Source organism: Aethalodelphis obliquidens, unplaced genomic scaffold (genome assembly GCF_003676395.1).
Source record: "Aethalodelphis obliquidens isolate GAN/ISIS:26980383/991018 unplaced genomic scaffold, ASM367639v1 scaffold16, whole genome shotgun sequence".
Classification (NCBI taxonomy): domain Eukaryota; kingdom Metazoa; phylum Chordata; class Mammalia; order Artiodactyla; family Delphinidae; genus Aethalodelphis; species Aethalodelphis obliquidens.
The window spans coordinates 29457147-29527271 of record NW_020837960.1 but is presented as its reverse complement, the minus strand read 5'-3'; the positions used below and the strand labels follow the sequence as shown (position 1 = coordinate 29527271).

At 46.9% G+C, this 70125-nt stretch overlaps 2 protein-coding genes and 1 long non-coding RNA gene across 8 annotated transcripts; 2 read left to right on the top strand and 1 right to left on the bottom strand.

Annotated features, from left to right (window-relative positions):
* Positions 1 to 27991: 27991 nt before the first annotated feature.
* Positions 27992 to 43645, top strand: GTF3A (general transcription factor IIIA). The gene is made up of 10 exons (XM_027116126.1): positions 27992 to 28087; positions 32255 to 32527; positions 34722 to 34822; positions 37714 to 37810; positions 38179 to 38267; positions 39248 to 39321; positions 40814 to 40894; positions 41445 to 41674; positions 42705 to 42764; positions 43378 to 43645. The coding sequence occupies exons 1-10, from the start codon at positions 27992 to 27994 to the stop codon at positions 43507 to 43509; spliced, it is 1233 nt and encodes a 410-aa protein (XP_026971927.1). The 3' UTR covers positions 43510 to 43645.
* MTIF3 (mitochondrial translational initiation factor 3) lies at positions 43597 to 54131 on the bottom strand. 5 transcript variants are annotated; one of them, XM_027116622.1, is made up of 6 exons: positions 53980 to 54131; positions 52544 to 53402; positions 47267 to 47468; positions 46704 to 47164; positions 45247 to 45404; positions 43597 to 43848 (listed from the first exon to the last, which is right to left on the bottom strand). In XM_027116622.1, exons 4-6 carry the CDS (start codon positions 47161 to 47163, stop codon positions 43630 to 43632), a joined length of 837 nt encoding a protein of 278 aa, XP_026972423.1. In that variant the 5' UTR covers position 47164; positions 47267 to 47468; positions 52544 to 53402; positions 53980 to 54131; the 3' UTR covers positions 43597 to 43629. The 5 variants fall into 5 exon arrangements, with proteins under 5 accessions (XP_026972423.1, XP_026972422.1, XP_026972424.1 ...); XM_027116621.1 differs by lacking the exon at positions 47267 to 47468; XM_027116623.1 differs by lacking the exon at positions 52544 to 53402 and having other exon boundaries at positions 53980 to 54080.
* Positions 54132 to 54187: 56 nt separating this feature from the next.
* On the top strand, positions 54188 to 62926 carry LOC113625745 (uncharacterized). 2 transcript variants are annotated; one of them, XR_003434834.1, is made up of 3 exons: positions 54188 to 54470; positions 54912 to 55075; positions 62294 to 62926. It is a non-coding gene; the product is annotated as an uncharacterized LOC113625745 (long non-coding RNA). The 2 variants fall into 2 exon arrangements; XR_003434833.1 differs by lacking the exon at positions 62294 to 62926 and having other exon boundaries at positions 54912 to 56148.
* The last annotated feature ends 7199 nt before the right edge of the window (positions 62927 to 70125 follow it).

Genomic DNA, 70125 nt, shown 5'->3' with positions numbered 1-70125 from the left:
AATCTCCAAGCCTCTGTTTTCTCATCTGTAAAATGAGGATAATAATATCCCCCCCTCCGCCCAGGGACTTGGTATTAGGATTACGTGAGATGGCATAGGTGGAGCTCCTGGCGTCACTTCTCCTTCCCTCCCTCCCTTCCCTCTTCCCAGTGAAGCAAAATTTAGTATTGCCCCCCCCAAATTCTGAAAAATTATAATAACAGAAGTACCAAAAAAAAACAGACGAGTTCTCCTTGTTCGAAACATCTCGAATCCCTTCACCAGTGACACGCACTTTCACTGTCCATATATCCTGAACGACATTGGTTTAGGACTTTCAGTTCATTCGTGTAGTACCCACCGTGGACTAGGACTGGACTAGGCAATGGAGATACAGAAATGAATGGCATGGCCCTTAGCCACAAGACAAATAACACAGGAGCAGATAATTTCAAAGGCACAAAGGACCGGGGGGAAATACAGCAGAGCCCTGCTTTGCCTTGCTTGGGGGTGGGGTTGGGAAGAATGTGGTTCCTGGTTAGGTAAATCTGGAGCAAGTGATAATTTCTCTAGAAAATAAATCTCTAAAATTTCAAGATATGTCAACCAAAGATCAACAAAAGTAATTGAGAAATAATTAGTGGTAGATTCAATGATTATTTCAATAAGAATTATTTGAATAAGAAGTTCTCCTGACAAACATTCATGGGGTGTCTGTTTGCAAAACTGCACAGATATGAAGATACAATACATGAAAATGAGCAACAAGAAGCTGGAGTTCTAACAAGTAAAAAACTGACTCTAATCAAAGCAGCTGATGCTATGCTGGGAGCACATCAAAAGCACGATGAGAAGGCGTGGCTTTTCATTTCCAAAGCACCAGTTTTTGAGCCACTAAATTATTTTAGAGACCATCCTCCTCCACAGGTCAGTGTTCCTTTCCTGACCACTTTCCTGGCCACCTTCATGGTCCCAGCTCTGGGGCCTCTGAGTCAGCGCCGTCACCCCCTCATTCAGTGTGCCTTAAGCATCACAGGACACACACATCAACAGGGATCAAATATGGAAAGTGACTTAAGTGCTGAATGATGTGAGAAGCACAGAAATTCCAGGGGATTCGGAGAAGGAGAGCTCAGGGGAATCACAGGGGCACAGAGAGTGAGGTGGCGGTCTGGGGTGTAGTGTGTGGGAGGGACAGGAGAGAGGCAGGCAGGCTGCAGTGGGGAAAGGACTGTTTGCGGAGGATGAATGGCTACTGGCAAACGGGGAAGCTGGGCCTGGAGTCTGGATTCGATGAGGGGGGCAGTGGGGAGCCACGGCTGCTGTAGGAGTAGCAGAGGGTCAGCAGCACGACTCTGGAACAAATAGCCAAATGCGAACCTTGGTTTGGCCGCTTCCTGGCTGTGTGATCTTGGGGTGCTACGTGGCCTTGCTGTATCTTAGTTTCTCCATCCATAACATGGTCCCTAAGGGGCAGCTCTGGTGAGACCAGTGAGTGCTCAGCACTCTGTAACCAGTATGCAGTTATGGAAGTGCTGGTGGGAGAACAACACAGGGACCAGAGGCAGGAAGTGCCAGGAGTCTAAGATTTTTAAAGTTCAGTCTAAATTATATGCCATGCCATTTGCTTGCTTCATACAACTTTTAAGTCATGCGTAGCTGGTAACTGTATGTCTGCTCGGCTGCTGTAACAAAGTACCACGGACTGGGTGGCCTAAACCACAGACATATATCTTCTCACAGTTCTGGAGCTTGGAATGCTGAGATTAAAGTATCAGCAATTCTGTTCTCAGAAGGCCTCTCTCCTTGTCGTGTAGACGGCCGTCTTCCTGCTGCATCTCACATAGTCTTTTCTCTGTTCCTGTCTGTGTCCTAATCTACTCTTCTTACAAGGGCACCAATCACATGGGATTAGGGCCCAGGCCCTAATGTTAATTTTTTGTTGTTGCTGTTGTTTTCACTCTCTCTGGGGTTTCTTTTTTCTTTTTCTTTTTAAACATCTTTATTGGAGTATAATTGCTTTACATTGTTGTGTTAGCATAATGTTAACTTAATCACCTCTTTTTTTTTTTTTTTTTGCGGTGGTTGTTCCGCCTCTTGTTGTGGCCTCTCCAGTTGCGGAGCACAGCCTCCGGACGCGCAGGCTCAGCGGCCATGGCTTACGGGCCCAGCCACTCTGCGGCATGTGGGATCTTCCCGGACCGGGGCACGAACCCGTGTCCTCTGCATCGGCAGGTGGACTCTCAACCACTGCGCCACCTGGGAAGCCCCTTAATCACCTCTTTAGAGAACTTGTCTCCAAAGACAGTCTCATTCTGAGATACTGGGGTTAGGACTTCAACGTATGAATTTGGGGGGGACACAACTCAGCCCCATAATTCAGAAACCATAAGCTCTTCTAGGTGCATCCACTGGTGTGTGGAGATCTAGGGGCTGGGGGAGTGCACTGCGGGGGACTTGCCAGCCCTGTCCCTCTGCCTGGCCCGGACGCTCCCCTCTGCTGGACAGTTGCCGCCCGGTGGGCTGCTCCAACTCCAGTTCAAGTCCTGAAGCTCCCCAGGGCAGCTTTTCTGAATCTGCTTTTCTGAAAAGTTGTAACATGCACATCCCAGCTGCAATCACACCAGCAGCCTCAAAAAAAAAGAAAGAAAAAAGAAAAGGGAGAGAAGGAAAAAGAAAAGAGGGAAGTGATTGGGGTTCCTTGGTCTGTTACAGCGCAAGGTAAGTTTGCAGAGATGCTGGAGCCTTTATCAAACCATCCTGAGTAGGAGAAAAGTTGTTTCTTTTCGTTTTGGGTTCTTGAACCATTCTAGGAGACAGATACGAAAACGTGGGAACAGAGCAAAGACTATAGCCCCTCAGGTTTGTGAAACAGACGCTTGAGCAGCTGGCCCAGGTGCGGGAGGAGCTGTGGGAAGGGGCACAGGACATGCCCTCGCAGGGGGAAGCAGTGCGAACACAGGGGAAGGTTCAGGGCCAGAGAAAGACTCGGATGCTGGCAGGGGAGGGTGGATGGAGAAGATGGGGGAGGAGAGAGGGAGTGGGGATGGGAGGGGAGTGGGAGGGAGGGAGTGGAGGAGGTGGCAGGCCCAGCTGGGAGCAGAGGGAGAAAGTTCAGTTTCTAGCAGATAAAAGCGAAACTGAATTTCTGGCATCTTCTATTCTTAAGGCAACTTTGACCTACTTTGCCTCATCTGTAATCTACTCCAGGTATCTAAGTAATGCATCTCAGTGCTGAGCTGAGATTGTTATCCAGGTATTTGAGATCTGTTATCTTGTGATTGGAAGATACTAGATGGGTTTCCTGTTCTCTTACCCACCTCTCCCTCCACGCTGAATAGTGCTTGGTCATCCTGTTCGGGTCAGGCTCCGTGCAGGGTCCCACGTGCCATGCCGGGCTCGGAAGGTGGCATCCCACAGGGAAGCATGGACCACCCTGCTGTTCTGTCTAACTCCCAGGGTTTTATAAAGAGGTCTTCCTCATTCGTTTGTACGGCTGCATCGCTTAAAAGTACCACGTTTTATTCAACCAATCCTCTCCTGGTGGTCATTTGGGTTCTTTTTAGAGTTTTGTTACTGCAAGTAGTGCATATATTTTTTCCTGTTTTTGCCAGTGTACATTTGGGCGATCCCTTCATAGAAGAATTGCTGGGTGAAAGAGTAAAGGCATAGGTAACTTTTCTAGACATCGCCCAGGTCCCCTCCCACTAGAAGTGTATGAGAGGCATTTCCTCACAGCCTGGCTAACATTGTATATTGTCAAACTACTGCATTTTTGCCAACCTGCCAGCAGAAAAACTGTACATCAGCGTTATTTTACTTTGGGTTTCGCTCAATACGAACGACGTGGAGGACTTTGTCGTGACTGAGGGCCCCTTACAGTTCTTGTCTTGTGAACCATGTTCCAGTTTCTCATCCATTTTTCCATAGGTTTCTTGACCTTTAAAACCCTCTGTGATGTGATGCAAATGTTTTTCCTAATTTGTCTTTTGTCTCTTTACTTTGTAACGGCTGTATGCCATGTATAAAATATTTCCTTGTTGTTCTTTTATTTTAGCAAATTTATTAACTCCTTCTTAATCCTGATTTTGAAAACATAGTTAGGGAACTTTCCCCCATTTCTGGTTTTTGGATTTGAGCTGTCTTCTTTATTGTATACTAAATTCTCATGTGCAATTGGGTCAACTTCTGGACTTTCTTTTCTGGTCCATCTGTCTGCCTGTCCTTGGGCCAAAATTAAACTGTTTTAATTATAGAAGCTTTGTAATACCCTCTCGTGTGTGGTAAGGCTTGCCTTTCTTCTCTCCATCATTTCTCTTTTCCAGGATTTTCCTAGTTCTTCCTAGTGCACAAACCATATTTTAAAAATTTTAAGGCGAATTTACACAATTACAATACATAGATGTTGTTTAGATCCTCATTCAAACAAAAAATTATTGTAAAAATGGCTTGTATCAAAACCAAGGCAATACCCATACTATGTATTTGATGAAATTAAGGAATTATTGTAAATTTGTGTGTGTGTGTAATGGTATTGAGGGTTTTTTTTTTTGAGTCCTTATCCTTTAGAGAAATATAGTGAAGTATCACACATTAAATCATAATTTATATTTTCTTCAAAGTAATCCTGGTGGTGGCTGGAGGAGATAAAGATGAAACAAGATGACCATAAATTGATAATTACTGAAACTGGGTAATAGGTGCTTGAGGTTCATTTTACTACTCTATTTACTTTTATATATGTTTGAAATTTCCCATAATAAAAAGTTCAAAAAATGGAAAGGGATTTCAAGTTCTAAAGGTTTTTGAAATGTGGAGCAATATGAAACTTTTTTGAAAATAAATTTTAGAAAAGAGTGGGTACTTTGCATTAAGGAAATTTGCAGTCAGAAGCCGGTAGTGCAGAGGACAGAAATGGGGAGAAAATGTTTGCTGTGGTTACAGGACTGACTTGGCCCAGGGCCAGGTGCATGAGCTAATCATTTTCTCCATTAAACATTTACCTGTAACTGAACTATATCCTTTTCTGGAATTAAAGGTCCAATATAGATAGGTGTGCCCTTATTTACACACCAAATGAGGTGTGTCATTTTTGTTCAGGGTTTAAGACTAGCACTCAGTCCTGCGGCTTGATCCCCTCTCTTGATTGAGTATCTTAAGACTGCTCTCCAGAAGTTAGCACTTTTGCAGTCCTTTTTAAAACTTAAGAGACTGTGAGAAAAAATACAGATAGAACTGGGTTGTTGAGGTGTGAGGGAGGAGGAAAACAAATATATACCCTTTATTTTAAAAAAATTCAGTACTGGCTACATATATTTCTGTTAAATTACTTGGGGGACTTCCCTGGTCCTGCGCTTCCCTGGCACAGTGGTTAAGAATCCGCCTGCCAGTGCAGAGGACACGGGTTCGAGCCCTGGTCCGGGAAGATCCCACATGCCGCAGAGCAACTAAGCCCGAACGCCACAGCTACTGAGCTTGAGCTCTAGAGCCCGAGAGCCACAACTCCTGAAGCCCGTGTGCCACAACTCCTGAGCCTGCTCTCTAGAGCCCACGAGCCACAACTACTGAAGCCCGTGCGCCTAGAGCCCGTGCTCCGCAACAAGAGAAGCCACCGCAATGAGAAGCCCACGCACCGCAACAAAGAGTAGCCCCCGCTCACCGCAACTCGAGAAAGCCCACGTGCAGCAACGAAGACCCAACCCAGCCATAAATAAACAAATAAATAAATAAATTTATAAAATAGAAAAATAACTGCTTGGAAAAACAGTTCTTCTCTGACTGAAGATAAAGAGAAATGACCCAGATATCAAGCTCCTGAAATACACTTCAGAGAAATGCATGTGCCCCTGGACACAAGTACAAAAGAATGTGCCAACAAGACTGTTCCCAACAGTCAAATACTGGAAACAATACAAGCGTTTAGCAGCAGCTGGACAGATAAATACGTAGTTGAGTACTGATGCATTGGATAATCATACAGCAACGAAGAGGAATTATCCATGGCTACATTCAGTAGCATGGATGAATATTACAAAGACGTACAACAAACAGACAAACAAGAATACATACACATTGTTTATAAACTGTGTTGCTAAAGGACGCATACATAAATGTTACAATAGAGAAAACAACAACAGGAAGAGTGACAAATACAAGTCTGTTAAACTCAACAGTCGGTGGATCATCACAGAATGCAGGATAGTGGTTATCTTGGTGGGAAGGAGAAATAAATGAGAAGGGACACATAGGAACATCTGGGGTTCAGGAAATGTCCTATTTATCAGCCTGATTGGTGAACACACAGGTACAGAGTGTAAACTTATTTATTAAACTGGACATTTACTTATATGCTTTGCTGGATAGGTTTTATATTTCTCAATTAAAAAGTTTAAAATAACGTTAATTAAAGGGCTTTTAAACATTTATGGGAGGGATTTCCCTGGCGGTCCAGTGGTAGAGAATCCACCTTCCAATGCAGGGGACGTGGGTTTGATCCCTGATCAGGGAACTAATATCCCAAATGCCACAGGGCAAGTAAGCTCACGCGCCGCAACTACTGAGTTCGTGCTCCCCAACAGGGAGCCCGCGTGCGTCAAACTACAGAGCCCACGTGCCACAGCTAGAGAGAGGAAACCCGCACGCCACAACTAGAGAGAAGGCCTCCCTCATGCCTCAACGATGATCCCGCCTGCGCAACTAAGACCTGATGCAGCCAAAAATAAATAAAACATTTAAATTAAATATTAAAAAGATAAACATTAATGGGAAACATAATTTCCTTTGTATTGTCTATAAAAATATATATCACTTGTAAAACAGCCATTGTGTGCACAATTGTCTGTAATGTCACTAAATTTCTGAATCATGTAACTCATACTTATGTAAAGGATGTTGGAGAAACTAGAGATATGTAAGGGAATAAAACATCCAAATATGTCGTTAGCAGTGACTTTTCACTGAATTAACAGTTTGGAAATACACATCCATGAGTCCACGTTAAATAATGATTTATAAAGGGAAAACATAAAATGGAGAAAATAGTAGCTCACAGGGGGAGATTGAGATGGTTTAAAAAATAGCAAACCTGAAGTATATTGATGTTTTTTCTACTTAGAATAAAAGTCCTCTATTACACTTTGGTATGTGTTTGTAGGGCAAGGAAGAGGGGACTCTTTTGAGTAATGAGGGGAAGTGACTTTAATATTGCAAGTGCAGCCTCTGGAGGCCCTTACGGATTTGCCATGCGGTAGGCAGCCAGCAGAGCCCTTTCAGGAATCAGATTTTCACAGCTATCAGCCAGTCAGAAACTCAGTTTAGGATGCCTTTCTAGATTTTAACATTGGTTAATATAGTACATGCATATTCCCTGCATTGTGGATTGTTACAAAAGAGCTATGTTGTACTTCACGTGGTACTGAGTTTGAGAAGCGAGACCCAGTTGCAGAAATACAACAAACAATTCCATGTTATCAGCATAAGTAACAATCACTCTGAGCAAAGAGAAACGAGGAGGGAGCACCCGATCTTTATTGCACGTCTGGTACTGTGCCAGTCGCTTTTACACGTAATCTCACGCAATCTTACTGGCAGTGCTTCCTGCAAAGCAGGTACAAACTCCAAAGGATGGACTGTTCTTCCCCATTTCACAGATGAGGAAACTGGGATTCAGAGTGGTAAACCAACCTGCACAACATAAGCGGCAGCGCCTGGGGAAAGTGTGAATTTCAATAAAAAACTTAAATTGTGATAACAGACAAGATATCAAGAAAATGTAGATGCTTTATCAATACATTTATTGTATATGAAGACTAAGCACTCAGCTTAAGTAAGTAAATATTCAAAATGTGACCCATTGCAATCTTTCTGACTTCAAGACATATTATATAGTTATAGTAATCAAGAGAGTGTGGGACTTCCCTGGTGGCACAGTGGTTAAGAATCCACCTGCCAATGCAGGGGACACGGGTTCGAGCCCCGGTCCGGGAAGATCCCACATGCTGCGGAGCAACTAAGCCCGTGCGCCACGACTACTGAGCCCGTGCTCTAGAGCTCGAGAGCCACAACTACTGAGCCCGTGTGCCACAACTACTGAAGCCCACGTGCCTAGAGCCCATGCTCCGCAATAAGAGAAGCCACCGCAATGAGAGCCCGCACACTGCAAGAAAGAGTAGCCCCTGCTCGTCACAGCAAGAGAAGGCTGCACACAGAAATGAAGACCCAGTACAGCCAAAAATAAGTAAATAAATAAATTATTTATTTATTTTTTTAAAAAAGTGTGGTATTGGTGGAGGGATAGCTATGTCAATCAATGGAATAAAATAGGGAACACAGAGATAGACCCATACAAATGCAGCCAACCAATTCTTGAAAAAGCTGTAAAAGTAATTTAATGGAGGAAGAATAGGTTTTACAAAATATGGTGCTGGAGCAATTGCACGTGCATAAGCAAAAAAGGGATCTTGACCTCATTCTCACACCTTATACAAAAATAAACTTCAAATGGATAATAGTTATAAATGTACAATGTAAAACTATGAAACTTTTAGAAGAAACACGGGAGAAAATCTTCAGGATCTAGGACTAGGCAAAGTCCTTAGACTTGACACCAAAAGCATGATCCATAAAAGGACAAACTGATAAATTTGACTTCAAAATTTAAAACGTTTGCTCAGCGAAAGACCCTGTAAAGAGGATGAAAAGCTACAGAGTGGGAGAAAATACTTACAAACCATATATACAACAAAAACTACTATCTAGAATATAAAGAACTCCTAAAACTCAACAGTAAAAAAAAAAAAAAAACGGCAAATATCTAATTAAAATACAGGCAAAAACCATTTCACTGAAGAAGATACACATATGTGAAATAAGCCCAAGAAGATGTGTTCAACATCGTTAGCCATCAGGGAAACGCAAATAAAACCACAATGAGATCACACTCCACGCTTACCAGGATGGCAAAAATAAAAAGCAGTGCCAACACGAGGCGCTGGTGAAGTTGCAGAGAAACTCAATCACACATACATTGCGTACATAAACGTACCACACGACCCAGAAACTGCACTCCTGGACATTTATCCCAGAGCGATAAAGACCTGACATTCACACAAAAACCTGTACACAAATGTTCATTTGTAACAGCCCTAAACTGCCACCAACTTCAATGTCCTTCAGTGAGTGAAGAGTGAAACAAACTGGGGCCCGTCCACACCATGAAACATTCCTCCGCAATGAAAAGGAACGAAATGCTGATGGATTTTGGATGGATCTCCAGAGACTCACCTTCTTGGATAAATGACTTATCTTCCGTCTTTGCCATTTCCCTGGAACCACTGGACTTCTACAGTTCTTCATTCTTCGTACAGCACGTGCCTTCAATCAAAGGCTTTGGGCTTAGAGTGTTTCATGAACAGTTTGAGGAAAATCCCTATTGTCGTCCAAACGTTCAAGTTAGCCTGCAGTCTTCAAAATTAAGGCTTAGAGCAATGAGCAATGTTTACAATTAAATATTATTTTTCGTTTGTTTGTTTTTGGGGTTTTTTTTGCGGTACGCGGGCCTCTCACTGCTGTGGCCTCTCCCGTCGCGGAGCACAGGCTCCGGATGCGCAGGCTCAGTGGCCATGGCTCACGGGCCCAGCCGCTCCGCGGCATGTGGGATCTTCCCGGACTGGGGCACGAACCCGCGTCCCCCGCATCGGCAGGCGGACTCTCAACCACTGCACCACCAGGGAAGCCCTACAATTAGATATTTTCATGTCTTTCTAGTGCAGCAGTTCTGAAACTTTTGGATCGCAGGACCTCTTTACATTCCTGAAAGTTATTGAGGACCCCAAAGAGCTTTTGTTTATGTGGGTTATATCTACCCATATTTACTCTATTTGAAACAAACACCCAGAAATTAAAAAAAATATTTTATTAATTCACTTAAAAATTACAGTAATAAATCCTTTATCTGTTAACATAAATATTGTATTTAAACGAATTATATTTTCTGAAACAAAACAGTGAGAATGGTACCACTGTTTTCCATTTTTGCAAATCCCTTTAACGGCTGGGTTCCTATGTTTGCTTCAATCTGTTGGTTGAGGTGAAGCATAGAAGAAAGCCCAGCCTCCCGCAGATACGCAGTTGAAAAAGGGGAACCCGGGAGACCCCCTGGAAATGTCTTGGGGCCCCCAGGGATCTGTAGACCCACTTTGGGAATTACTGATCTAGTAGATTTCCTCAGATTTCATTTAAGTTCTTGCTTCAAGGTTTCAGAAGACATGCAAAGCTTGACTTTTTGTTCAAGTCTTTGGAGGACTTAGTCCTTGTAGACCATTCAGGGAATAGTAAACTGAAAACAGGATAATGAAGGAAAACAGCGTCTCCAGAAGGTTTTTGGGGGGAGGGGCAATGAGGTCTGTTTTTTCTTAAAAAGTCAAGGTCTCAGTGAGGGCCAGCTTTTGGGGGCCTGAACAAAGCTTCTGACCCAGCCCCAGGGCCCACGATGCACAGGTGACCCAGTCCTGGGAAAATGGGGCGTTTCCAGCAGCTCTGGAAAAGCAGCGTCTCTCTTAGCTTTCCTTTTAATGAGATTAGTCTTGCTTTTCCCCTCGTCTTTATTTCACTGTCTACGGGCCACCTCTTGGCTCTCATGGTAATGTGATTAGCTGGCCTGTGGCCCACACGGAGGCCACTGTCACAAAGATCTCTGCTTACTTGAGTGCACCTCTTTCCTGAAAGCGCATCTCGTGTTTATAATCACAGGGGTATTGTGAACACTCGGGTTCCAATAGAACAGGATATTTACGACACCCTCCTACCTCCCCCACCCCCATAAAAGTTGATTCAGGGAGACAGGGAAGGAATAGACAGAAGACAGATGTGTTTCCTTCCCAGATGCTGAGGAGCTCCAATTGTTCTGCGTATGTAATGGCTTTTTACTGCTCCCTGCAAATGCCTCTTTTGACTTTTAAAAAGGTGCCAAAGCCAAATATAGGTAGTTTTAGTAATCTCACCGGATGCTCCAGCTGGCTAGAAATCCTCTATCAGGGGACGCACAAAAAGCATACACCCCTTTCCCGTTTTTACAGATGTAGGTGTGATTTCTTAGTATTTATGTGTAAGGCTGTTCAGGTACATACAAGAAGCGATAGTGTCTTATTTGGACAACAGATATCTTTCATAAACATTTAATGATTCAATAATTGTTTTAAAGTCAATTTGTGTAATTATAACAAAAAGAAAATGAAATTAATGGAGAATGGGGACCCTCATATGAAATTTTTTACAAATATTATATTACTACATTTCTGATTTTGTATAGCACTTTGCAATTTACAAAACTTTTTGATGTACAGTTAGCTCATTTGATCTTTACAACCATATTGTTTTCAAGAAAATTCTTTTTAAAAATTTTAAATTATTTTTATAACTGAAGTATAGTTGCTGTACAATATTATTGTTACAGGCATACAATATAGTGATTCACAATTTTTAAAGGTTATACTCCATGTATAGTTATTATATATTGGCTGTATTCCCTGTGTTGTGCAGTATATCCGTGTAGCTTATTTTATACCTAATTGTTCATACCTCTTACTCCCCTACCCCTATATTGTCCCTGGAACTTCTTTTAATGCAAATCAATACATACGATAACCTCTGAAGGACAAGATTTGTTTTGGCGATTTTGATACTTTAGGTTGAGCTGAACAGGAAAACATCCGGGATTGGGGAATTCTGTCTGTGGTGCTGCACTGATCCGCTTCTTGCTGTGCTCCTCTCACTTTAAAGACGGTCTGCTCAGAGTTGAACTCACTTGATTTGATCCCAGTGCACAAGGTCATCACTGTCACGTCCGGTGTGATTTCAGAGGGATGTGCAGAAGGGTACTGGGTGCCTCACAGGTCTGCTCCCACTGTCATTTCTCCTCCAAGGCCTGGAGCTGAGAAACAAATCCCTGACTGACAGAAAAAAAAGGCAAAAGAGAGCAGAGCCCATGAGGAGAGGCTTCCCAGACACAGACATTCTTCTGCCTGAGCATCCCGGTTCAAATATCTCCTCATCTGTGAAATTCCTTGGTACCCTCCATCCCAAAATGCTCTTTTCGGGGTTCTCATGTCAGGCGTGCTCAGTGGTCTGCTGGTAAAGTTTAACAACCAGCTCTTTGGGGAGGGAAAATGAGCCTGATTTGTAGTGTTTGTGATGCCGTGGTGTAAACACTCCCACCCTGGCTGACTTCCAGCCACCACCATGATGTCACTGCCACTGGAGCTGAGAAGAGATGCATCCGACAGGCTCTTGCCCACCGCTGCCCCAGCTCCTGCACCTCTGCACGCACTTCTGCTGCTTCTGCTTAATTATGCGTTAGGCGCGCACAGGTTTGTCTCTCCAGGGAAATCGTAAGCGTGGTGAAGGCAAAGAGAGTGTCCTGTAGGTTTTTACATCAGCTGCAGGGCCTGGCTCAGTGTCCCAAATAGCAAGTCCCCCATAAGTTGTCACCAAATTGCAGCATTATTACTAGTTTTTTAAATTGAAGTGTAGTTGATTTACAATGTTGTGTTAATTTCTGCTGTACAGCAAACTGATTCAGTTATACGTATATATACATTTTTTCACATTCTTTTCCATTATGGTTTATCATAGGATATTGAGTATAGTTCCCTGTGTTTTACAGTAGGACCTTGCTGTTTATCCATTCTATATATAATAGTTTGCATCTGCTAACTCCAATCTCCCAATCCATTCCTCCCCAACTCCCCTCATTATTACTATTTTTATTGTTGCTGTTGTTATTGTTAGTTAATACATTTTTTATAATTAATTAATTTTTGGCCATGTTGGGTCTTTGTTGCGGTGCGCGGGCTTCTCATTGCGGTGGCTTCTCTTGTTGTGGAGCACGGGCTCTAGGCGCACGGGCTCCAGTAGTTGTAGCATGCAGGCTCAGTAGTTGTGGCTCGTGGGCTCTAGAGCGCAGGCTCAGAAGTTGTGGTGCACGGACTTAGTTGCTCCTCAGCATGTGAGATCTTCCCGGACCAAGGCTCGAACCTGTGTCCCCTACCTTTGGCAGGCGGACTCCTAACCACTGCGCCACCAGGGAAGCCCAGTTAATACATATTGAATTTAAATTTACTCATATAAGAGCGTCACTTTTATTGTCTCATTTGCTGATGATGAAAATAAGAGTGTATTAGAGACTATGGAAAGCAGTATAGTGCTTCCTCAAAAAGTTACAAATGGATTGACACTATTGAACTATATACTTGGAAATTGTTATGATGATAACTTTTATGTGGGATATTTTAGCCACAATTAAAATTCTTTTAAATATAGAATTACCATGTGATCCAACAATTTTTCTTCTAGGTATGTATACTCAAAAGAATTGAAACCACAGACTTGAACAGATATCGCTACACCCATGTTCATAGCAGCACTATTCATAGTAGCCAAAAGGTGGAAGCAACCCAAATGTCCGTTGACAGATGAACAGATAAACAAAATGTGGTCTATATACAATGGAATACTTATTCAGCCTCTAAAGGGGAATTCTGACACATGCTACAACATGGATGAACCTTGAGCACATCCTGATAAATGAAATAAGGCAGTCACAGAAGGACACTTAATGTATGATTCCACCTATGTGAGGTATCTAAGATGAGTCAAATCCATAGAGACAGAAAATAAAGAAAGCCTGCCAGGGGCAGGAGCGGGTGGGAATGGGGAGTCATTGTTTAATGGATATGGGGTTTCAGTTTTGCAAGATGAAGAGACTTCTGGGGATGGATGGTGGTGATGTTTGCACAACAGTTTGAAAATATTTATTGCCCCTGACCTATACAGCCTAAAATAATTAGGATGGTAAACTATGTTATTTGTATTTTACCACAATTAAAAAAAATTTTTTAAGACTGTATTAGCGAGGATGAATATATTTGTTGAAAGAGTTGTTATCAGAATTATACTCATTCAGCGTCTGGAAAGCAGCGAGTGATGGTTTTGTTTCCTCGTCTCTCCTCCTCTCGATGTTCCCCCTCCTCCGAGCACATCTTTCTTCCTGTTCCCTCTTCTCACGCTGTTCCCGTCTCCATTCTTTATGATGTATGTGTGCGCACAAGCATTTGCAAATAATCCTGTCATCAGAGTGGTACAATTCTTCATCTCACCTGCAATTATCAACATCACCTCCCTGAAAAAGCACGTCTCTTGAGGCTTCTCTTATCAAGTTCCCTTATCAAAGAGTTAGGGGAAGCCAAAGAAAGAGCCGCCTCAAATAAAATCTCACAATCCCAGGACAGCAGACAAAGGAGGGGGGGTCAGCAGTCAGAAGGGGGTTGGAAGGACCACATTTCTTTCAGGCCTGCCGCCTGTGTAGGGTCTCAGAAGAGTGTCTGGAGGCCCCTCTGAGGTTCTGCAGAGGGCAGCTTGAGCCTAGACACTTGGGCTATCATTCTGGCTCAGAATTCTCTCAACTACAGAATTGTGTAACTGAAGGCGGATCATCCCCCTTATATTCATTCAACATTTTTTAAAACTTCCATATTCTAACTTATTTATCTATAAACTGGAATAACACACTTTCTTCTAATTTTGCGATAAAGTTCAAATATATGAGGTTGTGCTTTTTAAAAGCGCAAAGTATGACATATGCTCACATATGTAGAGAGTGTGAGAGCCCTAATTACACGTAATGCGTAAGCACATTCATATGAAGAATTATTTTTTCTTTGGACCTTAGACCAGTGATCTCATGGCTGATACAGACCTATAGGTATTTCACCGCACTGATCCAAATCTGTAAAACACTCATTGTTATCATTAGCATCAAACATGTTTATTTGTTAAATGTTCGTTAAATGTCCATTTTGGTTGTGCATTGGTGCCTAGAGTCTGGGTGATTATTTGTCTTTGAAAATGGTGACCGGACATCAATCCTATTTGGTTAAATGTATTACTAATGCCTAGGAAATGCTCTCAATTCCTGGTCCTATAGGTGATGTCTCATCTAACATATCCCAAATTTCTGGATTGGGCAGAAGTTATAGAAATTTCCAGTTTCTGTTAGAGTTTTTTCCCTGTGTTTGTATTAATTTAGGCTGTTTTTTCCCATAATACATAAGTGTATCCTGAGAAGTGAAATCTGACCAAAATATAGATGGAAACATTTTAATAAGAATTTTATTCCAACTATAGCTATTTGTCTATAGTTATTTGAGGCATATGTCAGAGGATTGTTTTCTACTTTAGGTTGAGTATCGTTTAGTCAACAACTTCTTGTGAACGAATAACATTCTAGGAGTCATGGCTTGTCCCCCCAAGGTGCTGCCATGAGGCCGATTTGCTCAGTTCTTCATTCTGGGAAGGAGATCCAGCTTCACCCCTCGTCCTTCTCATCCACCAGCCCCAGAAGGGAACTTGGACTTCTGGCGTTTACAGACAAATGTACAGACTGTGGTCCAACACTGGACACCTGCATAAGCTCATAGAAGAGACTGTCGTTCAAACAGCCAGTTTTACATTTTTGGTCGATTGTGGAAACTCCACCCCCACTGCACTGGGGCTGGGGGAAGTTCAGATAAAGCACGTGCACACCCCTTGTCTTACTGGGCTGACAACCTCCCCAGGAAAGAAGGGGAGCGACTGCTGTGTTAGGATACCCATCGAACAGGGGAGCAGATGGGGGCACAGAGGGAGCAGATCCCGGCGGGGATGGTTCCAGAGCCCCTGGGGGACCTGGGCAAGCTGCAAAACCAGACACTTAGCCCATTGCTCCCTGCACCCTGAGACTCACAACGTGAGATGAGCTGAGAGCTAGATCTCGGAGAAGAAAGGGGACATTTAAACCTCATCGATTAAGCCCAGCAAGAAATGCTTCCTCCTCCAGAAACTAAAACGCATTTGTCATCAAAAGATCTTTACACGAAGGCAGTTATGTCAATACACCATCTGGGCACAAAGAAAAGGGTCCATTTGAATGTACGTAAATGCTGTCAGCATTCAAGTTGTTCAAACTGTGGGTGACAGTTGTGTTTCAGCCGGTGCCACCTGCACCCTTACCTCTCCAGTCCCTCTTGGAAACCAATTGCCGCATCTCAAGGTTGCTGTTTCCCCTGACTACGGGAAAGGAAGTTACGAGGTTGGCTGCTTTCTCAGGCTTCTCAGATCAGGAAGAAGTGATTTAATTTTTCTTGTTCAACCGATTATTTAATATCTACCATGAAAAGAAGGTACTTATTTAAATACAGCTTTCCTGTAGTGCGTTTCAAAGGGCAGATTCGAGTGCCCGAATCCAGGACGGCTTCAAGTTAATGGTTTGCTTGTTTGTTAATGGTTTGCTTGCTTGTTAATGTTTCAAACGTTTTCTCCCAAGATCAGAGGTGAGGGTTCTTCTGAGAAGAGAATAGTTTCAAAGTCTATGGTACTTCCTTACTGGAAAAGCAGGCGGTGAGAATGGAGGCTGGGAGCAGGTCTGGATGGAAGGAGGCCAGGAAGACAGCAGGACCTCCTCTGAAGGATCCCCGCTCATTCCAACAAAAAAGTGCGAGTGGGAGATGGAGAAAATGTTTTTGTCTGGTTATATTTTTAAATGAATGGGCCCTTGGTGAAAAACATCAAGACCTGTTGTCATTAAGAACTGGATATTATAAAAAATAAAACTTAACTTAAAAAATCTCCACACTTGACCAATAAAAGGGCCAGTGCAAGTTACCCAGGGTGAAAAAGAACACTGTTCGTCCTTTGATAAAGTACTGCCAGACGTATGACTCATCCATACATATCCTTGGACATGTCCTTTGATACTGGAATCTGAGTTTTATGATCTGCCTGTAATTAAAGTTTTGGGTTAAGATTTTAATGGAGAGAAAATTAAACACTTTAAAAGCCAACACCTTGTTTCTCAAGATGTAACCCGGGGCGGATTTTTATGGCTGCACTAGGCTTTTAGTCACTGGCTGCCACTTGCTTCCTAATTTTCAAACTGCTTCTAGCTTTTCCTCTTTATGGCAGGGGCTGTGCTTCCGGCGGGGCCGCAAGTGCAGACCTGCCCATTCATCCCCTGTAGACAGGCTCTGCAGCCACAGCTCCATCCTGGTCCCAGGGGTGGGCAAGACTGTGATGAGGGGCAGGGGCTGACACCGAAGGGGGTGGGGCAGGCCTAGAGGCAGCCAAATTATAAGCTGAAGGAAGTCGAAATGGGAAACAATCACTGTGTCTGAAAGAATAAAGAGCTTCTCTTAAATCACAGCTACCTTCACTGCCACACGCACAAAGGTGTACCAGGCCAGCTGGTACAGGCTCCCGAGAATCTTCAGGGGCCTTCCAAGTCAGTTATTAAACAAGCCATTCTTTTTTTTTTTTTTTTTTTTTTTCTGTACGGGGGCCTCTCATCGTTATGGCCTCTCCCGTTGCGGAGCACAGGCTCCAGACGCGCAGGCTCAGCGGCCATGGCTCATGGGCCCAGGCGCTCCGCGGCATGTGGGATCCTCCTGGACCGGAGCACGAACCCGTGTCCCCTGCATCGGCAGGCGGACTCTCAACCACCGCGCCACCAGGGAAGCCCAGCCATTCTTAATAAATGATGTAAGAAAAGAAGGTGGTAATAACTCAAAGTTGATCACTTACTATTTGTCTTTTACTGCATTTTACTATCATCTATGTTCTTGAGATTATTTGGGTTATTGTGGAAACCCTATAAGGGTGCATTACTGGGCATCTCTTACCCACCCCACGTTCAGTGATGTTATGTCAGTAGACAGAAACCGGCCTTGGTGGGACTGTGTGCACCATAGAAACTGGCAAAATGCTTGATTCATTGTTAAATCAATCAGGGGTTGATTATAAATCAGGGCCGGATTTATTATTTTGTTGATTGTCTAGACTTAAGAAAGTGTGATGGAGAAAATGTTAATACTGCAGATTAAACTGAAAACGTATATTATGTGTATAGCTGTTAAAGTGTGAATAGCTGAAAAACTCAAAATGTGTCCTTCCAGTGTATGAAAATACTACCTGACGAAGCAAAGAATTCACACACATCATCGATAAATAACTGAAGTTTTGATATAGTCTTTGTTGTTTTACTTTTACTGTTAAACAAAAATCTCAACTAACAGTTCCGTTGGAACTATGTTTGTTCATCAACTGGACATATAGATTGGCCATGGATACAAGCAACAAAGATCAACTGAAAGCATTCTGTGAGAATCAACTAGCTAAATGGAATTTACAATCAAGAGTATTACCTATTTTTTAAAATTTGTAAATTGTGTCACACATCTACATCAGTAATAATATAAAATAAACGTATGTATTATACATTATTATACAATAATAATGTACAGTAAACCTGTATATTACGTACATTATATATACACACACACAACATACACACATTTTTACCCCTGAGAACTGGTTGCTTAATATCCACTAGTGCAACGTAATGCCAGACTTGTAGAACTCTTAGCAACCCACTTTGACAAACTAAATCCCTTATGGCCTACCTACCTCCATTGGTTTCCATATGACATAGAAAAAGAGCTCCTTGGATACATTCGGCAGAATTATGCATACATTTTTTTTTTAAGATTTAATTTTTATCAATTTTTGGCTGTGTTGGGTCTTCATTGCTGTGTGCGGGCTTTCTGTAGTTGCAGCAAGCAGGGCTACTCTTCGTTGCGGTGCGCGGGCTTCTCATTGCAGTGGCTTCTCTTGTTGCGGAGCACGGGCTCTAGGCACGCAGGCTTCAGTAGTTGTGACACGTGGGCTCAGTAGTTGTGGCTCGTGGGCTCTAGAGCGCAGTCTCAATAGTTGTGGTGCACAGGCTTAGTTGCTCCGCAGCATGTGGGATCTTCCCAGAACAGGGATCGAACCCATCCCCTGCATTGGCAGGCGGATTCTTGTCCACTGCGCCACCAGGGAAGTCCCTATGCACGCTTCTGACTTCGCAGTAGGGACATTGGTGGTGCACACTGGAACTGCAATGCATTGGTGCGTTACTGTGTAAAGACTAGGAAAGTATAGGCAGATGCTAACGTACCCCTACATACCGCAGGGCTAATCAAACAACCCACACCAAACTCAGTGCACGGTAACAAAGCTAAACCAACAGTAAGTTGTAATTTAAAAGCCAGAAAAGTGGCAGTTGTGAAGCACAACCTGCTCACGACAGCCTGATAACAAAGTGTTCCTCCCCCAAACTTCAGGAATCCCAGCTATGTTGCGGGCGCCCCAGAGCCAGGCCTCGCGGCAGCCAGACCTCTGGATTGGGGGTGCCCTGAGTGGGGCTCTCAGTGTATCCAGCCCTGTGTTAATTTTAGTTTGTGAATAATACATTGTGCTAACTCCTAATGACTCACTGTCAGGTCACAAATAATTAGGCATGAGTCATCTATAAAAGCGAAAGTGTCTGGAATGGCCTGTCATTCATGCATGAGGAAGGAGGGAAGGACATGGATTTTGCCTCATTTCCCAGGTGGGCGGCGGACCATGGAAGCCCCTACCTCACAGGCTCTGGGGCGTCCTGTGGACCCTGTACATCTCACACGTAGACGCTCTCTCCCCCAAATCAGACTCAGACTTGGAGTCCTCGTGCTCAATCAGGTCTGTGCTGGCGGCTCCTGACATAAGTGTGGCATCTTTGTGGAAGCGTCACATCCTTCTGGCGGCCATCACAGCATCTCTGGGGCCAAGTCAGTCACAGCAGGTCTCAGGCGGCACCCGGCCACTCTGCTCCAGGTGGAAGGCCTTCCCTGACCGCTGGTCACTACAAAGGCCCAGCTCCACCCCAGATGAGGGAGCGCTTGGGCAGACAGCCCTCCATCCTCCAAATGAGGGCCAAGTGGCCAGTTATCTCTGCCTGGGAAATTCTGGGTCTGCTTCGTGGTGTGCTTCAAAGAGCTTACCTTTCTGCTTATTTGTTTCTCCTGATCGAAACAACTTTGGTCCACTGACAAACCGGCACCCGGAACCGACCCAGCAGCCGGACCGCCTCAGCCTTGGTTGAGACTTGACTTGGGGGTTAAAGTTTACACTTTTTGAGAAAGGTAGTAAAACATTAATGATGGGTAAAGTTCTTTCTCTTTTGCCCCGTACGTTAACTGGGCTCTGCTGTTTGCTCTATAAAGTGGACTGTATTTGCTGAGGGTAATTGAAATCGGCAGCACAAACGACCTCCCTGAGTTCCTGCTGCTTTCGGCCTCTGTGTCAAGTGAGCATTGCCACGTGTTACGAGGCAGCTGGAAACAGCCTTGTCGTGTCCAAGACCCGCTCTTCATCAGGTCCCCTGCCACGGGACAAATGCTGCATGTTTTGTGAGAACCTCTGGATCAGAGACTGGGGTGCCTCAGATGCTAGGAGCCGCGAGGTTCCCAGAGCTTACACCCCACCCGCAAACGTACATCCGTGTCCCGTGGTGCACGAGAAATCGGGAGCTGGGGAGTCTGATTGACTTTCATCGTTGAGGACTCTGATTTTATTCCTGTCTCCGGCCCCCAGGCTCCTGGGTGACCTTGGACCATGCTTCGGATTCGACATCTAGAATGTGATGTATCTCTTTGTTCGTGGATGTCTTCCCATGCTCAGAGCAGTGCCTGGTACATAGCAGCGCTCAGTATCTGTTAGACCAACAAATGAATCCTATTACCTCTTCCACACTGGCTGCCCATGGCTTTTGTGGCATTTACCATCCCCCTGGGGAGACGTGGCTGTTACATGGCACACAGGAAACGATGAGACAACCGAATGAGGCCGGCAGAGCTGGGTGCCGACCCCCCGCACAGCCTGCAGGCCTCCGCAGGAAGTCAGAGGGCTCAGAGGCCCTCGTGGGCCCAGGGCTGAGGCCGGGCAGGCACCTCCGCATCTGCTGGGCAAAGATCAGGTTGGCCCAGGTTGGGTCTGGACCAGTGTGGAGAAGCAGGAGGCACAGTGTGCGTTGCCCTATGGGTACGGGGAGCACAGCTCATTTTAAGAATTGAACTGAATTCTGTCTTGGCTGACTTTAAGAGTGTGGCCAAAGCCATCTGTGACAGGTTACCCCCTGATCTGGGCGGGCGATTGTTCCTTCGTGCCTGGAAACATCTACTCCAGCTGAGGCTCTTAGGGTTCCATGGCCTGTGGGCCTGAGGCTTGGCTCTGCTAAGCACAGCCCCGAAGGCCTCCTCTGTCAATGCCAGGCCGGCTGCTGAGCAGGGGCCACATCAGTGGAGGCAACGGAAGGTTCCTCACTCTCCGGGCAGTCATCCCGCATCAGTCACCACGTCCTTAAAAAACGTCTCTTGTAACGAGAGTTCAAGTTGGGAGCTTAGGTTTGCTTATTTGAGGGCCGAAGTTTGTGTGCAGAAAAGCACACAGGCATCACCAGTCACAGCTGATACGTGTTGGCAAAGCTGTTTATGACAGCCCTGCAGACGCAGGTGACGTGGGAGCTTGGAGGAGCAGACAGCCCGAGCTCAGGTGGCAGCCGCACTCTGGAAGTCGCCCCCCGTGTGCACTTGGGGGGGGGTTCGCTCTGTGGGCCTCGAGAACGCAGCATATGCAGCTGTTTGCACCCCTAAACGGCCCCCATGAAATGACCGCTGCTCCCAGGAGCCGCAGCACGAGTCCTGATGCCTACAAATGGACGTTCTGCATCTCGTATCATCTCTGATGAATTAGACGCAGAGCGTGGCTGCACAGCTTTCGACAGCCTTGGAGAGCAATCTAATTTATTATTATTTTCACAACATAAAAATCCAAACCACATGGTTGGGGCAAATAATAAACGTTTGGGGATCACGACTATCCAGTGTAGCTGTTTACTTCGATCAAATCACAAACTAATGACCGAATTTGGATTCGATTACGTGCCTGTAAAGATAACCGAGGACACAGTGTGGGCAACTGTCAGTCAAAGTCTCTTCTGAAAACAGTGAGCATTATAGCACGCCAATAACATTTTTATCAGGTAGTTAAGTTAATTACCTGTGGTAAATGTGTTAGCGGGACAAGTGTAGATTGCTGTCAACATTTGCTGACCACTTTAAAATGCTTCCTGACCGTGTGGGAGGAACCAAGGGTATGAGAGTATGCAGATACATTGACACCCGCCCATGTCATATAGAACCTAATTCAAGTTTTAGGCTGAAACGTGTGCATCGTTTTTCCACCACAAGGTGGCTCTGTTTGGTTTCTTCTCAGAAGAAATCTGGGATCGCCCGGCAAACCTGCGTTTGCGAAGCCGCAGCAAGCCTGGCTGCTTGCTACAATTGAAGAGTCAAAACTGCACGGTCTGTGACGGGGCGAGAGAGAGTCATGGACATATACACACTAACAAACGTAGTAAGGTAGATAGCTAGTGGGAAACAGCCGCATGGCACAGGGATATTGGCTCGGTGCTTTGTGACAGCCTGGAGGGGTGGGATAGGGAGGGTGGGAGGGAGGGAGACGCAAGAGGGAAGAGATATGGGAACATATGTATATGTATAACTGATTCACTTTGTTATAAAGCAGAAACTAACACACCATTGTAAAGTAATTATACCCCAATAAAGATGTTAAAAAAAAAAAACAAAAAAAAAACTGCACGGTCAGTTTTTTAAGGACCCTCCATACTGTTCTCCATAGTGACTGTATCAATTTACATTCCCACCAACAGTGCAGGAGGGCTCCCTTTTCTCCACATCCTTGCCAACATTTGTTATTTGTAGACTTTTGATGATGGCCATTCTGACATGTATGAGGTGATACCTCATTGTGGTTTTGATTTGCATTTCTCTAATAATTAGTAATCCATCAATTCCGCTCCTGGTACATACCCCAGAAACCCAAAAACACTGTTTTGAAAATATACATGTGCCCCAGTGTTCCTAGAAGCATTATTTACAGTAGCCAAGACATGGGAGCAACCCAACAACAGAGGAATGGATAAAAAAGATGTAAAAAAAAAAATATATATATATATATATATATTCCATATATATACAATGGAATATTATTCAGCCACAAAAAAGAATGAAGTAATGCCATTTGTAGCAATGTGGCTGGGCCTAGAGAATATTATGCTTAGTGAAATTAGCCAGACAGAGAAAGACAAGTACTGTATGATATCACTTATATGTGGAATCTAAAAAATTAAACCAGTGGATATAACAAAAAAGAAACAGACTCACAGATCTAGAAAACAAACTAGTGGTTACCAGCGGGGAGAGGGAAGTAGAGAGGGACAAGATAGTGTTATGGGATTAAGAGGTATAAGCTACTATGTATAAAACAAATAAACTCTAAGGATATATTGTACAGCACAAGGAATGTAGCCAACATTTTATAGTAACTATAAATGGAGTATAATCCTTAAAAATTGTGAATCAGTATGTTATACATCTGAAACTTACATAATATTGTCAATCAACTATACCTCAATAAGAAAGAAAGAAGCAAACAGATCAACAAGCAGACGAATAAACAGACTTGGGCAAATGTTTCACGAGAGTGCTAAGGGCAGAAGCCAGAGCATAGGATACAATGAAAGACATAAATTGATAAATAAAAAGCATACATGTTTAAAAAAAGAGAGCAAATTTTTAAAAATTTAAACATGATAGCAGAAGATATAAAAACATAAAAACAGTATAGAATATTTGAAAAACTCAATAGAAAGGTTAGAAGATAAAGCTGGGGCAATCTTCCAGAAAACAGATCAAAAAGAAAAAAAAATAGAACAGATGAAAACATTAGAGGATTAAGGGCATCATTTAAGAAGTAATCCAAGAAAATCTCCAAAGATTCAGGGCATGGGTTTCAGATTACAAGAGTCCACTCTGTGCCCAGCCCAATGGTGAAAACAGGCCACAACGAGACACACCTCTGTGTATCCTCGTGAGATGTCAGGACACCAGGAGAAGGAGAGGACCCTCAGAGTTTCCAGTTTCCGTAGCAGGTCCTGGGAGCAGTCAGTCCAGATGGGAACAGGTCAGAAGTGCTCCAGGAGAAATTTCTCCAAGAAGATAAAGCTGAAAGAATGCCTGATGTGTTGGAGCGTGTTGAGAGAAGCTCTAGCTGACTCTCGGCAGTTAGGCTGAATTAGAGATAAGTACAAAAAACACAAAAGACCAGGTAAGCCACAACAACAAAAAAAACAGCTTTTAAACTCTGGCTAAATTAAAAAGTTTTGCAAGAAGGAAAGAGAAATCACAGTTTACTACCTGGATCAGCTGTTGATAGCACTGATATAATCATATTAGTAAAAATCCTGAAGTCTGGTCTCACTAAAATTATGGCATAATCCCAGCCATATAACCGTGATTGAGAGCACAGACCCCGAGGCCAGACCGACTAGGTCCAAATCTTTACTCAATCATAATAACCCACTTATGAGCTGTGCGGGTGGGCAGGCCGTTCACTCTGACTCAATTTCCTTATCTGTAAAACGGGGATCATAACAGAACCTATTGCATAGGGTTTGGGGGGATAGTAGATGAATTAATACATGTGAAATGCTTAGAACAATGCCTGGCATGTGGCAAATTCTATATAAGAGTAACCTAGCAGTATTGTTACTTCATAACCATTTAGGAGAATGGAGAAAGTGTGTGTGTGTATGTGTGTGTGTGTCTGTCTCTTTTTCTTAATCTTCATATCCCATAAGGAAAAATCAGTAGAAACTGGCTAAAACTGAAAAATCGAGAAGTAGCACTATGAAAATGTTATTTAGATGTAAAGGAACATACCAAAAAAAAGAAAAAAAGCTGAGACGAATGTAAAATTGTTGCTTCTGGAGAACAAGAGGTTGGAGAGAGGCCGGGTGGGGCTGGCAGAGGCCTGTTGTTTTTTGGAATAAACCTTATAAAATGATTTGAATCTTGGTTCGCCAGAGCAGACCCTGAGACTGAGTTTGTGGGCAGAATTTGTGAAGGAAGTGCTCCGAGGGGAACTAGTAGGGGACAGGGTCCCCTAGATGTGGGAGGGGGAGGCAGGGCCAGGCTCCCGCCCCTGCAGGCTGGGCTGCTGGGCTGCCTCTCACCCCTGGCCAAGGCCAGGTGGGGGGCCTTGCAGCCCCGGGGCGCGCCTTGGGAGTGTGCTGGGTGCTGGCGCCCAGAAGGCTGGTGATAGGCCTCAGAAATGTAAAATTATCTGGGAGGTGGCTTTTAAATCGCTAAAGGTCCTAAAAATCTAGTTCGAAACTCTCCAATTTGCACCTCCAGCCAGACTCTCCCAGGCTCCAGGGATGAGCAATAAACCCACTCGTCCCCCCAGGGCTCCTGGAGTCTTCACACCCACCTTCCTGGGGGTATTTGCTGGTTTCTTTTCAGGTACCCAAATACCTCAGTGTGTACTTTCAAGCATGAAGCAAAGGACCATTCGGGGCCAAGTTCTTCCTGAGCCCCTGGAATCACGGGCGCAGACAGCTCCTCCCTCCGCAGGGGGCTTGATGCTGGACGGCTGCGCTCGGGGAAAGCACGCTTGTTATATACGGTCTGCCGTACCCCGTGCAGTGAAATAGAAACAACAGGGCTTAATACATTTCAGTACAATTTTAGTACACATTTTAATACAATTATAACACTCAAACAGCACTTTTTTGCAAATACGACCAGCAACAAAAAAATTTTTAATGCTCAAAGTAACTTTGAAAGAGAAACCAGTCCTTTTCATTTTCTCCCAGATTTACATACTTTCATGTATTGCTCAATAGAAGTACTTAATGAAGAGTTTGTATCTGATGTCATGATTAAAACACATAAAATCGGGACTTCCCTGGTGGTCCAGTGGTTAAGGCTTTGCCTTCCAACACAAGGGGTGCAGGTTCGATCCCTGGTCGGGGAGCTAAGATCCCACGTGCCTCGTGGCCAAAAAACCAAAACAAAGCAGAAGCTATACTGTAACGAATTCGTCAAAAAAAGTCTTTAAAAAAAACCACATAAAATCTTTCTCCACCAACCTTGCTGCAGACAAGGGGCGATCTCACTGTAACACTTTTAACCGCTCACCCGGCACTGGCCCAGGTGACTTTGAGGTGTCTGCTCGGAGGCTCCGGGGTGCAGTCCCTGAGCACCATGTGGGGCTGGCCCAGCATCTCACACAGAGAGCCCCAATTAACAGCTGCAAGAACCAACCTTGAGCCATTACATGCAGGTCTGCCCGCCTTGTCGCTCTGTGCCATCACTGAGAGCATCACCAATGTCATGACTCAGGGGGGAGGCAAGGACGTCAGCCACTTGCTTGTGGACAGAACGCGTTGTCGCAAACCGTCCCAGGGAAGAGCACACTCCCTTCCGGAAGACAGCACTGCCTCTCCCCGGACGCCCACCCTTTGGGATTCTGGAGGAGCCGCTGCGCCGGAGACAAGCCCCACCGGGAACAGTCACAAACCTCAGACTTGAAATCGTACCACAGAAAGCAACCAAAAGATCGAAAATTCCAACCGGCATGCCAGCTCCATTAGTCTCAGCTGCCCCAAGTGTTACTTTTAAAAAATCTTTTTCTACTCACCCTCTGGAGCAGGAATTCTTAAGCTGAGTCCACCCTCCATTAAATTGTATGCAGTATCTGTCTGCTGAGATGTGTGTGGGTATTTTCTGAGGAGAGGACCCTGGGGATGACGCCCCCTCCCCCCAGTTGTAATGATGGGCTCTAAGGGTGACAAAGGAAGAGCTTTTGGTGTGCAGTGGAGTATATATTTTTTCTACGTTTGGTAGAGGAAATACCCATATAAACCAGATTTTTTTTAACACCTTTATTGGAGTATAATTGCTTTACAATGGTGTGTTAGTTTCTGCTTTATAACAAAGTGAATCAGCTGTACATATACATATATCCCCATATCCACTGGGTAAAAGAATGACAAAAGGCCTAGAAAAGAGAAAAATGGAACAGAACCATTTCATTCCTCCGCAGCTGCAACTAGATGAAGGCATTTCCTCTTTTTATATAGGGGCAGGGACCTACACAAGAGAGGCAGCAGCTGTTTCAACATGCGCTCAAATTCCTATTTCTAGAAGACTAATACTTGAGACCAGATAATTTCTCTTCTCCACAGGTAAGTGAATATTAATAGAGGTCCTTTTAAGGTTCCAGGGCAAGTTTGTATCATCACAGACATTAGAGCCGTGGTTTTCCAGGATACATTCTGCAGGTTCGAAACACAGCCCCAGACACCCCAAGGAGCCAGGAGACCCCTGCCCTTCCCATCCTCTCTCCACACAACCCTCTATCTGAAAAGAGATGGTTCCTATTTCTTCACAGCAGTGTTGGGAAATCTATAGGCTCTATGAGAAGAGAGTGTGATACAAAACTGAGAGGAGAGTATGCGGGGAAGTGGGTGATGGGCAGGTGTGAGTAATGAAGGAAGCTCAAGGGGGTTGGACCGAGCGGGGGGGGAGGGGGGCTTGGACCAAGTGGGAGGGGTGCGAATTGAGGCCGTGCGGGGTACAGTAAGGAGTCAGGGCTTTATCCTAAAGGCTCTAGGACACCACTGAAATCCTTGGCTTTTGGAAAGGATCCCTTAGCAGTCGTGTGGAGAAAGGACTGGAGAGGGGGACCCTGGCTGCAGGATGCACCTGGAGATCAGGTGAGATGATGGTGGACTGGACAGAGATGAGGCAGTAAAGAGAGATGGATGGATTCCACCCCTAAGGTAAACCAAGCAGCCATCCATAAATGGGGCGAGGACTCCCGCTTAGCTCTGCCGGGGGCGTCTCTGGGCGCTCGGTGAAAAAAGCTGATGGAGGAAATTATCAAACGCAAAAATCTTGCACGGGCTGTGGATGGAAACTGTGAGCATTCAAGCACCTGACCCTGTGGGTAATCAGAGAGCAATTAGGTCTCACTAACTAGATGGAATCTGGCTGCTCCCAGCTCAGATGGGTTTGAAGTGGGTGGGAGTGATTAAGCACAGGCCCGTGGCGGTACCCTGGTGGGGCAATTACAGCTGCAGGAAAATTCAACGATCAGACTGAAGCGAGAGGAGGGCTAATTGGAGAAGCCAGGCTGGAACTGCATGGTGAGCGGACAGCCAAGAAGGGAGGTGTCCCGCGTCTCCCACTGCCCACTGATGGTTCCCGGGGAGGTCGTGGCGGGGTGGGAGGTGGTCCAAGAAGAGATGCTGCAAGAGGGCGAGGACTCTGCTGACAGAGGAGCAAGGACAAAGGTACAGGTGATGCCTGGGGGACCTCTCCTGACTGGTTAGATGATCAGTGACCCCAGAGGCTCCCTGAGGGACGCGGGAGACTGGCTATATTGAGGATGTGGCCGAGGGGTGGAATCTCTCTTGCTCAATCCTACCTTGGTCATCCTTGGGATGACCTTGGCTCGTTCACTTTTTGTTTGAGCCAATATTTGAGAACCTAGTGTCAGTAACAGTTTACAGATGGCTAGCACTTCATGGTTGGCAAAGGTGTTTTACGTGTATTTTCTTGTTAATCCTCACAATCTGTGAAGTAGGTACTATTGTCCTCAGTTGGCTGATGGAGAACTGAGGTTCAGAGAGGTCAGTTAACTCGCCAAGTTCCCGTATGATGCCCATAGCAACTGTGAGAGGAGGGCAGGGCAGGGTCTCCTCTATTTCACAGACTAGGCAAAGCAGGTTGCGGAGAGTTGCCCAAAGTCACACTCAAGTAGTTAGTGGCAATTGGGGCTGAATCCAAAAGTCTTTCTATGGCATGCCTATAAAAGAAGGAACAGAGCTTCAAGTTAAAGGTGGGTTTCAGGGATGATGTCCTGGTGCTTTGCTTGATCTGCTAGGACAGTGGCCCTAGCTGACCACCTTGTCTGTGCTGGACCAAACCGGAAGAAGTAAACGTTAGGAGATAAGAATAAAATCGGGATTAAAGGGACCACATATTGAAGGGCAGTCCACATTCAAGCTATTTTGTCCATTTATCGCCATTACTACATGCGTTCTTGTCACACTGTGTGATTTTTGGATAGGAAGAAACTTGTGTGATGGTTGGATGCTGGGTCAGGGTCTCCCTCTGGTCAGAAACCTCTTTGTTCAGATGCCCTCTCCCTAGTGTGAGCGCAGGACTACCAGGTCTAGAGTTATTTTGTGTAATGTAACTATGCGTTATGCTGCAGGACAAATCACCCCCCAATTTATTGGCGTAAACAAACACACACTTATTATCTCACAATTTCTGCAGGTCAGGAATCTGGGCATGGCTTACCCAGGTTCTCTGCTTCAGGGTCTCTCCCAGGCTGCAATGAAGGAGTCAGCCAGGGTTAAGGTTTCATCCCAAGGTTTGGCTGGGGCAGGATCTGCTTCTAAGCTCACATGGTCGTTGGTAGGATTCAGTTCCTCCAGGGCTGCTGGACCGAGGGCCTCAGTTCCTAGTTGTCTGTTGGCCACCCTCAGTTCTTTGCCCTGTGGGTTTCTCCAGTGTGGTTGCTGTTTTGTCACAGTGCACAAGCCCAGAAGGGAATGAAGGTCTGTTAGGAAGATGAAAGTCCCAGTGTTTTGTAACCTAATCACATCCCATCACCTTTGCCTTATGCTATTAGTTAGAAACAATTCACAGGGTCCAGTCAGAGCAGCCTGCCAACCGCAACTCAAGGGTAAGAATAGAAGGCAGGGCTTCCCTGGTGGCGCAGTGGTTGAGAGTCCGCCTGCCGATGCAGGGGACACGGGTTCGTGCCCCGGTCCGGGAAGATCCCACATGCCGCGGAGCAGCTGGGCCCGTGAGCCATGGCCGCTGAGCCTGTGTGTCCGGAGCCTGTGCTCCGCAATGGGAGAGGCCACAACAGTGAGAGGCCCGTGTAGCGCCAAAAAAAAAAAAAAAAAAAGAATAGAAGGCATAAGCCAGCAGCAAGTGGGGAAAAAAATAAAGGCTACTAATTTTTGATTACTTATTATGTTGAGCCCTGAGCTAAGCACCTCGCATGAATTAACTGTCTCATATAAATCTCCCAGCAACACTGTGGCATAGATATCATTATTCCCATTGTACAGGTAACACACACTTCAGAGGAATTAAGTAACTCTCTCTCGAGGCCAAATAGTAAATGGTAGAGCCAGGATTCAGAGTTGGGTTGCCAAACTACCAAACCCATTCAGGGCCTGGAGGGGGCCTGAGCCCGGGGACCCCATTTCCCACCTGAGTGCTTTTACCTGAATTGTAGGAATAATAGCTAAGAGGAACAAAAGTGCTTTGCAAATGCCAGTCTCGCAAACTTAAACCTAGAAAGTCTCAGGTGTTTTACGGAGAGATTAGAGGTAGGAGAGTGTTAAGGTAGGAAAGCGGTTGAGAGGCTGTTTCAGCTGTCCAGGCTCAGAGCAAAGCAAAGCTGGGCAGCAGGTGGGAGGGAACGGACAGGCAGGTGCACACGTCGGCCAGGCCAGGGATGGGCAGATGGAAGGAGGAGGGACAGGGGCTGATTGCACTGGTGCGGGTGGGGCCCAAGAGACATCCTTTTCAGAAGCTCCTGGTGACTCCAGTGTGCTGCCAGGGTGAGAACCACTGTTCTACATTTTCGTGGGTGGCAGACAGGGTCACACTGCCAATGGCAAGAAAGGCAGGGAGCAAGCGGGAGGGCGGGAGTGTAACCAGGTGGAGATGGTAAGATTGTTTCACTTGCAAATAATGTTGAGTTGGAGGTGACTGCTTGATGGTTTTTACTTTAGCAAAAAAAAAAAAAAAAATCCGCTCCTCATTCAGAAACGTGGGATGTTGAAAACACATTGAAGAGTAAACTGCAGAGAGGATAGAGGTGGACGATGGATCAGTTCATAGGAAAGAAAGAAAAGAAAAGGCACGGCCTGGGTTGTATCAGCTTCTTTACATGCAGAGTTGTTGGGAGAGCTAAGAGTTGCTGGGAAATGTGCTTGGCTCAGGGGGTGACACGTAATAAATGGAACTATCGGTTAATACAGTCGCATTCACTCCAAGAATGACTCCAGTGGTCCAGTTTAAAGGTAAGAAAAGAGATTCAAAGAACCTTATCCAAAGTCCTACAGGGAGTAAATGTAGACTTAGACCTCAAAGTCGGTGCTCCCCGCTACAACACCTCACATCAGAGGGCTGAGCACGAAGACGTGGGTACCGAGAAGAAGGTGTGAAGAACAGTTGGTTAAGGAGATGGGAGAAGTTGGGAAGGCAGGAGCAGAGGCACGGGGCACGGTGTGCGTCAGGAGGCCAAGAGCAGGGCGGAAGAGGAAGAGGTTTACCACGCAACCCCGCCACGGCCAGGGGGCAGCGGAATGCGGAGGAGGTAGCCGGCACCGGCACCAGGGAAACCATTTAAGATGTGCACAGTTGTAGCAGGGCTGTCTGCGGACTTGTCCCCTGAAGAGGGGTCGGACCAGCAAAGGAGAAAAGCAGCATGTGGATGCGTGTCCCAGACTCCCTCTCCCAGTCCTCAGGACCCGACAGGACAGGCCATTATCCTCGTGGGAGAGTCCTGGTTTGTTTTCAAAACTGCACTTTCTTCGCAGGGACTGCTCATCACCATCAGACAAGGGCTTGCCAAATGATTCAAAGTGATGCAGTTTGTGAAAAGTACACACCTGGGGGAACATCAGGCCATCCTGTCATTGTTATCCTCGTCCAAGGATGTCCTTTAAACATGTGGTCCCCATAAAGATACCCATACCATTCAAGCCTCTGAACAGTGCTTCTCAAATTCCAAGGTGCGTCACATCACCTGGAGACCTCTCCGATTCAAGCAGGTCCGAGGTTCCGATTTCTAAGGAACGGTGCTGCTGACCCGAAGACCACACTCTGAGCAGCAAGGCCTCAGGGCAATGGTCCCCAAACTTGTCTGAACGTTGGAATCACCTGGGGAATTTCCAGACTACGGATCCCCGTTTCCCAGTGACAGAAACTGTGATTTAATTGGTCCGGTATATGCTCTGGGCTTAGAAGTTTTAAAAAGGTTTCCACGTGATTTTAAGCAAGTTTAGGATGCACTGCCAGGGGGCTTGCAGAGGGAGCATGTAGAGAGCTTGCAGGACATGAATCCATAAAGAAGACAAACCCAGCTTGTAGTAAGAACTGGATAGTTTAGATCATGCAAGGGTAGTACTTCGAAAAGGGTGGTGGCGGATGGGAACACATTTAACAGTCGCCTCGGGGTCCATCACAGGGCCTGCGACTCGCGGGCACCTTTTGCTGGGGGCGGGGGAGGATGAGGGCCTGGCCATTCTTTCCTCGCTTCCGCTCCTGCCCCAGGGCGGGAGGGGCGGGGGCCGGCGAGGAGCTGCTCAGAGCATGCGCAAAAGCGGGCCGGCGTGGGGCTTTTCGGAGCATGCGCCACTACGCCGGCGCTCCAGCCCCGCCCCGCCGGGGCCGCGCTACCGGAAGTGCAGTCGGACCGCGCGTAGGATCTCACGGAGCGGTCGGTCGGCCTCGGTTCGTGGCACGTGGCTCAGCACGTGGCCGAGTGCCTGACCCTGGGCACCCTGGAGCCGCCGGCCTCTGTCGCGGAGGCGGTGTCGTCCCTGACCATCGCCGACGCGTTCGTCGCGGCCGGCGAGAGCCTAGCCTCGCTGCCCCCGGCGCCCCGTCAGAGGTTCATCTGCTCCTTCCCCGACTGCAGCGCCAATTACAACAAGGCCTGGAAACTAGACGCGCACCTGTGCAAGCACACGGGGGAGGTAACGAGGCCGAAGGCGTGGCCGCGGGGGGCGTGGCGTCCAGGCCGGGGACTAGGTGCGGTGCGCGCCAGGTGGGCGCTGCCCGAAGGTCCCGCGCGTGGGTACGCAGACGCGTTCAGCTTTGGCCTCCGGGACGCACAAGCGAACCAGCCATGCCTTAGGGCAGGGAAGGCCTGGGGAAGTAGACTGGGAGTTCTAGGACCGAGATATCCTTGACGGGGGCTCAGGGCTCACTAAGCAACACTTTCCCCTTCTTTGACCTTGAGTGGTGGCCAGTCACCACGTCCCCATAACGTGTAAATATTTGCAAGGTTGGAATACTCCCTCCCACGCCCACCCACAACCTGCCTTAAAAGGCCCCGCCTCCTGGGACCGGAATGGAGGAGAACTTTAGAGTACTGGAGGTTTGCAAGCAGCATGTGTTCGTTCATTCATAGTTCAGTACCGTCCTGGCCCGGAGAGCAGCAGTTACGACAGGCAAGGCTTCTGCCGTCAGGGACCTTATACTTTAAGCGGGAGGACAGCGGAATAAGTAGGAATGCGACGCAGTGAAGAGAGGGCTACAGGAGGGTGGTCGGGAGAGGCCTCTCTCTTGACCTGAATGAGAAGGAAAGGTCACAGCCCTGCAGACATTTGGGGGAGAAACAGCCCGGGCAGAGAGAACTGCCAGAGGAGCGTGTGGTCCTGGGGGTGGACGCCGGCCAACGTGATTGGGTGGGGGAACCATTTAAGGGGAGCCTGAGGGGCACGCCTGGAGGATCATTTGTAGGCCAGGGTACCAGTGGGTTTAGAGCCTGCGTTTTGTTTTGAGAGCAGTAGGAAGCCTTTGGAAGGTGACAGGTGAGCAAAGGGCGGCTCATGGAGGCCTAGGAATTGGCCGAGTTTCCCAGGATTTGGCAGTCTGGCTTCTCAGGGCCTCAGCTGAAAGCCGTTAACCAGGGTGCTGCAGCTCCTGCCTCCGCTCCTAGCACTTTCCTGACTTACAGGTCATCCCTCTGTGTGTCCTCACGCTGCCCGTCCCCCTCACCCCTGCAGCATTTGAAGGCTGACCGTTCCCTCCCCGGGACCTTGTCCCGCTCACTGACCCTTTCCCCTGGCTCCTCTCCCGCCCTCGAGGTTCTCCACCTGCCCCACTCTCTTGGCTTCTTCTTACCCTGTGACTGGCTTCCTTCATGACGTGCTTTATGCTTCGCCTTCCTCTCTTTCCTCTCGCCCGTTCAACCCCCCTAAATTCTGGGCCCTGTTACCAGGATGTCCCGATTAGACTTCACGTTTCCTTTCAGACTTGTGGGCTGTATTTAGGATATTGGCACTCCCAGCTTCCTTCACACAGGCTAGAAAACTTGGAGTCATGTCATCCCAAATCTCACATTAATTTGACAGACATTTTTCGAACGTCCTGCATGACAGGCAGTGCAGAGTTCTGTGCACCTGCCCTGGTAACGCAGCTCTTGTCTTCCTGTCCACCTGCTTTGCTACCAGTAGCGTCCTTTGAGGCCTTGGTACCTCCTTCCTGGACTGTTCTGGGGCATGTTTTCCATAGTTAAGTGCACAGAACTGGTTATAAGGGGGATATGTTTTGGCTTTTCCTACGGGTTCAGAGTGGAAGCCCTTCCTCCCAACTGCCGGGTCCCACGTGGTGGTTGCACTTCGGGCCGTGAGCTGTGTGTGTCCGGGCACCTGTGAGCTTTCTCGGATGTGACACACTCTTCTGTAGCTGTGCCGGGCGTTCTCTGAGCAGACAGTGGGCTTGTCCAGATGAGACCGCCCGCCCTGGGCTCTGAGTGGATGCGGAGATGCTGTGCGGAAGGAGAGGATCAGTGCGCGCAGGCCGCGCTGAGAGCCGGCAGGAAATCTTTAAGGGGGCCGCTGCTGAAGCCGGGTGTAGGTCAGGAGCAGGTTCACAGTACTGTACGGTTACTGTGAAGGCTGCCCGCTGGTTTCACATGGTGTTCCTGGAACAGAACCTGCTGCAGCGACTTTGTGAGCAGCTGCGGCATTTCGGTTGTCGTGTAACCCCAGGCGGGAGATCCTTGCCTGGCCTCCTGTAGCAGGTGCTCAGCACTTACTGGGTGGAAACCACCTCTACAGACAGAGTCCACGGCTTTGCCCATCAGATAGTTTAGGGCTTGAAGTAACACCAGAGCCACTAACGCAGGCAGGATTGACGTGCTTTTTGTCGCCTTCCTGCTAGAGACCGTTTGTTTGTGACCGTGACGGGTGCAGCAAGGCCTTCGTCAGGGACTGGCACCTCAGCCGCCACGCCCTGGTTCACACTGGAGAAAAGCCCTTTGTGTAAGTAGAGAACTGTCTTCAGGCCTCTGAAGTGGGTGGCGTTTGGCGCAGAAAATTGGCTGATGACCTTCGAGGTGAAGAAAGCGGAGCTGCTTTGGCCTGCATCTCCTGAGACAGGGTTTGGAATGTGCAAAGAGCGTTGGGGCCTTGTGGGTCATTGCGTGTGATAACTTCAGGGACGCGTTCATCCGAAGTTGTCTTGAGTTTGCATCCTCTCGTCTCCCTTTAAAGTGTATCCTAAATGGGAAATCAACCTCGTAAAGTTCAGACCAGATGCAACATGGTTCCCTGGCAGATTCTGGGCTCTGTATCATCAGGGTCTTTACGAACCAGTCAGCTGCTGGGATAAGAGACATATGAACGAGGAAGTAGAGCTTTAACAGTTTATCTTCTCTTTCTTTCAATTAAGCCCCCACTCCTCTGCCATGCCAGTGTTAATTTCATTCTTCTCTGACAGAGTTGCTCATTATCTGTGAAAAGGTAGATATTACTGCTTTTCTTTTAAACCAGCTACTTTAAAGCAGTGGATCTCAAATTTGGGGTCCATCAGAATCACCTGGAGGGCTTGTTAAGTCACAGATGGGAGCAGCCCTCCTGCTCATCAGGAAGGACCAAGTAAAGTATATCCACACCCGTGGAATACTATACAGAGGGGAAAAAGGAATGCAGGTGTTCCCTGTGAAACTAAGAAAATCTCTGGGGCTTATTAGTTGAAAAACCAAGGTTCCGAAGAGGGTGTATTTCGGGCTACCTGTTTGTGTGTAAAAAGGAGCAGGGGAGGTAGACAACAAGTCCTCTATTTGTATTTGCTTCTGTTTGTGTAAAGAAATCCTAAAGGCTACATAGCAAAACTAAAGAACGTTGTTGCCTGTCTTGGGAGTGGTGGGAGTCCTGGGTGGGTAGGGGCAGGGCTGGAAGGAACCATGCAGCTGTGTCCCTCTCCAGGCCTCTGGTTTCTGAGCTAAGTGGCCGTATACTATTTAAAACACTAAGTCTTAAATAAAAATGGGGGTGGATGTGGATGCGCGGGTTGGAGAGAACAGCGAGGGCTACTCCTGCTGGAGCAGGACGGCTGCAGTGTCTCTTCCGGCTCGCTCTCCAGCCCGCATCCCTCTCTTTAGCGCCAGATCCCCGAGTCCGGCTGCTTGCTGCGCGGCGTTATTTGGCTGTCTCCCTGGTTCCGTGGGGCCCAGGTCCCTGACAGTCCACAAGCTTTGTCTTTGGTCCTGTTCTTGTCAGGCGGCATCACTGCCTGCTTGCTGACCCGCAGGACTCCTGGTTCTTCCCTCCCGTCCTCCACAGCAGAAGGTCTGCAAGGGCTGTCCTTACCCTCAGGGCCTCTCCCCTCCCCCAGCTGCCCGTGTCTCGGTTCAGGCGCTGGCCTGCACGCCTCACTTGAAGTCTGTTTCCCCGGCCCTCTCTCACATCACCCTCCAGATTGCTTCCTTTTCTAAAGCTGGGCAGTGGTTTTGAGCACTGCTTATGTAATGACCTTTGTGCCTGGGCACTTTTGTGGTCTTGCCCCATTTGCTGGACTCTGTCAGGACGTGGTGGTCCAGCTCTTCTTAACTGGGCAGCAGCACTCCCACCCCCAGCTTTGCCAGGGTGTCTCACGCCCCCTGTCTCTGCTGTTTGGTTCCTGGCAGGACTTTCCTGGCCCTGTCCCGCCCCACAGTGGTGTTGGGTTAGATGTCTGTGTCAGGATTGAAGTCAAGAGTGACGGAAAACTCAGCCCAATAGAGGCTTAAACAGGATAGTCTCTGTTTCTCTTGCATAACTAAGTTGCAGAAAGGCCGAGGTGGATAGGGGCTCTTCCTAACTTCCTCTGCAGTCCTCATGGTCCAAGATGGCTGTCGGAGCTCCAGCTGTCACATAAGCATTCCTGCCACTGGGATGGAGGGAGGGGCAAAAGAGGTGTGCCCCCTTTTTAGACACCTGTGGGAGCTGAGCAGGATGGGCCAGCACTTAGCGGTGGGACCACAAGGGAGGCTGGAAGAAGCTCTGTTTCTGTTGGCTGTGAACCCAGCTGAAAGTCAGCGTTTTGTTCCTGAGGTCAGAAATAGCACGTGTTGGAACTCGGGGTGGGTGGTCTCTGCCACAGCACCCCTCTTGTGTCCTTCCAGTGGCCTCTGGGCATTTCTCCCCCCGTCACTCTGCACCTTTTTCTGCCTGTCCCTGTGGATAGCGTGGTGCCTGATAGGAGTGTTATTCGGGGTTTATCGGTGAATGATGGGTAAGATGAGGGCTTGTAAAGGAAGTCCTGCTTCATCCATCCGGCTTATGAAAACTCATCACAAAAAGAGCACATATTAAAAATCACAAAGAATTTAGATAATTCAAAGTCAAGATATAGAAACACTCATTAAGGGGAGCTACACCGGCTTGGTGATATGTCACAGGGCCTAATGGTTTATGGTTCTGTAAATATCTGTTTTTTACCTCTAATGATAAGCTGAAACCAGTTTTTTTGTTTGTTTGTTTTGTTTGTTTGAGGTCTTTTTGGAAATGTAGTTTGTAGAGACATTTCAAGCAAAATTAAAGTTATCAGATTCTAACCTGAGAACAGTTTAACTTAAGCATGATTTAAGTCTAAGCAGGGTTTAGGCTTTTGGAACTAGTGTTTTTCATCTTCCCTCTGTGCACTGTATAATGTCTGCTACACTGTGCTTAATTTCAGAAGCCTAACAAGAAAATGCATCTCTCGTTACATATAATCACGTCAAATTGAGAGGCGTTATGTGGTATGGCTTAACACTTTGGAATTTGTTAAAGACTATTTTTTATTATACTTTGGAATAATTAGCCTTTATAAAGTGGGAGGATGTACACATCTTAAAATTTCTCTTCCCTTGGTTTGTTAATATTTTGGTTTTTACACAATTTCCCAACAGTTGTACAGCTAGTGGCTGTGATCAGAAATTCAACACAAAAGCAAACTTGAAGAAACATTTTGAACGCAAACATGAAAACCAGCAAAAACAATATGTAGTAAGTATGAATGATTTTATATGCTTAAATTCTGACTTTTTTATGTTTATTGCCTGTGTGTCTAAAATTTTCATCAACCAAATTTTGTTGGTCAAATATCTGAATTAATTTGACACTAGCTATCATAATAATGGTTTATTTTGAAAGCAGGCTTTTTGCTAATTAAAGTATATTATTGGTAGACTACCCCAAATGAATCGTTTTTGCTGTTTCATATGTGTTACTCTTCAAAGCTTCTTGAATTTTATAGTAACTAAATGGGTGAAAGTAGCAAGTATGTAATTTCTGTGATATTTTTATCTTGAGAGGATTCTGTTATGAACTGTTCTGGATTTGTTTTTGAGACTACCAAACCTTTACTTAAACAGTGCAGTTTTGAAGGTTGTAAGAAGACCTTTAAGAAGCATCAGCAGCTGAAAATCCATCAGTGCCAGCACACCAACGAACCGCCGTTCAAGTAGGTACCTTACGTGGGTGAAACCTCTTAAAGTTCAGGTGGGGATAAGATTAAAATGCATAGGTTGCATACCAATGCTCAGAAGCAGTTTCTTAATCAACATTTTCCTGTTAAGTTGTACAGTGTATGCCCATTTATGTATTGGGCATTTCACAAGTTTGTGCTTTTGTTTCTCTAACAGAAAGATTTAATGTGTTTCAGAATAATTTGTGAAATTAGTACAATTGTGGTTAAGCTTGAAGGTAAGGCTTATGTCTTAACTACTCAAATAGAGCCTGTTCAGTGGCGTGAAATGTCCTTATGCAGATGCTAAGTATTCCTTTCCTGTAGAACAAAGGTATCTGGGCTTAGCCTGCATCAGAGAGGGTTTCAGGAGGAACAGGAAGAGGTGACTGGACGCGTTGGAAGACACCTGCAAAGGGCACCTGCTGATGGCCATCCTGCGAGCCCTGGCTGGCGCTTTGCACGGCTGGGCGGTCCCCTGCCTGGGACTTGTTGCCGTTGACAGTGCCCGTCCCTGCTTGCAGCACTGCCGCCTCTTCCTGTGCCGCTGGTGGCCTGAGCGCAGAAGGGGCGCCCAGAGGCCATGCATCTGCTGCTGTTTTCTTTTCACACCATCCCACGGCAACATCATTAGAAAAACTAGACGCAAATGACTCAGGATGGCTTAGGTGTTTACCCGAGCCATCTTTTTGTTGCCATGAAAACGGTATATTTTCAGAGGTATAAAGGTGAAAACTGTTTAATGTGATCACATAAACAAAAAAAAAAGTAATGACTTTTTTCTCTCAGTTTGTTCTGCCCAAGGCTGGTGAAGTAACTTGCATTTCATCTACAACTAGGTCTGAATTTGAAATCCCATTTTTATGACTGGTTTGGTTGTGGGAAGAGGAAACTTTGGCAGGATGAGGACGACATACTATTTAAGTACAGTTCTGTCTGAAAACGGATCAGCTAACGCTCGTGTGTTGTTGACCCAGGTGTACCCACGAAGGATGTGGAAAACACTTTGCCTCCCCCAGCAGTCTGAAGCGACACGGGAAGGTCCACGAGGGTATGTACTGGTGCCCGCTCTGACGGGCACACCAGCAGTAGAGCGTGTTAATTCTCTGACTGCTCGAGTCTGTGGTCATCCCAAGAAGCCGAAACTGCTTGGGCAGGGGCTCCATCTGCCTGTTCAGGTTTTATGCTCTTGACCAAAGAGGTGCTGGGTGTCGTGTCTGCCCTTCCACTCCTTGTTGTTGCTGTTGAGAGTTAACGTTTATTGTTTACAGCCGTGCCTGCTTATGCTTCTTCCTTGTGAAAGGGTTGGAACTCCAGCAGTGGCTTTGCTGCTTCAGCTGCTTTTAACCTCTTCTCTTTCCTTTCCTTGTTGGCATTCAAAGGACTTGGATTATAGTTTGAGGTTTTTGGAGTAATCAGGTTGTAACTTTTTTCAGAAAGACTTGATTAAGCCAACAGCTTGAATCTCTTCTGTTTCCATGAAGGATTTTTGATACATATTCCAGTTTCCCAAACCTTAGAATTTATGTGACTTAAAAAAAATGTATTTATTTTTGGCTGCGTTGGGTCTTCGTTGCTGTGCGCGGGTTTTCTCTAGTTGCGGCGAGCGGGGGCTACTCTTTGTTGTGGTGCGTGGGCTTCTCCTTGCGGTGGCTTCTCTTGTTGGGTAGCATAGGCCCTAGGCGCGCAGGCTTCGTTAGTTGTGGCACATGGGCTCAGTAGTTGTGGCTCGTGGGCTCTAGAGCACAGGCTCAGTAGTTGTGGCGCACGGGCTTAGTTGCTCCACGGGCTGTGGATCTTCCCGGACCAGGGCTCGAACCTGTCTCCCCTGTATTGGCAGGTGGATTCTTAACCACTGCGTCACCAGGAAGGTCCCCCCTTTTTTTTTTAAAAGACAAGAGACTAGTAGTTGAGTCTTTTAGTTTCTCTCTGGTATTTAACTGGGTGAAGCTCAGGCTGACTGTTACACTGACTAATCCAGTTCAAGTGCTTTGCACAGTGTCCATTTTTGTTCACAGAGTTTTTCTCTGGAATCTTTTCTTTTTTCCCTTAGCTGCTTCTTCCTAGTTCTTTTGTGCAGCATGAAATTTACAAGATATTGGCACTACAGGAAGCGGGGGGCAGGCAAGGTTATCCTTGGTGGTTTATCCAGGGCAAAGGGCTGAGTAAAAAAAGAGGCAAAGGTAAAGCTCGGGGAGGGGAAAGGGGCCTTGAGCCATGGAGGCGGAGTTGGGGGAGTGCATCACAGCAGCTGGGAGTTCGTGGGCCGTGTACCCAGCCCACTGAGAACAGGAGAGGGAGGGCCTCCTCCTGAAGCCCTGCTGAAGGGAGAGCCTATATGAAGGACCTTGACATGCAGTTGTTTGGTCTTACTGTAAAATAAACTTTTCTTAGTTTTCATAGCTACCTTGCAGTCTAATTTTTTTTTGATAATTTGCTTGATTTTTTGATAATTATTTTCCTTTCAGTCTAATTATGATTGGTGTTTATGCCGAGTATTCACAAAAGGCCATGCACCAATCTGTTTTTTTTTTTTGGAATAGGCTATATGTGTCAAAAAGAATGTTCTTTTGTGGCAAAAACATGGACAGAGCTTCTGAAACATGTGAGAGAAGCCCATAAAGGTAAGGCAGGCATGAGGGGCATATGAATATCTGCCCCTGTGGAACTGACTGAGTGCTTTTAAAGGGTGAAACGTTAAATGTGAACTTGAAAGTACAGAGTTTCTATAGTGTGTCTGGGAAGTCCAGGGTACCTCAGCTGTTTGACACGTGAGCAGAGATCTGTGGTCCTGGGCCGAGGCCTGTGCACATATTAAAGGCTCGGGCAGGTGAGGCCTCCGGGGAGGCCCTGGCTGATGTCTGCGGGGCAGTCTGGGAAGCGTGCCCTGTGTGTTGGGGGACACGGAAGAAAACCGGTCCATTTAACTCCCTCCCCTTGCTGCACCTCCGGGTGGAGAACCCCTGCTGCTTGCAGACAAAAACAGGGACTTCATGCCACGTAGGAACTTGGAAAAATTGAGGCACACTGGAGCTAGTTTCCTCCCAGATTTCTGATCTATGTGTCATCATAAGGTTTTGGGCATCGAATATGTCGCTTGATACATTCCAAATTAGTTTTTCCTGTATGGTAACACATGGGAAGTGGGCTCAGTTTGCTAGTCTGCTCCCGCAGAGGACGTAACATGTGACGTGTGCCAGAAGACGTTTAAGCGCAAGGATTTCCTGAAGCAGCATATGAGAATTCACGCCCCGGAGAGGGACGTGTGTCGGTGCCCCAGGGAAGGCTGCGGCCGCACCTACACCACCGTGTTCAACCTCCAGAGCCACATCCTCTCGTTCCACGAGGAGTGGCGCCCGTTCGTGTGTGAGCACGCCAGCTGCGGCAAGGCATTTGCCATGAAGGTGAGCGCCCGCCCGGGCGCCGTCCTTGGGGGCTGCTGGGCTCCAGGGAGCCTGGCCCCAGGCGGCAGATGGGAGGCTGGGGGGGGACTCGGGCCCTTCACTCCTGCTCCAGCAGGAGTGGTTCTTCACCAGACTCTGCGAGCAGACAGATTCGCCCCTGCCAGTGCTGTGCTCAAAGTCTGGCCCTCAGCATCGCCAGGGAACTTGCGAGCAATGCACATCCAGACCCCCTGAATCAGAAGTTCGGGGGATGGGCCCAGTAATTTTTGTTCTAACGAACTTTCCAGGTGATTCTTACGTGACGGAATTTGAGACCCAGTGGCCTCTGGTACCATGTGCTTATTATTTATGAGTCTGTTGATATTTGGGGTGTCCTTCTGGGCTGCCATCATCTGGGGATTGAGAAGGGGAGCAAGAGACAAGGACATGGGGGACCTTAGAGCTTCGGGACACTGGTCTAGACTTGGAGACCGTGACCCCAGGTGGAGGGGCCCATGCGGCTCTGAGGACCCACGCCCGGTTGGTGCTCTCACAGGCGCTCGTGTGAACAATGGTAGAGACTGAAGTTGGGGTGAGGCTGGCTTAGCACAGCCCAGACCGTGAGAAAACCACGGAACTGCTGGTGGTCAGTGTTCATGCTGAGGACAGCAGGACTTGGGTCAGATTTTCCACTGGTGTTTGGCGATGCTGATGACACAGATTCAGTTAGAAGAGCCTCCTTCAGCTCGGAAGGGTTTTCAGAACTCGCCCCCCAAACCCCTTACTATGAAAGAACTAGGAAGCCACAGGCACACGTGGTGAAAATGTATACATTCCTAACCTGGGTCCTTGGAAAAGGCAGTGATTTTAGTCCAAGATTTAAGGGACAGTTCCGCTCCAGTGGTAGAAGTCAGATCCCTCAACAGAATGTAACAGAAAGAAGGCTGTCCGTTTATTTAAATGACTCATGGGGTTTTCATATTAGCAGACACCAAATACCAAGTGGCAGTGTTTTACAAATAAAACTGTTTTTCTTTTTCCTTCACTGTAGCAGAGCCTCAGCAGGCATGCTGTTGTGCATGACCCTGACAAGAAAAAAATGAAGCTCAAAGTAAGTTGAGACTTAGCAAGCTGTTAACTTTAAAACATAAATTGGCTTAAACTAGATGCAATCTATTTAGCATATTTTCAACTACTTATTACTGTGTGAGGCTGTACTACTATACAAAGCAATTGTGTGGATTTCACTTTCTTACTTCACGACAGTAGTTTTGTTGTTGTATATACTGCGATCGTTGTATACCTGATAGGTATACGACTCCAGTAGTTTTGATTTTGAATTCGAGTTACAGTCGTCCCTTGGTATCCATGGGGAATTGGTTCCAGGAACCCCCAGGATACCAAAATCCGCAGGTGCCCAAGTAAAGTTATATGAGGATTTTCGACTGCGCAGGTGTCCATGTGCCTAACCCCCCCCAAGTTCAAGGGTCAGCTGTATTTGCATATAACCTCCGCACATCTTCCATATACCTTAAATCATCTCTATGTTACTTACAATACCTAATACAATGAAAATGCTATGTAAATTGTTGGCACACGGTAAATTCAAATTTTGCTTTTTGGAACTTTCTGGATTTTTCTTTTTTTAAAATATTTTTGATCAGCTGTTGGTTGACCCGCAGATACAGAGGCCTGCCTGTAATCTGTCTTCCTTATTCCCAAAGGTGAGACCGTCTCATGAAAAACGGAGTCTGGCCTCTCGGCTCAGTGGGTACCTCCCTCCTAAAAGGACACAGGACCAGGGCGTGTCTTTGCCCAGAAATGGGGAGACTGAACTGCCTTCTGAACTGCACTAAAGGCAAGGTGCCCTCTGCCGTGGCGACGCTGGCCCCAGCTACACACCAGACTGCTTTGTTTGAAGGACCGCAGACCAGCCAGCTCAGTTATTTTCTCTCAGAAGCACGTTTTTATTAAAATCACTGGTGCAGAGCATTGGATGCTCCGTCGTTTCCATTTCCTCTGTTCAGAGCGTCTCCCCTCTGGGTCCCCAGAGCTGATCTGCACGCATTGTCTTCCTTTTGGCTCAAGGGACGAAGCACACACATCACAGCCTTGCCCCGTCTGATGGGCTGTGGCCTGGATGAGAAGGTAGCTATTCCAGGCATAGTCTGCAGTATTTGATTACATATCTCCTCCTAGAAAAGGAAAACAGCCGAAGACTAATTTAAAACCAACATCTTTGATTCTTCCCCGTGGTAATGCTCCTAATACGCATAAAAACCAGCATGCTTGAATTGCTGTTTAAGGGATTTGCTGAATCGAATCGTACATACCTGGTTAAGTTGACTGAAACCTGTACAATAAGCAGGCAGTTATACAAACTCCATGTAACTAGGCTAATGCACTAAAGGCTTGATAGTTTTAAATCCCGTCAAGGCACTGAGGGGCTGTTTGGCCCAGACCACCCTCTCGAAAAAAGTGCAAAGCAGTGGGTTTGGGCACTGGCAGAACCCCTCCTTTCCCCCCAGGTTGTCAGCCCAGTGCCGTTCCCAGCACTCATTCACAGAGTCATTGGGGTGGTTAGAAAAATACAGACAACTCACTTCTAGAGATTCTGGGTCAGCTGCGCTGGGCTGGGCCGGGCCCTAGGCCTGAGTCATTCTAACGTGGAACTAAGGTTGAAAACTTTGGAATAAATGCTGCCTTTTAGATGCTGCAAGTTGTCTAACTCCAAAAGCAAAGTAGATAGTCCACAGACTTATCCTGGGACTGTAAACTGATAGCCACTTTCTGGAAGACAATTTGACTTTATATGGAATGCTGCTTATAGGCCTTTATAAAGAGGAAACAGACTTTAGAAGATGAACCCATAACGTTTCTAACTTTCCTATTTAAGTACTGGATCCTCTGCAATTTGTAAAACAGAATAGCATATATCCTGTAAGTTATAAAGGAGTTTTTCTTTTATAAATTTATTTTTAGTTTTGCGTTGGGTCTTTGCTGCTGCACGCGGGCTTTCTCTAGTTGCGGCTAGCGGGGGCTACTCTTTGTTGCAGTGCGCGGGCTTCTCATTGCAGTGGCTTCTCTTATTGCGGAGCATGGGCTCTAGGTGCGCGGGCTTCAGTAGTTGTGGCTCGTGGGCTCTAGAGCACAGGGCTCAGTAGTTGTGGCTCGCGGGCTCTAGAGCACAGGGCTCAGTAGGGCTCAGTAGTTGTGGCTCTTGGGCTCTAGAGTGCAGGCTCAGTAGTTGTGGCGCACGGGCTTAGCTGCTCCGCGGCATGTGGGATCTTCCTGGCCAGGGCTCGAACCCGTGTCCCCTGTATTGGCAGGCGGATTATTAACCACTGCGCCACCAGGGAAGCCCTGTGAACTAGAGTGTTTTCATGTGGTGAAGTATTGATGCTACAATGGAAAAAGTAACGTGTACATTTTGCATTTTGAAAAACAAATTGGAAAGCTACTATCGTCACTGGGTAGGATTAGTAGTTACTTTTCTTTGCCTTTACATTCCCCAGATTTTCTACAGTTGTATTTTTCAGATCAGAAAGAAAACAAAAACACACAGGCAGTCAGTCACACCTGCTTTTACTCACCATTTTGTTTTCTGGCTCTTCTGTAGTCTTCCCTTTCTTTATTGTAATTTGAACTTTGTACTTTTTCTCGATCCACTGCTGAATCTGTTTACTCTTTGTGTCCAAATCATGTTGTCCAATATTTGAAGAAAAAGTCAGTTCCTTTGTCAGGGTGGGTCCTGGTTTGAAAGAGTGAGACTTGGCGCTAGTCTGTGTGAGGCCTGTGCTTCATCACGTGCTCGTCCTAAGTCTACGTTGCTACAGAGGGCCTACAAGTCCTCCTGTCCAGTAGTTTCACATGCCAGTAAACATTCAAACACGGGAGACAGACACAGGTAAAATACCAATTTTTTACCTGCCAAGTAAGAGTATTTCAACATGGAATGCTTCTGTTTATCATTACCATTGTCGGATGAAAGAACAAAGAAGTGGTTCTTTAAAAGGAACCAGTTAATCCTCATTCTTATTTTGGATGGTGGGTAACAGGTGTTTATTATGTTTTTTCTTTAGGCTTTCTTTTCTTATATTTTTTCTTCTTTAAATTAATTTTTCTAAAAAGGAGTTCTTTTATTAACACCTCTTTGCTTCCTTACAGCTCCTACCAGCTGGTCTGAGTTCTCTGTCAGCCCTTCAGCCATCTCTGAACCAAGCTTCTCAGGCTGTCCACCTTTTTGTTTTAAACGTGACATAGTTTGATGTCCTTATCACCCTAGCTGGCCTCTGTGGATAGTTTTTGTTTTCCAGTCAACATCTCTGTTGTTAAATGTGGTGTCAGAAAATTGACACGTGGCCTTACTGTGCACTCTGGAGCCAGCCTTCTGACCTCTGTCCCAGTGTGTTTTCTGTAATGATCAGCACTTACTAGGAATCATGAAAAGCAAACCTCTTCACTTAATATCCAACTCACAGCTTCTGTACGGTTTAAATGACAAGTGAGTTGGCACATCACGTGAGCGTTCCTACCCTTACTGTGACGAAACGGGCGTGGGGCACGCTCCAGGAATCACTTCAGAGTTAGGGAGTGCTTCCGTGTGATTAACTGCACACGCACACACACACCCGCCCCCCCCGCCCCGCTTAGAGATGATGGGAGCAGGGGAGGAGGGCGCCCCGACAGGTGAGCGGCCCAGGACAGGACCAGGAGCCCACCCCACCTGTCCACGTCGTCATGCCCTTGCGCAGTGGAAGGCCAGGCAGCCGTCGGGGGGGTTAAGGGGTTCCCATTATTTTGGTGGTGGTCACCTTGTTTTCCCCTCATTTTACACAGGTGTAGAGGAAGACATGACAGACACAAGAGTAGCAAGGAAAATAGAAAAAAAGGGATAGAAATAAGTGGACGAAAAAGACACTGGAAACGGTGGTGAAAGGACGTCTCAGCTTCTCACTGGCCTGTTGTCACAGGGGCCCTGGCAAATGCCTGACCTCAGCTGCGGATGTGCAGTCCTGAGGACCTCGGGGGCAGACAGCAAGGTACCTACCAGGCTTGGGCTCGGCCCTCTCCATCCCTCTGAGCCGGAGCCGCTCCTGGTAGATCTGCGTGCCCGTCATAAGCTGGTACTGCGGGGGCTGGGCGCCGGGGTCCCTTGGCACCAGCCGCAGGTCCTGCTCGGCCATGAGCCTGATCACGTTCGCTCGGTGCATGGGGCCCAGGTCGTTGCCCTTCTCGTCCAGCACCTGAATGATGCGCTCGTTAATTTTTCTTCCAACGTTACGAAAAGCTGTTTCATTCTTTTTTTTCTTTTCTCTCTTGTCCTGGGTGTCTTCAGTACTAAAAGCTTCTGCGTGAATGAGGCAGGGCAGTCTTGGGGCAGAGGCAATGTGGGATGGTTCCGCCAGCGCCGTCTTCTGTACGACGTATTTACCCAAACGTCTTCTAATGCAAGTATTTTCCATTTTTATAGTTTGTAATGTTAACCTCTTTAGCAAAAGAGCAGCCATCCTAAAAAGCAGGGAGAAAAGCTCACTGAAGTCTGATCACTTATTCCCATGGGGTCGGTGCCGTGGAACATGGAGGGCGTGTGTGAGCCTGTGGGAACCTCACCTGTGAACACTGCAGGTCCATGCACAGGAAACTTAAAAGTTATCTTAGCTGACTCCGTTCCCCATGGATCTCACAGTGCTAGCTCCAAAAGCAGATACACCCTAAGGCTTTATTTAGGACGATGCAGAACATTGAATCCCTGGTGACTCAACAAACACCTCTTCATGAACGTAGTGAACAACTCATCAATACATCTGACGGTCTACAAAAGGTAAGAACACTGTTATGGGAAAGGGGACCCTCCAGGAAGACAGCTGACCCCCTGGAAGAATGAGCTGGGACTCTCAGAAAGGAAATGCCCTGACATTAAAGTGGCCTCATAAACTACATCCATCGCTCACAAGGCAGGTGCTGCACTGCAGCCGAAGGTGAGCTGAAGCGTCAGGCGCGTGTGGTCTGACTTACGGCTATGAACGCTGCACTTAGAAGGGGCACTTTGATTTTTTAGTTGCTTGTCCGCCATAATGTGTCCCTCCTACCATCCACATGACAGGTAGACCTGAGAAGTGTCTGAGGAAGTGATGAGAGGACCCGTTCATCTCATCTGGGTTTGCTGAGAAACACGAGAGAATCAAGAACTCAGAGAGGTAGGTGTGTGCGGCTCGTCAATGAGAGAAGAGGATGCGGTGCCTTAGGCGGCGCTTCTCAGAGAAGGCTCCCTGGGGCACCTGCTCGAGCATCACCTGGGGCGTTTGTTCAGACTGGAAGCTCCCTCTGGTCCAGCTCTGATCCCCCTGGGCTGGGTAACCCACCCCTCCTACCCGTCACCACCAACCACGCCCATCGTCGACCAGTGACATGGGTGGGGGGAATGAACAGCAAACTATGGAAAGTGATGGGAGGCGCACGTTCTCACCTCCCTCCCCCGCAGGTCTGTGGCTATGGCTTCAACCCCCCAGCCCCCCCAGAACGCCACCCTTGCAAAGTTAACTGCCCACCCAGCCCCTCCAGGCAGATACCCAGCGGGCACCCTCATCAGCACGGCCAGAGCTGAATTCCACCTGCCCTGCTCCCCGCTCTGTCCTCCCGTGTCCTGTCCTCACATACACCCTCTGGCGCTCAGGCCCAGACAGCTGTGTGATCTCTGACCCTTCTTTTTCAGCAGATCCCACTGTTCGCCCTCTAAAAATCAGCAGGATCCAAGCACTCCACCTTCTCCCTCGCTGTCTATCGCCCTGCCCCTGACACGCCCTCATCTCTCACCTGGATGAGGTCCCAGCCTCCTGACCGCCCTCCCCGCTGCTGCCCCTGCCCCTTAAAACATGGAAGTCAGGCCGCGGCGCTCCTCTGCCCACAGCCCTCCGCGGCCCCCACCTCGCTGCAGAGCCCCCGGCACCAGGCCCCCACCCACCCCTGCCCACAGCACCTGCCCCGCTTCCTGTGCTCCCTGTCCCAACCGCACGGGCCTCCCTGCCATTCCTGTAAACGCCGGGCGCGCCCTCCCCGCAGCCCCCACCCCGGGTGGGATCCTCTCCCTCAGACGATGCCAGTTCATTTACTTCTCGGCGAGGCCTTCCCTGTCCACTCTGTCAACGGCACATCCCATCCTTTCAAACCCACGACCTTGCCTTTTAAAGAGATTCACTGCTGACATACACTGATCTACACACGAACACTCAGTCTTTCCTCACTGGAACGTAAGCTTCATGAGAAAACGTCACTTGTCTACTTCGTTCACTGCTGTGCTCCCCACACTACCGCCTACAGCCTGTCTTAGTACGTACAGCCGTCCTCGGTATCCACGTGGGACTGGTTCCAGGACACCTGGCATGGACGCCAAACTCCGAGGATGCTCACGTCCCTTATATAAAAAGCTGTCGTGTTCGCACATAACCTATGCACATCCTCCTGTACACTTTGAATCATCTCTAGATTACTTATAATACCTAATACGATGGAAGTGATATATAAATAGTTGCCTGGCACAGTCGCTTTTTGGAACTTTCTGGCAATTTTTTCTTTTTTGAGTATTTTTAGTCATGTTTGGTTGCAGCCACGGATGTGGAACCTGTGGATACGGAGGGCTGACTGTACGTGCTGAATGACTGCATGAGCCCAAGGAAACCGCCAGGAGGCAGGCGGTGTCTGGGGGCAAATCTCCAGGTCGTCAGGTGCATCAGCGGCCCCCACCGCAGATGCGCCGTAAGAGTGCTCTTTTTATTCTAGAGATACTGAACTTTCTTCCGTATATTTTATTCCTTTATTCAAAAGCTGGGGCCCTTTTTTCCAGGAGTATTCAATCATACCGCTGTGTCAGTTTTCTTCTGGTGCTCTTCTATAGTATCGTGAGAAGATATTGTCAGATTTATGAATAAACCTTGAATAAAATGATCCATGCTTTACAAAAAAAAAAAAAAATTCCCAGCTGGCATTTCAAATGTCCACCAATCTCAGTGAGCTCTACGGCCAGATGTTTCATCCACAATGAATGGGTCACCTGACAGTCATTAACTGGGGATGCAGATGCTGTAAAGGCTCCACAGTGGGACTGAACTGGGTTTTAAATAGCTGAGATACTTACTGTTCAATAACAGACACTCAGATACTTGTTGCCACATGGCGGAAGCCGGCAAACCAAACAGAAAAGTCTGAAGACACTGGAGACGACTTTTCCATTATCCTCAGAAAAAGAGCAGCAGCAGCAAGTCCCAAAGTTCAGTATGAGTTAGGAGGAAACTAGCAGTTACAGACGAAAGCTAGTGTGCCCTGTGTAATGAGTTACCAACACGTTACATAGAAAATACTACTCAATAGGTAGGATTTTGTAAAACAAGGAAGCGAATGAACAAACTAGGCACAGGAGAAAGATGAAAAGAAATTTAAGAAGAACCCTGAGGTTTCCTTAAGGTTGAAGACACAGTAATTTTCATTCCCCTATTCTTCCTAATTACCATTATTTTTCTAATTTTTTTTTTTTTTTTTTTTGCGGTACGCGGGCCTCTCACTGTTGTGGCCTCTCCCGTTGCGGAGCACAGGCTCCGGACGCGCAGGCTCAGCGGCCATGGCTCACGGGCCCAGCCGCTCCGCGGCATGTGGGATCTTCCCGGACCGGGCACGAGCCCGTGTCCCCCGCACCGGCAGGCGGACTCTCAATCACTGCGCCACCAGGGAAGCCCTCTCTAATTTTTTATAAAGAGGAAGTATTTTTTATACTGATAAATTCTATTTGTTTACAAAATAAAAACTATTTCAGAAAGATAATGTAGATTTTTTTAAAGCTTTAAAAACATTTTCCAAGAAGAGGAAAAGGTAAAGAGTAGAAAAATTATTATAACAATAATTGAATATAATATATTAATATATAATTATTAATTATATTTTAATATTATGATATATAATTATATAAAGATTATACACTATAATTTATATAAATTATAATTTTTATGAATTATAAAATTTATAAAATTTATAACAATGCTATATAAGTATATATTATAATTATATAATTATAATAATATATAATTATTAATGTAATAATTAAAAATGGTTATTATTTACCTTTACCTTTTTAAAGGTTCTTGCTATTATTCAAATTTTAAAAGGCTTTAAATGTTCTTGACTTACACAGCAGTTATGCTTCAACACTAGCTAAATTTTGGCTTTGGAGCAGCAAAAAGGAAGATATACCTGTTTCTTCAAAGTAAGCTTTTCATAAAAGATAAAAATATAAATAACAGAGTTAGGGAAAAACCTGTGATATGAAATTTGAATCGGAAACATCAACATAAATTCAAGTAATTGAGAAACTTCTTATTAGGAAAATTCTCGAGCATGTACAGAAAAAACAGCAAAATAAAGGCCTAAGCACCCATCACTTAGCTCCTTGATTTGCAGCATGTGGTCCAACAGGCTTTCTCTCCACCAGCAACTACTCCCGGGACCCCAGCATCTGTGAACTACTTCCGAGTAAATCCTGTGTCACCAGTAAACACTCCAGTAAGAGCTGAGGACTCTTGTATCTTTTGAATAAACACAGTAACACATCCCAACTGATAATCATTCCTCTATATGTTCAAATATCCAGTCTTCAGGTTTCCCAGATAGTATTACCATTTTGTTTACATTTCATTTACAGTTTGATCGCATGAAGAGACTCCCACGGGCCAAATGTGTGATAATTTAAACATCAGTGACTGAAATTCATTTCAACACACCGAATATGCAAAAATCTATGAAAAAGAAAGATAGTTAGCCACAACTGTATGTGACTGCTACTCTGACTCCTTACTCTGGAAACTGGTCATTGAAAAAGAACTAAGCACTTATCCTACCTTTTTAAGAAGAACTGTAATCACCGCCAGTTGATGAAGAAAAGCGTTCTTTAGAGGAGAATGCCAGCTAATACATGGAGAAGAAAAGTAAAAGTAATTTGAAAACCACCATTTTGCCACCTCCGATCAAATCACTGACTCAGGCAAGGATGGATGCAAAGATCATTAGGTAAAAAGCTGATGAGGAAACAAGGTATTCAAGCGGTGCCGAAGGGTGACCCGAAGAATACTTCCAGACTTAAGCGGGAAATGCGCACTCTGGCCGCCACCTTGTTACAGAGGTCAGACTCAGCACACTTTCAGCATGCACATCATTAACTAGAGTTCAATATTCATTTACAATCTTTTCATTTTGAGACAGAGTTTACAATGAAATGTACGAATCTTACATAATTTGACAACACCTTTGTTACCAAACTCCTATCAACTGAAGAGGTGAAAATAACTTCCATTTGTTCACTCCCTGCTTTTCTTTCCTACAGAGCTGACATTGTATATTGATATCTATTCTTTCCAGGGAGGTTGAGTCAAAAGGTACATGGATTCTAGTGGACTAAATATTTGTGAAATTAATTTTGCCAATTCCAATGACTTTAAGAATCCTTTCTCACGCCTTCCAAAGGAGTTCACTAAGTCCTTCTGCATGCTGCCCTGCCCACTGCCCCACCTGCCCCATTCCAGCCCAGGGTGAGCACTGCTGTCACCAAGCCTTCAGGTTGCTGTCCGCTGGCCCTGGTTTTGTACAAAGTACTCTCCGCACTGCCGAGCTGTTGACGAGCTAGAACACTGATTAAAACACTGGAAAAAGCTAACATATATCTTGGCCAATTACTTAACCACATTTCTTTAGCCATAAAATTTTAAATTTTATTTTTTAGTTATTTTATTGAAATAAGTTAACCATCCACAAAACATTTTTTGAAAAGCTCTTAAATCCTGAGCTCAAGACTCAATATTAAAAGTTGTACTTATTCCTGTATATTAATTTTCTAAACGGTCATCTCACCTTCCAGAACTCCCTATCTCAGTGACCAGCATCTCAGTCCGTCCAGAGCCACGTCGTCTTGTCCACTTCTGCTCTCCCGCACTCTCACAGCTAATCCAACACCAAGCCTCCTCAGTCTTACTTCCGAACACCATAAATCAACCTACTTCTCTCCACATCCACTGCCACCACGCTAGTTTAAGACATCTTCCACCTCTCCTTTGGATTCCCATCAGTCTCCTAACTAGGCTGTTACACCATGAGCTCTGCAATCAGTTCTCCCCTCTGCAACGCTGGTGTTGTCCCGGCACCCAGCGCCCGCCCACCTAAAACTGCCTGAAGATTAAAGACCAAGAGCTTTCAGGAGGTCAAAAGGTCCTTCGCACCTTTCTGGCCTCACTCCATTCCAAATTTCATTTATGCCTAAACCCCCTCGGCCTTTCCGATCTTGAAGTGCTCTTCCCCTTGGTTTAGGAAACTCCATTCCTGTCTAGCGGGGTCTTTCTCAGGGCGTTCTTTTGATTACCTCCCAGACTAGGCCAGTTCTCCCCTGGTCAACCCCCCCCTTTCCCCCGTGTCCCGCTATTTGCTTGTTGAACTCAGAGTTAAGTGCGTCCACAGAACAGCTCATCTTTCCACGATTATAATTCTGTGATTATCTTGTTACTGTTTCTCTCAGACGGTAAGTTCTGTGAAGCAGGGAACGCATCCGGTTTACCCTTCCCTGCGTCGCGCTGGGCACGGTCAACAGTGGCTGATTTTCCAGAGCTCTCCACTCTGCACTTCCTTACACTGAAGCCTCTTATAACCTGTACTTGGCACTGCGGCTCTTCAGTAAGAAAATGTATTTACTTCTTTCAGGAGTCTTATGCCGTGAAGCCTAGTTAATGGTAAATGGGAAAACGAGAAATCCCAGATCACTCAGCGACCTTTCCCACTACGCCGCCTCTCTGGCCGCAGAGTGCAAAGAGCCTGCACGCCCGCCAGTGCTCCGCGCTGAGCCAGGGACTGGGGAGTGGGGGGAGCCCGGCGCACCAAACAGACCGGTCACGTGCATCTGTGGTGGCCACGCCCACCCGAGCCCCGCCCCCGCGGCGCGCCTGGGCCGTAGCGGGCCGTAGCGACGTACGGCCTGCGTGCGTGCCCGTACGTGCACAGGGATAGCGGGGCGGAAGGTCCAGGGGCCTGAAGGACCGTGGACGGCGGGTCTAGATGCTGCGGCTCCGGGGTGCGCGGACAGCAGCCTGGGCTCGAAGACGGCTTTAAGCCCGGCCGAATCCCCGAACCCGCGGCACGGTCTGCAGGGCCTGTCCGCTGGCGGGTGGGCGGCACTGAGCTTCCAGGGACAGGGACACGGCCGAGCGCAAGGCCGCGTCCTCCGCAGGCACGTCCCTACGACCCCGTCCTCCCGCTGCAGGTCCCCTCACCCGCGCAGCGCCCCTTGCCTTTAGTTTTACCTGTTCCGGGCCGCCGATTGGTAAGGTTTGGCAGAAGGAGCCCGCAAACGGGCTCCGCCGTGTGAGACCCTTTCACCTTCCGTAGTGGGCGGGGCTTCGGCCTGCGTCTTTAAAGGAAAGGTGACGTGAGGAGGAGCGCCTTTCCGGCCGGCGGCCTAAAGTCCTCCGACACAAAATGCGGAGGGCGAGGGGAGGTGCGTGCGGGAAGTTGCCGTTCACCTGGCTCCTGCCGCCGCAGGTGGTGCTGCGATCGGAGCTTCCCATCCCCTCGGTCCATTACGTTGGTGCTGACCACGGTGTGGCTGTATTCCCACTAGGCTTAGAGCTTTCATACACGTCTTTTTTATTTAATAAAATACTATTTTGATAGAATACTTAATAAACGATTTCATAAACGTCTTTATAATTACTGTGAGTTCGGGAGCACTGCTCACCTGCATTTGTAGATGAGCAGGCAGACTCGGGAAGCAGAGGCTCCCGTCGGTTCCCAGGTAAGCGGCACTGGCGGCCTGCGAGCGCCGGGCCGGGCGCGGAAGGCCCCCGTGGCGCCGTATCCCGGAGAGTTCGGAGCCGTCAGCGTTTGGCCGAGGACCACACGGGCGTGGGGCGTGCGTGCGGTGTCCAGGCTCTGGAGCAGTTTTAACCCTGGGAGCGGACCGTGCACCCGGTCTCTTGCCTGCCTGCTTTGGGGTCTGCGAGCCTGCAGACCGCCGTGCCAGCCCCTGCCCCTCTCGCCTCTTCTCCAGTAGGAAATTCCTCCTTGGCAGAGTGGGAATTCCTCAGTGGCCGTGACCCCCTGAAGCCACCTAGTTAGAGGATACTTTGAGTTATATGAGAGCACACTGCTTCTATTGGATACTTGTAGTCCAGCAGGACACGTCGCTTTATTCTCATTAAACAGCTCAAGTCTCGCATTACCTCTTTCGTTTCAGATGAGGAAACTAATGCAGCCTTAAATAGTTCCTTGAGAGCAAAGACCAAGTTTCCGTTTCCTCATCAAATCCACGGCGTCGTCGGGCATAGTAGGTACTGAATTTTCGTTGAAAACAGTGATAGTGGTAAACCCAGAAAAACTATGTGAGGCCCAAAGGCCAAGGTTAGTATTTGCATGTTGGTCTTCTCCAAGTTAAACATGAAGAATTAAAGATTCATTTTATCCTACCAAAAATATTCTTTAATAGCAAGGTGTGTTTGTTTAGTGTAGATCTGGGGATGGAGTGACCAGCACAAAACTTGGGAAATGGTAGGTGCTTGTCACCTGCAAATGCCCGCATTTACCTGTGTGCGTGCCCGGGCAGTGTTACACAAGTGGTTGACTTCTCTCGAGTTGTTTAATCCTCAGGAAAATGTAATGACCTCATTTCACAGATGAGGAAACTGAAGCCTGAAGAAAGTAAGTAATTTGCCCAAGGTCACGCAGCTAGTAGCAGATTCAAGGATAAAACAACCCAGGCAGCTTGGTGCCAGAGTTGGTGTTCTTAATGCTGAATGTCCCTTATGAAATGAGTGTCAATGGAGTTACACGTCTGGGAAGATACTAAGTGAAATTGGTTGAAGAGTTTAATACCCAAACTAAGGACTTAAAATTTGGTGAGATTATGGTTCGAATAAATTCACACCAAGTTGTCCTTGGTAACTGAAGCTACCTGTCAGCATCCTTTTTTTTTTTTTTTTGCAGCCCCTCTTTGAAGGTATGAGTGGCCAGAATAGATGATTTGGGGAGTTATCTAGACTGCCATTGTGAGATATCTCAACAAGAGAGGGGCTTTGGTGTTCCTGGAAGGAGATGAGCAGGAAAGGGTGGATGTTACAGACATGCCCTCAGAGAGAGAAGCAGGTTCTTTTTAGCTCTTCTTTTGAACTCTGCTCTGACCTCCAGCTGAAATGGGGCCGGGCAGCTTCAAAAGAATTGTTGATTGTCTTGGGCTCAGCTCCAGTGGGGGTGACTTTGAAGACCTTTGAATAATGATAGTAAAGCAGGTAACTGGGTCTTTCAGGACCCCTCCCTGTACTTATGGCCTCTGCTTGCTAAGGCACCCTTCTTGGTTTGGGGACAGAATATGACTACAAAGCCCCTGTAAGCTGTCTCATTCAGTATGTGCAGAGAAGAGGACTCTCAGAAGTGTATATAGCTTCCCAAATTGTTATTGTCTCTACCCGTAATTTACCGAAAAAGCAAAGCCCAGAATGTAGAAGTGTAACTCCGTAATATGACTCAAATCCTGGCTATTCTAAAACTTCTCCATTTTCCACCACAGGGTAATTTCCATGATACTTTTCCTGGTTGGTCCCTGAGCGACACATTTCCTCACACAAGGCAGGTATTGATGTTTTTGCTCTGACGAAGGATTAAAGGAAATATTCTGTCCCTCTCCTTGCCTGTTAGCTTTCAAAGTCCCCTCTCTCCCACTGGTGCGGACGGAGGTGTGTGAAACACAGTTGCTCAGCCCAGGTCATTGAGGTTCAAGATATCTGTCCCACAAAGTCGTTACTCTGTGGGTGATTTCTTTAAAAGTTGTCAACACTAGGCTGTGTCTTCATGATACCACAGTGACTGCAACAAGTTGAGAAGCTACTCTGCTAATAGTCCTGCGTTTGTTTCGAAGGTCTGTGCGTGTGGCAGAGCCTGCGTGAGGTCCAATCTCTGCATATTCTTCAACAGGTAGTTGTTAATGGATTGCAGGTAGTTTAGATGCCCCCTTGCCTCCCTCCATTACACTGTAAACTCCTGCCAGGACATTTTGGTAAAACTAAAGAATGGGAGTCTATTGCACGTGAGAGCCTGTGCAGTGCAAACTACATCCAGTAAGAGCGCTGGCTTAAATGGCAGCCACTTTCTCGTCACAATGCCATTTAAAAACCGAGAGGGTCCGTGCTCTGCTCTCCTGGGTACGTGTTTACAAACTTGTCGAAAGGGACAGAGAAAGCAAGGTGCGCACAGGGCTTTGGCTGATGTGGGGTGACTTCAAAACCTCCGGAAGATGCTCGCAGCCCAATACCATGTGTCTATTCTCATAACACATGAAAGCTGGAAGCCTTCTTACAGAATCTGTACCATTATCCACAGGCAGAAGTGTGATTAATGCGTTCTAAACGTGTAAACATCTGTACACTTAAAAAAACAAACAAAAAACAAGACTCCAAACGAGGAGATTCCGCCCTCCCTCAGTATCTCATTTCGTTGTTTTAAAGGACTGAGGAAATCTTCCTTTAAGTAACCTAAATCCATCATGCAGCTACTTCTGCTGGTTCCTCAGAAGAACTGGAACATCTGGTGACCACATCTGTGTTAAAACCCTTCACATACTCTCAAACTATTATTAGATTCAGAAAAAATTTCTTTTTTAAAAAAATTTATTTATTTATTTATTTATTTTTGGCTGGGTTGGGTCTTCGTTGCTGCGCTCGGGCTTTCTCTAATTGCAGTGAGTGGGGGCCACTCTTTGTTGAGGTGCGCGGGCTTCTCCTTGCGGTGGCTTCTCTTGTTGCAGAGCACGGGCTCTAGGTGCATGGGCCACAGTAGTTGTGGCACGCGGGCTCAGTAGTTGTGGCTCACGGGCTCTAGAGCACAGGCTCAGTAGTTGTGGTGCACAGGCTTAGTTGCTTCACGGCATGTGGGATCTTCCCGGACCAGGGCTCGAACCCGTGTCCCCTGCATTGGCAGGCGGATTCTTAACCACTGCGCCACCAGGGAAGTCCCAGAATAAATTTCTTTATCGTGTAAAATTTCCCATAACATTAGACTCCAGATTAATCATTTATCAAAAGGGATGGCACCAATGTTTAAAACATGATGGTGGTTGGGAATGAGCAAAACAAGTTTGTCTAAAATGAATAACAGTGTGATGAATTTTTTTAAAAAGCTCTCATGTCTACTAAGTAAAAGAATATTTATATATGGAAGGGCCATTTATCTTCTGTGAAAAATCTCTTGTGCAACCGAATGAAGCAGAAAATAAATAGGTTCAAAAGTCTTCTTTGGAAAAACAACAGGGCCGTATGCTTCCATTTCAAAGATGTTAAGTTTAGGAGTGAGTCAGTTAACTTTGGTCATTTTGAAACACTTAATGAAAATAATTTCCTTTTACCATGGTAAGACATCATGCAGAAATACAAAGAGCTAGTACAGGAAACTTTATGAAAGGTGCACTGTTTCCTACTGTGTAAGTCAAAGCAAAGCAGGACCAAGTTATTAGTGTTCTACATTATAAAGAAAACCCAATAATGTGTTTAAACAGCCACATGAGATCTAGTTAGAAGGCTATGTAAGGAAGCAGAACTAACAGTAAATATAATGTTAGTGATGAAACAAATTTGTGCTCTCACTGTTTCCTGTCTTTGAGGGAAATGGAATTAAAAGCAAATCATTACATCTTGGCAAGTTCTCAGATGTGGAGTTTCACACGTTTACTGCATAGGGAGGACTTTCCGCTGGACATTTCCGTCATTGTTGGGCTGATTTCACCCCCTGGAAGTTGCTAGCTTCCACTGCAAAGATTTTAAAGGCTGTTTTGCTTGCAGCCTGGGACGTATCCATGACCTTGCCGAAGTGGAAGTGAAAGCTCTCAGTTTTTCTTCTTCCTTTTTTTGGCAACAGTAAATCTACCAATTTTACAGTCAGTTGAACAGCAGTAGATGAATTTGTTTAAAGTCTGCATTCACAAAGAAAATCTGAACTTCAGTGGCTTGAACGCCTGAAGCTGCAGCGTGATAGTTGAAGGGCAGACATGCTTACAACTTGCTCTAGGCCACTGTCACCTGCTTCTCCGCACAGGTGCTGACCCCTCCCTCAGTCGATCTGGGGCATCCTGATGGGGGAGCAGGAAGCCTGGCCTTTGTGTGCTCCAGAGAACGCTTTTCCAAGGACTGGACCACTGTCATCTGCTTCTCCACACAGGTGCTGACCCCTCAGTCGATCTGGGGCCTCCTGAGAGGGGAGCAGGAAGCCTGGCCTTTGTGTGCCACAGAGAACGCTTTTCCAAGGACTGGGCCACTGTCACCTGCTTCTCCGCACAGGTGCTGACCCCTCGGTCGATCCGGGGCCTCCTGACTGGGGACCAGGAAGCCTGGGCCTTTGTGTGCTACAGAGAACGCTTTTCCAAGGACTGGGCCAGTATTCTCCAGCAGTCACAGGAAGCAGAAGAAAGAAAAGGTTAAGGGCCACCACCAGGGTCAGAATAGGTTAAGGTTAGTTAACATCAGAGGTTATAGCTTTTAACAAGAGCTTCAAGAAAACTTATTCGAAGATGCAATTTGTTTCTTCTTTGTCAGCTGTTATTATTTTTTTATCCTATTGATAGTGACAGCTTAACAAACTTTTTATTTGCTAGAGGTTTTCATCCCTTAGAGGATAAAGGACTGTTCCTAAAAAGAGATGCAGGTGGAGAACTTTATAAAGCTTCCAGGACTTTCAAACTGGGAGCTTTAAAATAGACTCCCTGCTTGGCTAAGTCAAAAATAATCTGTGAGGGATGTTTAAAAAAATCCCTGTTGGAAATGGAGGACTGCTTCTGAAATCAGATGCAGAGGCTCAGATTTCTAGAAGCTTCTTTGTGTGTACTTTGCTTTCATCCATTCTAGGACAGTTTTCCCAGTTGTTATTCAAAATCACCAAAGAGGCCTCCTCTGAACTTTCCATACATGTACTTCTTTAAATTTAGAGCATCGTACTGAGAAGAACTAGTTGTTTATTGTATTTCTGTGTGAGCAGAAGAGATGGCCACACATTTCTGTACCTGCCGTCTATGTTCCTATCATTCTGTTAGTCCACATTTTCTGATCAAGGACTGAAAGCTTCCAGAAATTGGTCCTTCAAAGGAGAGTCATGTAAACTCTAGCTTTTCAATTGGAAACCCACACCTTTCAATAGGTGTGATTACCCAGGGCTGATGTTGAGTGTCCTGTGTCATACGAAGGTGTTGTGCATTATTTAGCTGCATTTCTGCCATAGACGAGAGGCTTGACTTTCTTTGAATGAGTTTGATATATTTATTTAGCTGAGGTTTTGTTTTTGTTTTGTTTTTGTTTCTTGGGGCCACGCTGTGTGGCATGCAGGATCTTAGTTCCCTGATTAAGAATCGAACCCATGCCCCCTCACTGGGTGGGCAGAGTCCTAACCACTGGACCGCCCGGGAAGTCCCTAGCTGAGGTTTTAAAATGTTCAGCTTGGGTCTCCAGAGCCATGCTTTGTATCTGTTGTTCAGCAAGATAAACATAACCTACACATCCAAGTGCTGTCCTGTAATATGCATTTGACGGCATAATGGTTTCAGGTATGGTGAGGATTCATTTAATTATTATTTGGGAAATAAGATGTTTTGTATACGAGGATCTTCCAGATACCTAAGCTTACCTCTCAAAAGAACACAAAACTTCTTACCATTTTGAATAAAAGTATTTAATATAATGTATTAAAAACTTTATTGCTTTCTGAAACGTGGTATAATGAATGTTGTTTTCAAGAATGGGGCATTATGACTACACATCATCATACGTGGTGTATAAGACAGTCACGTGTACTCAGTGCACTACACTACGTGCCCAAACTGTCGTGATTTTGAATTTGTGATTCCCCTTTTTATAGATTTTCTTACTGTTCTCTTGCCATTATACTGCCAGCTACCCCTTGTTGCTCTAAGTGCCTACCTGGCTTTAACAGTTCTCCCTGCCTCCTAATGTTCTGCTCAAGGTCAAGTTCAATCTCACCTGGCCTAATGCAGGGGTTACTTAAGGGGACCTGTAGCTCTGCATCCCACCTTATTCCAAATCAGCCCACACACTATGGCCAGGATAAGCTTGCGTCAGTAAAGCTCCATTCACACCAGTGCCTTGCTAGAAAAACTGCTGGCGATTCTCCACCGCCTGCCTGCTGAATTGGAGTGTGATTTTCCACTCTAGCCTTTATTGTCCTCTGCAATGGATCTATAGCCTATTGTCGTTGACAAGTCAGTCAATTTGCCTGCTCTGCCCAGGCTCCTTTCTCAGTCTCTGCTCCTGGACACCACCCCTGAGAGGGGAGACTTATAGTCCAAAAGTCCCGCCCTCATGCCCTCTCCCATTCATAGCTGATTGGACCAGGGCAGGAGCCTGACCTATGGGAGACCAGTCTATACACGGTGACAACTTACAAAGTCAAACTGAGAGATTTGTTGGGTGTCAAAGGGCGCTTGGGGCAGAGATACTCTTTCTCCTCTTTCCCAGGTTTTAACTGAGCACATAGTTGCCCAGAATAAAGACAGTACGTGTAGCCTCCCTTACAGACAGGTGTGACCATTTGACTACGTTCTGGCCAATGGAATATATATATATATATCCCCCATAAGTCCTGGGAGTGTCCTAGTTTATGCCTGTTATCCTGGTATGATGTTTTGTTTTAAATTTTATTCATTTTTGGCTGCATTGGGTCTTCGTTGCTGCGCACGGGCTTTCTCTAGTTGCGGCGAGCGGGGGCTACTCTTGTTGCGGTGCGTGGGCTTCTCATTGTGGTGGCTTCTCTTGTTGCGGAACATGGGCCCTAGAGCACGTGGGCTTCAGTAGTTGTGGCGCACTTGCTCTAGAGCGCAGAAGAGAGTAACTTGCCCAAGGTCACACAGCTAATTAACAGCAGAGCTGGGATTAGAACCTAGGAGGTATGTGTCCAGAGTTCATGCTCTTACCTAATGTACTACAAATGAGAGTTAAAATAATATTGTGATATGTTATTTATGCAATAATAATAATAGTGACATTATTATTAGCATCAATTTGAATAGATACCTAGGTCTTACTTAAAGTGAGTTATAATCCCAGAACTTCCTTCACTTCTCAAAAACACTGTAGGGAGGTGATATCGAAAATCATCTACTAGAGAGGAATATTTATAATGAGTTAATATTTTATTTTCAAAATTCTTTGTTTTCCGTGTGGAGGACAGAGCTCCATTGTGAGATATACATTTGCTAACTGCGTCTTGTACCACCTATAGTTCCGTGAGCAATTAGCTTTAGCTCTCTGGATGCTTCTTCATCCTTAGAATGGGATAATATTGTCACAGAAGCACAAGGATCAAACATGATAAATCAAAATATTTTGGAAACTCTAAAGCAATATAGAAAGGTAAGATATGATTCATCTCCTGATCCCAGGTCCCCTCGAAATACTTATCTCTGAGTATTTTCAGACTTCTACACATAAACTGAGGAGGAGGAAAGCTACACAAACCGGTGCTACCTGAAGTGTGGTCTGTGGACCGGCAGCTCCAGTGGCCCCTGGAAGCTCGTTAGAAACGGCATTTCTCGGTGTGTTCTCAGATCTACTGATCAGTAACTGATTGCAGGTGCGGAGCCCAGCAGCCGTGCTCAACAACCTCGCCAGGGGATTTGGACGCATGCTAAGGTTTGAGCGGCGCTGTTGCGGAGGGTTTTCATGCATTCTTCAACAAATATTTATGGATGACCCCTAGAAGGGGCCGGTGGCTGTCCCGGGAGGATAAGACACAGATGCTCTCCTCAAGGAGAGGAGCTCCTTCTTGATGAACCCCTTCTCATCCTTCAAGATACTGTTCAAGAGCCCCTTGGAGGACCCCACAGCCCACGGCACGTAGACTGACTGTGGCCACACCGGTGCCACCTGCGTCTTCACTAGCGCCCCCAAACCTGTCCTCCCACCCGGAGGCCTGTCCCTGCGAATTGCTCTTCCCAACCGTCCCGTGTTCTGTGCGGCCTCCGTGCTCCTGTGCTCGCTGGTCTTTCCGTGAAGCCTTCCCTCCTTCAAGGGCCGCTCCCGGGAAGCCTCCCCGCCCTCCGTGCGGACCGTCACTGTCCATCCCTCTGGTCTCCTGTGTGCCTCCACTGGGCCTCTCTCGGGTCATAAGGTGAGATGTTTTATGTCTGGTTTTCCCGTAAACTAGAAGTGTGCATTTTAAATTTCTAGATCTCCAGAGCTTGATAACATCCACTGAGGGAAGACAGGAGCGAAGTGAGGGAGAGGGGGCCGGGGGGTCGGGGGGTGGGCGTTTGCCTTTTTGCTTTGTAAGGCGTCACCTCCATTCACCTGCTGTGCAAACAGGATGATTTTGTCTTTGGCGTGGAAGGGACTTTTCAAAGCCCGACTCTTGAAATGACCTGCAAATTTAATCAAATTCAGTAACTATTTCTTTTGCACCTACTGCATAAAAGGCACTGTGGTTGCTGCACTGAACGATGCTGCCCTCGGGCAGCTCCCAATCCAGCGGAAAGACGGAGCACCCAGTGCCCCTGACTTAGCCAGGTGACAGTGCTTTACCAGGGTCGCAAGACTCAGAGGGCAGGTCAGGAGAGCAGTGGCCCAGGAGAGGGCAGGGTGATGAAGGGGTGGCCCCAAATAGGAGCTGTTCCAGGTCCAGGTGGAGAAGGGGCTCCGCCCAGGCCTCCCTGGAGGGGTGGGCAAGTGACCATCTACACCGGCGGCCTCATCTGTGTAGGATCCGTTCCCCTGGCGCAGCCTGCACGGCACACGTGGGGACCTCCGGCTGCAGTGCAGGTTCAACCCTGCTCCCCCCAGCCTGTCCTTACCCTCCTGAGGATAATCGTTGTTAACCAAAGTTGATGTCCACCTCTGTGACTGCTGGACGCAGGGAATCTGGGGCACAGAGCCAGGAGAGCGGGGTAAACAGCATCCTTTCAGAACACGGCTTCGAGAGAGCGCAGTTTTGACAGAGGGCTCTCTTTACACCTACCTGCTCTGTCAGTGGCTGCAGTGTCTGCTGCTGTACCCTGAGACATGGACACATTCAAATGAGAGGGTGTAATCTCGGCGCTAGAAGGGGAGACTCCTTGCATTTCTCCCCAGGTGGTCTCCACTGTGTGTTTTCCCATCAGAAGGCAAGCCGCCTGGCAAAGTGGGAGAGAGTGTGGGCTTTGCCGGTGGGTGAAACAGGGCTTAGACCCTGACCTTGTCATTTGTGTGCTGTCACCTTGGGCAGATTGCTGACCTTCTCTGTTTTTCTTACTCCTTTGCAAAATGAGGATCATGATTTCAGTTTGTAGCTGGAGCGTCTCATGTATATTAAGTGCAACAATATTATTGCTACTGCCGCTTTAGGGTTACATGAAGTGCTGTAGGATGGACAGGATCAGGGTTTCCATAAGCTGGTGATGTCAGACCACTCCAGCAGAACCGTTAACCTTGAGTCTGCCCAACGGCAGCCCGGGAGCGAGGGTGCGATGGGTGGGGGACGGTGGCGAGGCTGAGAGGGAGGTGCATTCGCACCTGGGGTCCCTGTCGCTGCCTCTCCCCATCTTAATGCTGTGTTCCCCTGTCATTCTCCTCCACCATCTTCTCCTCTCTCTACACTTGTACACCCAGAGGGAATTTCAGGTCAGTGTCCTGGGAGGTGGAATTTTGATCAGTTGGTCACCTGGAATCCTCCGGATGGCATTCTTAAGCCTCTGCCGTCTTCCTAAACGTAGGCCTGGTGCCACGGCCCTCTGCTAAGTCCCCTGTTCCTTCTAGAAGTTTGCAGCTGGGAGCCGTGGCTTGGCGTGCAGTGGTGGGCTGCCCTTCTGTTTGGAGGTGGGAAGTGGGTGGAAGCTGGTCGGGGGGAGGTGTGCAGTGTGGAGGAAACAGGGGGGAGGCGAGAGGGGCTGGCTGAGAAGATGGAATCATGTTTCCAGAAGCCCCGAGGCTCGTTTGAAATGCTGATTCCTCGGGGAGGTCACAGCTCAGCCTTTGGGGTGCTTTCAGAGGGAATATTTGTACATTTTGGTCTGTTTCAGAGTTGCCTCCTGGGCTGGGACACTCTAGCTTTGCTGAAGTACTGTTTAAAAAAGAAAGTAATAATTACTAACTTCGCACTCAGAAAACAAAAGCTTTCACATAAGCATCTCCTTCCACTGCTCTGGGCAGGGGTGAGGGCACGGGACCTGGAGTCTTCATCTCTAGCTAAAGCAAGGTTCTTGGAATAAATTAAGTAAGGACTTTCATGCCCTTGAAGGGAATGAGCGTCTCAAGGTCGGGCCAGCTGGGACCTGCCGTCTCACCGCGGTTCCTGACTTCCTTAGGAAGGTTAGTTAGTCAGTGAAGTAGCGTGGGTACGGGAATTCTCGGTACTTTCTGCTCAGTTGTGTTGTGAACCTAAAACTGCTCTAAAAATCGTCTATTAAAAAAATCCAACAGTGTGGAGTTGGAGTGAAATTAGCCGAATCAATGTTTTAATGATGGGTTAGAATCTTCTGTGCTTATTATTTATATGTCTATGTCATATATATATGACATATGAAGTTCTCAATCAAAATAATTAATCAACAACAAGAGGAAACAGTTCAGAAAAGAAGATGAGACAGTCGGGTTTAGACGGCAGGCCACCCTTCTCTGTGGAATAACACAGAGCTGAGTTCAGCTACCGACCCACCACCGCCACCAGCATAGGGACCGAGAGAGGCACCTGCCTGGATACAGAGAGCTGAGCATCCTGAGTGTGACTGAAGCACCCAGAGAACTGGAAGGCTGGGCCCGGATTCTTGGCACGGCCTCTGCCTTGTGGCGGAGGGAACTCCAGGGGCCTCCTGGACCGTCTTGGACTCACTGGGATTCTCAAGGAAGAGCAGACCTCTCAGGTGAGATCCCTGGGTCCAGGAGCATCAGCACCGCTGGGGGGCTTGTTGGAAATGCAGGGGTCCCAGACCTGCAGGGTCAGAATCTGTGTGAAGTGTGGTGACTCACCTGGAGCAAAGCAGAGCCTGCGGGCGTGGGCGGGACCAGCATCCCCCAAGGTGTTCCCTGACCGTCCAGAGCGCCCGTCTCCATGGGGCCCGATGACGAGATGGCGTTAGCCACTGGGCGTCCCTGTGGACAGCCGCTCCGTGGGTGCAGGAGGCCCTGGATTTTAACACTGCCCTGTTTACTGGAAGCCACATCATCCTCCTTGAAGTGGCCGCTCTGAGACTTACCCCAGGAGACCGGCTTTGTGGGCACAGAACCCAAGAGCCCAAACAATCTTATCATAAGACACTGAGATTATTGGGTGAAAGGAGCTTTTGATCTTATCTGAAGCAGGCTCGTCTGCGTAAACTGCTACTACTGGAGATGTCTGCTCCTTTAGATTAAGTTTCCTGTGGCCCTGCTTTTGCAACTCAGAGCTCTGTCAGTGCATTGTGGTTTATGACTTCTGTCCTCAAAACCCTCTCGAAAGCAAGGAGCCCCTGTTCACCTGTACACGTAGCTAGGATCCCTCCCCCAGTAGCCTCTGATAGTAATAATACCCCTCATTAGTGCTTGCCAAAGACCTCACAGCTAGAAGTGATGGAAGTGGATTCACATCCAGGTCTCACCCCAGAGCTTTCAACCATCATGCTGTAACGCTTCCGTGCACGTGTGCCTGACACTCTGCTAGGGTCAGAGCACGTTTGCTCATGCAGGCGCCCCAGGTCATCCCGTCTCCCACGTGGGGTGGCTCTTCCCAGGGAGAGAAGGGTGGTGGGGATGTTCTGAGGTTCCAGGCACCTCGTGCCTTTGCGACCCTGAACCCTCCCCTCCCCTCCATTAGCAGCCCCCCTCCCGACCTTATTCTCAGCCACAGATGAGCTGCCGTTAACGGGAGCAAGCGTGTGGAGACAGAGGATGTAGAAGCAGCTGGAAGTCCTCCCGAGAATTCGGTAACCTGGCCCTTGTGCTCCTCCCGCAATAAGGGAGGCCTGTGTGATGGTGGAAAGTCACCAGTGATTTGGGGGCATCCATTCCTGGTCTCCCCGGTGCTGTTCTCTGGAGGCTGAACTGGGAGCCCAGCCCGTCCGCAAGCCCCCAGCTCGTGGCACCGGGCTCCATGGAGAGCAGTGCCCTGGGGTTTACTGGCATTACAAGAGCAGACACTAGTATCGATACAAACGCACAGGCGACGGCAGAATGACGGCTGCGACTGGAAACGCGGGTACGGAGCTTGCAAGCGTTGGCGGGTGAGGGAGAAACCGTGAACTTGTTTCTCTAGATTCAGACACTTCTATCAGATTCAGGGTTGACGCAGGAAGGCTAGTTATGTGGGGCATCTCCTCCGGGATTTCCTCTTCAAACATCAGCCGGTCCGGTTCCTTCTGTGCAAATCATTTTGAGCATTTATCCTGCTTTTCATTAACATAATCTCTCCTGGGCCATCACCCTAGCCGCTCTCCTCTGAAACATTTCACAGGGAAGAAAAGCTCAGAAGGGGTGGGGGAAATACTGCATCTTTGTGAAGGAGGTGGAGTTTTTATTCTGTCTCCTCTGGCTGCTATATATTATTATATGCTATATCCACATCCAAGAAGCTTTATTTTTTCTGTAAAGAACAAAATAAACAGATTTACAGATATAGAGAACAGACTTGTGGTTGCCAAGGGGAAGCGGGGTGGGGGAGGGATGGAGTGGGAGGTTGGGATTAGCAGATGCAAACTATTGCATATAGAAAGGATAAGCAACAAGGTCCTACTGTAGAGCATAGGAAACTATATTCAATATCCTGTAATAATCCATAATGGAAAGGAGTATGGGGGAAAAAGGACAAACTAAAGCTGAGATTAACTACTCCTAGGTTAAAAAGCCCCAGAGTCTCAAGGGAGATCTGGATTCTCTCTGCGGCGTGCTTTACACGATGCTGTGCTTCTTATCCCAGTGCTGGGCCAGATACGAGGCAGCATGTAAGGGTAAATTGTGCAGGAGATGTGCTCACTGCAGAGGACACATCACTGAGGACCCGTCTCTTCCAGATGGAGGGTTTGTTCCAGTTGGAGAGGGCTGGAGGTGTGTTTTCTACCTCTCTCTTCTGGGAGAGCATCTTTTATTTCTCTGCCAGGTCAGGTGGAGGGGGACGAGGGATGGGTACCCCACAGCCCTCTTCTGCTGCCGCCCGCTTCCCCCAAACGCCACCTTTTCACAGTTTGTCCCTCGATCTGTATGCACACGTGGGCCACTCTTTTGGGCTCCGTACGTGGTGCCCGTCAACCTGTCTCCAAATCTATTCGTTCTTTGTACCAATACAATCCCAGCACTTAGTAGGCAGACGTGGGACACTCAATCAACATGCCTTAAATTGAGTTAATTTCATGCTCTGAGGTGGGAAGTAGGGATTTTCTGATTTGGGAGAGCCTTTGTTTCTAGAGTAATGAAAGCGAGGGTACAGAACCACATACCAGATAGAATCTCGGCTATGAAAACACACACACACACACACACACAGCTTGTGCACACATGCAAAAAAAAAAAGACTGCAGGCTATCACCATAGTGTTGAAAAGGATTATCTCTGGGTAGTTGGAATTTAGTTTCTTTCCCATATTTTTTCAGAATGGCTATGGGAATCTATATTACTTTTGTAATCAGAAAAAATATAAACATTTTATTTCTTCTGTAAAAGTACCCTTGACACTGGTTAATTAAGTAATCGTCAGGCAACATTTTCAGAGGAATTAATGAATGAAAGCCTCGGAGAAATAGCACCTGAGCTCAGTACCTGAGGTTTGGGAAGAGACAGGGTGACAGGGCAGAAGGGAGGGCCGTGGCCCTGTAGGACAGTGTCACTGATGTCACACCTTTCTTACTGTGTGTTGAGCTAAAGAAACCAGACACGAAAGCGTACACAGTCTATGGTTTAATTTGTGTGAAACTTTAAAACATGCAACAATAAGCTATGGTCATAGAAATCACTAGTGGTTTCTGAGGAGGGGCTGTGAATTGACTGGGAAGAGGTGTAAGGAACTTTCTGAGGTGCTGGAAGGGCTTTTATGTCTTGATTGAGTGGCTTATGGGTTATAGGTAAGCATTTGTTGAAGTTGAACTCTACCCTTAAAAAGTTAAAAATGAAGTTTTAAAGTCTGTGTTTTATTGTGTGACTATGATACGGCAATTTTAAAAAAGGATGCAGAATCAATATGAATGGACACCTCTCTCAAAACGAAAACAAAAAACCCACCTGAATAGACACCCTGACTTGTAATTCACCTGAAAACTGCATCAGTGAATTAGAGGAAAAGCAATGGAAACCATAAGAAAGGATAAAATTTGTTTTTCGTTTTTTTTTTTTTTTTTTTTGCGGCACGCGGGCCTCTCCCTGTCGTGGCCTCTCCCGTTGCGGAGCACAGGCTCCGGACGCGCAGGCTCAGCAGCCATGGCTCACGGGCCCAGCCGCTCCACGGCATGTGGGATCTTCCCGGACCGGGGCACGAACCCGTGTCCCCTGCATCGGCAGGCGGACTCTCAACCACTGCGCCACCAGGGAAGCCCAAGAAGGGATAAAATTTGAATCCAGAGTAACCAGTACTTGAATATTAGGACTTTCATGAGGAGAGAGAAAAGAATAGAAGAAAAAACAATGAAAATATCATTAATTTTTTTCTGAGTGGAAAGGGGCCATTGAGTGCCAAGTAGGAATAATTTTTTGAAAAACCAAACACCTGGATATAGTCTGATGAAATCTCTTAATTCCAAGGTCAAACAGAAAAATTTATAAGACAGAACCCTCCACCCCAAAAACCAATTACCCTCATAGAAAAGAGAATCAGGCTTACGTACAACGTCAAGCGCTAGAAGAGAGTGAAACAATATTCCCAGGGCCCTGAGAGAAGGAACTGTGGGTTCGAATCCATAGCCACCCAGCTTGGCCTTTCAAGTGTGAGGGCAGAAGAGTCACGGTTGGTGGACCACCCACACCTCTCCTGTGCTGACAGCCACACACAGTTATTAAGAGAGTTCTCTTAAAGCTCTTTAAAGTTCTTAAAAGTTTAAAAGTTCTCTTCACAGGAAAAAAAATGTAACTATGTCTGCTGACAGATGTTAACTAGATTTACTGTGACGATCATTTTGCAATATACACAAATACCAAATCATTATGTTGTACGCCTGAAACTAATACGATGGTAACTGTCGATTGTACCTCAGTAAAAAACAAAACAAAACAAAACGCAGAAACTAAATAACCTCCAGGAAATAAGTGAAAATGCACCAAAATGAAGAATTCAGGAAAGAATGAAGGTAAGAAACAGTGTTAAACAATAAAAGCTATAATTGAGTTTAAATTATTATTGATAACAAGGTTAATTTCAGTAGATTCTTTTAAGCATTCTTAAAATAGAAGAGGGACAAAGTAAAAATTAATAATAACATAAACTCAAACACTTAGATGATTTCAACAGAGGTATTTCAACCCAAAGAGGTAGCAAAGGGT

What these genes read in the sequence shown, in the direction of transcription:
- GTF3A (XM_027116126.1), top strand. Translation starts at nt 27,992, where the DNA reads ATGGTTCCCGGGGAGGTCGTGGCGGGGTGGGAGGTGGTCCAAGAAGAG. An exon ending in ACACGGGAAGGTCCACGAGG is followed by an intron (nt 39,322 to 40,813) that starts GTATGTACTGGT and finishes TTTTTGGAATAG; the next exon opens with GCTATATGTGTCAAAAAGAA. An exon ending in GCAAGGCATTTGCCATGAAG is followed by an intron (nt 41,675 to 42,704) that starts GTGAGCGCCCGC and finishes CCTTCACTGTAG; the next exon opens with CAGAGCCTCAGCAGGCATGC.
- MTIF3 (XM_027116621.1), bottom strand. Translation starts at nt 52,677, where the DNA reads ATGGTGTTCGGAAGTAAGACTGAGGAGGCTTGGTGTTGGATTAGCTGT. An exon ending in GAGGGCCGAGCCCAAGCCTG is followed by an intron (nt 45,405 to 46,703) that starts GTAGGTACCTTG and finishes CTTTCAAACCAG; the next exon opens with GACCCACCCTGACAAAGGAA. An exon ending in AAGAGCCAGAAAACAAAATG is followed by an intron (nt 43,849 to 45,246) that starts GTGAGTAAAAGC and finishes TTCCTTTTCTAG; the next exon opens with GAGGAGATATGTAATCAAAT.